The sequence below is a fragment of the Camellia sinensis genome, chromosome 10 (assembly GCF_055761805.1).
Source record: "Camellia sinensis isolate YWXY chromosome 10, ASM5576180v1, whole genome shotgun sequence".
Classification (NCBI taxonomy): Eukaryota; Viridiplantae; Streptophyta; class Magnoliopsida; order Ericales; family Theaceae; genus Camellia; species Camellia sinensis.
The window spans coordinates 181,958,516-182,030,604 of record NC_138970.1 but is presented as its reverse complement, the minus strand read 5'-3'; the positions used below and the strand labels follow the sequence as shown (position 1 = coordinate 182,030,604).

The following is a 72,089-nucleotide window of genomic DNA, read 5'->3' as shown; positions in this document are numbered from 1 at the left end:
TGTTTGTAAAAAAAATATTTTTAATTTGAAATAATGCAAAAATTAGTTAAATAGTTTAGTTGGTTAAGATATGACCTACAATTCACATTTAATTCCAAAAGTAAAGGTATAAATCAAAATTAAATATCATTATATTAAATAACTTGAAAATCATGCTATGCATATAAAAAAAGGGAAAAAAGAAAAGAAAAAAGGAAGTCCAATTAAACTAATTTTACCTCTATATTAGAAGAAAATATTATTTTGATTGAGGTAGTAGGTACATCTAGGGTACGGCAAGCATTAGGAGGAAAAAAAATTTAGATATGTGTTTTGTATACCCAATATGTATGCATGTCACGACCCAAACCCGCTCTCAAAGGTTTAGCGTCGTTACCGGCCAAAAATCCTTGGATTACCAAAGGCCTCTTAAAACTTGACTTGAGATTAGGGGCTGGGAGAGTAATTACATAAAGAAATATACAAAGTCCATCGAGCTGTGCAGACATACATGAAACTGAAAATCTTAAACTTTATAAACATACGAGTGACGTCATAGGTACAGTATTTACGCGTCACTATCAAGTACATACAAAAGGAGAACTTGTTCATAAAACAAAAGAAACAGTCTTATACATCTATATTGACACAACCACAAAACATGACTTGGTTATCTCGAAAAGGAACCTCCACGGGAGGCACAATAGCTGGCTGACACCAAAACTCCAAGCGGCAGCTTAGGCCTGATCGCGAGCCTGCTCACCTACATGCATAATAAATAACTAGTGAGCGAAGGCCCAGTGAATAATGACAAAGTAAATGTGTAAATGAATGATGTCCCATAACTGTAGTTGAAGCTGAAATTCACATTCGTATTCTCGTTCTGAGCATGTATATAAAAATCAGAGTTCATGCTTAATCTTGCGTATTACATCCGTTAGTGCTGATAGATCTCATACAGAGTGGCTTAAATCATTCTTGTCAGTTCTATAAAAGAACCTCCGGCCGGGTAAGGATAACTTGTCAGTCCCATAAAGGAACCTCCGGACTAGGAACTTGTAAACTTGTCAGTTCCACTTAGGAACCTCCAGCCAGATATAGATAACTTGTCAGTTCCATAAGGAACCTCCGGTACCGGGAACTTGTAGCATACTTGAATCATAGCATAATATCATCAATGTTTGCTATTGTTGGACGATCATTCATAGTATAAAGCATGGCCTTACTTTCAGCAGATCTTATTTCGTCTATAGAAAATACATAAAGTTGAACATAGTTTTACTAAGTTATTACTCACAGATAACAACTGCTACAAGTGGACAATTCAACTTCCTTGAGGTGCGTGACCTACACAGTTACAGAACGGACGTATATTGAATTACACACCCGAAAATGATAACTTAGTCCTTTCTTGTTTTGGTGTGTTTCTACCTCATTATCCTCATTGTAGTGTCTTAATCATGGCCTAGGAATGCCTAGGATGGAATGAGGATGCAAAAATGCACTTGAAATCATTTTTCAAAACTTACTGAAAACAGGGTCCACGCTCGAACGTGGCTTTCCTTGCTCAAGAGGACATGCAAAATACAGGGGTTCACTCGAGCGTAACTTCCCTCGCTCGAGCGGTCTAAAAAATTTGAAAAAATACTGGTTGCTTGTTTTTCACGCTCGACGGACGCTTGATCCCCGTTCTCGCGTGAGACTCAGATTCTCGCTCAAGCGTGAATTCTGTCGCTCGAGCGTGCTGCAAAACATATGAACTTCTGGGAACATGAAGTCTTGTTCAACACCACCAATTCCTTAAGTTTCCAAGCCAAAACCTTCTTGAATCCAACTCCCTCTCTTGGTCCCTTCCTCACTCACAGGTTTGTGTGTGTGTGTGATAGCTCAAATATGTTTGACAATGAAGAAAAAGAGTTGAGTAGGGCTTATATGGAGCCTTATATAGGCTTCTTTAATGTTGGTCTATTAAAACTGAAAATCAAAATTATGTGTACAATAGTTTTGTAAAACAAAATGTTTATTTGCTATCTGTCAATTTATAGAATGCCATCTATGTCGGATAAGTTATAAATTCCTTTCTTTTCCTTTCCTTTTCAAGTAAAAATAGATCTATGTGATGCAAATTAATGAGAAAGACGACAAAGCATTCGAATGTCGTTTTTCGTCATGTACACAACTTTTCACGACATTAAGATTAGCATCAATCATTGTGTTGTTTCCTTGTTGGTTGTTAAAGCAATTTCAATTACAACAAAAATTAGAAATCTTTTGTACTAACTGACATGAGGTTAAAGGAATGTTTCTCATCATGCATGTAGGTTTTTGCAACATTAAGATTCATATATACCAACTAAGGCGTTGTTGTTTAATCAACTGTTAAAAGTAATTTCAATTACGATAAAAAAAAAAAGAAAAGAAAAAAATGGAAACTCATGCAATGATTGAGACGAGGTTAAGGAATTTTTTTTTTTTTTTTAATCAACAAAAATAAGTTTTATTGATGTAGAAAGCAAAATATATGCAAAAACAAACATCAACAAAGAAGGGAAGAGAAAAGAGCAAAAAAATTGGAAACTCGTCAATGATTGACACAGAGTTAAGGGAATGTCTCGTATCAATGTAGCTTCTCGCGATATAAATTCACATTGATCATGACCAGTGGCGGAGTCACATGGTGACTAGGAGGGCCACGTGCTCCCCTAATTTTTTTTTTATATGTATATAAATAAAATTTTAAACAAAAATAATATTTAGAATAAAAAGTTAAGTGTATTTTTAAATTTATAAAAATAATAGTGATTGTTTTATTGAAAATGAAGTGACAACAACAAATTATATTTTTATGTATAAAAATTTTGTGAAAAAATCTCAATATAAAAGTAATATCCATCATTATTGATATGCAAATATAATTAATCTCACTATATATATATATGTAAAAATTACTAGAGTGTTAGTTATATTTGCATATGGAGTTCACCTTTCATATGTTGTTTTACTCTTGGTTTGTGATATCATATGTCAATAATGACGTGATATTACTATTATATGAAATTTTTACTCAAATTTTGTAAAAATTTGATTTATCTTATCATTATATAATTTATTTTATGACTTAAACATATGACTTTTTTACATTGTCCATAGTACACTAGTTACATGCAATACTTTTCTTTTCAATTTTACTTGAAATTAATTGTAAAATTTTATATGAAATACTTTTGTAATAAATTATTTAAGCTTTTGTACTTAATATTAATTCAAAATTTATTATTATCTTCTTATTGTAGGTTATGGGAAAAAAAAATTTAAGTTGTAATTAATAAGTGCCCCTTCTGATTTAGTTTCTTGATTCGTCACTGCTTATGACGATGTCTCCTTCAATTACAAAAAAAAAAAAAAAGAAGATAGAAACCCATGTACAATTGACACGAGGTTGAGAGAAAGTCTCTCATGCATTTTAAGAAATCACACACACCAAAATAAGTAAATAAATATCCAACAAATTAGAAAGTAACTAATTGCAGGTTCTTCTCATTTTCAAAATTTTAATCGATGGGTTTTTTTTTCCAAACCTCTTTCAATGTTGTATTCAAGTTGTATTGGCACCATAAATTTGCAATTTTATTATTTATATATTTATAGGATATGTGAAACCCTCTTACTCATTTAGAGGTTATAAAAAGTTATGAAATGTGGAAAGATGGTGAAGAACAAAGTAGAAAACATGGAGTATGAAGTAAAGGTTGAAGGAAGTTATAGAAGATCATGGAGTATAAAATGGAGGAGGTGGAAGAGTGGGTAGTTTTAGATAGTTTTTTCCTACAAATGTTTGCTTATAAATAGCTCTTCATGGCTACATTGTAAAGGATCCAAAACTCAAATCAAAGACAATTGATTTCTATTTTTCTTGTCATTTATATTTTCTGCACTTAATTTTCTGCATTTTATTTTATGCACTTTATTTTCGAAACATAGGAGTTCAGGTAAATTTTCTGCACTTTATTTTATGCATTTCCTTTTCGAAGCATGGGAGTAGAGGTAAATTAATGGTTAGTTTGATTATTCATTCAATCACCCCGATTGTTCGCTCAATCATCCCGATTGTTCACTCAATCATTTTTTTCCATCTCCCTCCTTCTTCTTTTAATTTTTCTTTTCTCTACACTTGACAATTTTGAAGTCATCTTCATTGAGGCAAAAGAACCGTCAATATAATTGCTTGATAGTTGGCTTAAATTTAATCTGTAAGAGTTTTTTAATCGTTACTGGCACGCTTTCATTTATAATATTCTCTTTTGTAGGAAAAATAACCCAATAGATTGTAAAGCAAAAATCAAGTGGTACACTTGTTTTTGTTTTTTCTTTTTAGAAGTTAAACCCATCTTATTCATTTAAATGAAAAATATTCCAGCTACTGGTTAAAATATTTTTATCTTTTAGTACTAATTAGTAAAATAATAATTATAAATGTAAAAAAAATTACAACTATAATTTAACACAGTTAGCAGCCCAGTAGTCGAAATAGATGCTTAATAGTTGAAAGATTGATTATCCAAACAAAATCTAGCAAATCATCTTTAAAATATTTATGAATTTGTGTGTTGACACCATCTCACATTCTTTCAAATCATTTTAAATACAATTCTAGATTTCTTTCTCTATGAGAAAAGGGGGGTGTAAAATATTGATTAAAACTTGCGAAATACACTAATTCAGAAAAAAGAAAAAAAAAAAGCTCTTAAATTCTTCAGTGCTACCACTGATTCTAACAAAGATATTGAAATTAATTTTTTCCCAAAGAAAAAAAAAACAAAAAAAAAAGGACAAAGCTTTGTCACAACAATGAATCAGTAAAAGGAGTAAAATCGACAAACCAAGAAAATGACATGATTTTATATATGTATAATAATTGCATGGTGATTAGATCTATTCGTATATATAAATCAACAATTCTACGTACCAAGAAAAATAGAATATGAAAACCGTCATAAAAAAAAAACATAACAAAACAAAAAAAATAGGAAAAAAGAAACAAGAAAGCTTATGGTGGTAAGAAGCGGAGGGCGGATGGGTTTGGGGATCGTTTGGTGGCACCAAGTTGAACCAGAAGGCATGTTAATTTGACTCCTACGACTCCTCTCTCTCTCTCTCTCTGAGTAGTTAGGACAGTAGTTCAGTTGAGAGTAGTCTTACGCTTGCGTGTAAATATATACAGAAAGGGATGACCATATGGGTTTTTGTTTGGTTCCTGGCCTAATTGAGTTGGCATTGTTCGAAATTAGGAGAAATAATTCTGAGTGATAATTCTGTGTGGTTTCATTTTGTTGTTTGGTTTAAGGGTAATGAATGGTGAAAACGAGGTCAGAATTGGGGTTTTTTTTTTTTTTTTTTTTTTGGAGTAGAGATTAGATTGTCATGGTTTCATCGGCAACACTAAGCGTGTAGGTGTAAAAAGGAAAGAAAAAATGAAGAAAATTAAATGCTGGGATGTGGAGTTTGTTGGGGAGATGAGGTTAGAGGTAGAGGAAGACACTTGCAGAAGAGGTTGAAAGTTTGTTTTCACAGGTGTCCGAAAGAGCTTCTCTTCTTCTTGGATTGAAATGGTGATTCAACAAGGTACTGCTTTTAACCCCAAGGGTTGACCTAATGGTTGCAGCTCGGAGCTTGGTTTTGCTTCTTCTAAGTTTCAGATTCAAGTCACGCCTACGGGCTCTACTGAGATTTGTCCGATTCATGTAAGGGCACCTTATGTGAGTTTCGAGATTAATTGAGGTGCGTAAACAAATCTGAAATAGGATTTTGCTTTTTCTATGGACTCTCTCTCTCTCTCTCTCGCTTCGCTCACTTGTTAGCGGTAATGGTCGCAGTGGTTTTGTGAAGCTGAAAGGTAGAGCAGAGGATAAATAGAAAATCTACTATTGAAAGAAGATGAAACTAGGTGTAATGGCTATTTGGGCGAACTTTCTTCTCTTTTAACAAAATCACTTTCTAAGAAAAAAATAATTTTGTTATAAAAAATGTGATTATTATATTTTTAGTGAAAAAATTAAATATTTAGTAATGAATTTCTATCATTTTGGTATCAAAATTTTTGTTTCAAAAAATAAATTTTTTTCGGGCCCAAATTATTTTGTCTTTACATTTTTTTTTTTTTTTGAACAACAATCGACCCTCTATTGAAGATGAAACCAAACATACATATGAAATAACAAAGAAAAGGACCAAACAATGCTAGCACACCTTAAAGTTGATGAGAAAACAACCTCAAGGCCAGGCCAACAAAGCCATCTCATTCGCAATGTAGAAGATCAGCCCATCAAGAGCAGGGCATCATAAAAACAACAAAGCAAAAAAACAAGTCAGGAGCAATGATCAACCCCACTACAACCATAGGCAACCCCACTACAAAGCTAGCCCTGAATACAATTCCTCACACCTGAGATGTCATAAAGGAAGTCAATAATTGAAAAATGAAACTCCGTGGAAGCTCCTTTTAGCCAGATAGCAAGTCTGATGATGATTAGCTCTTGTAACTCCTGCAGTTTTGGTTAGGAAGCTTGAAAAAAGTAATCATTTCTGTGTTTCCAGATCGACCAAAGAGTCACCGGCAGTATGGCACACCAAATTCGCCGTTCAGATTTCCTACAGTAGTACCCTGACCACTATTGTAGCAGACTAAGAATAGAGCCAGGAACTACACAAGTAATCCCCCCACCACTGTAGCAACCTAGTCCAGACTCTCCACACCAGAGGACAAAGGATTAGTACATGTTCGATTGTTTCCTGTTGAGATTTGCAAAAGATGCACAAGTAGAGGCAGATCTATCCAAAACCCCAATCCGCTGTAAGAATACAGAAGTTTTGATATTGTGCTTCCATGCAAGCCAACCAAAGAATTGCACTTTGGGAGGGAGATACTTGATCCACACCAGTCGACTAGATCTATCAGTACCTCCATAGACAATGTTGGTGTGGTTGTAAAGATCAGATACAAGAGTTTGTCCTGGCTTGGCTACTCTCCAGACTGCACTGTCTTGGGTCTCTAAATGCAAGGAAAGGGCTGAAGATAAGATGTCATTGAGTCTGAGAAGCTCATTCTTTTCCTAATCAAAAAGAGACCTCCTAAACGTGAACAACTAGTTCTTAGAGGGGCTAGATATATCCGCAAAGTCCTTAAGCAAACCTTCCTTATCGAAAGACAAACTGAATAACCAAGGGAACTCATCTTTTAGGCTAAGAGTTCCACACCAAGAATCATACCAGAACCTTATTCGACAACCATGTCCCACCCTTAACTGGAGGTTACTAACATAATGTAGTAAAAGAGACTGATTCGACTCTACTGCTGCCACTATGCCATTCCATATGTTAGAGGATATGATACCATTTCCCTCCAAGGAAACGATATTTACTACATATAACCCTTTTCCATAATGAGTCTGGTTCAGAAGTAAATCTCCACCACCACTTTAGGAGTAGGCACACATTCACATCTCTGATTCTTCTGATGCCCAACCCATCCTGCTTTGTGCTCTTAGTTACCTTTAACCATTTCACTAGATGGATTGTTCGCCTCAAATCTGAGCCTTCCCATAAGAATGAGGCTTGAATTTTATCTATCTCCTTAGCAATTCTTTCAGGCAGCCTGAACAAAGACAAGTAGTACAAAGGTAAACTTGACAACACTGCTTTCACCAAGGTTAAACTACTTATAAATGAGAGAAGCCTCATTTTCCAACCAGCAAGTCTCAATTTAAACTTATCAACAATTGGTTTCCAAGTTTTCTTTCTCATAGGATTAGCACCCAAAGGCAATCCTAGATACTTGATTGGGAGTTTTTGAGTCTTGCAGTTCAAGAGCGAAGCAAACTTAGCAAGGACAGAATTAGAGATGCCAATCCTGCATACCACACTTCTATGGTAGTTGATTTTAAGAACTGATGCCACTTCAAACCACCTAAGGATTCTTTTCAAGTTAAGAACTTCTGACAGCTCAGCTTCACAGAACATGAGAGAATCATCTGCAAATTGTAGATGAGATAGCTGCACATTATTGGTCCTAACAGATACCCCTTTAAGCAATCTCAACTCCATAGGTCTCTGGAAGAGTATATTTAATGCCTCAACAACCAAATTGAATAAGAATGTTAATAAGGGGTCACCTTGTCTAAGGCATTTCTGGGGGCTTAACTCCTTGGTTGGAGAGCCATTGACAAGTATTGAAATTCTAGCAGTAGAGACACATTCCTGAATCCATGAGATCCATTTTTCGCCAAACCCAAAATTTGTTAACATTGAAAAAAGGAAATTCCAATTGACGGAATCAAATTCCTTCTCAAAGTCTAATTTGAAAAGCAACCCTTGTTTCTTGGATTTGACCCAGCCATCCATAACTTCATTTGCAATCAAGACTCTATCAAGAATGTTTCTACCTCTAAAAAAAGTAGATTGTGAATCACCAATTATCAAAGGCATGACTTGTTTAAGTCTATTTGTTAGGACTTTAGAAAGTACTTTGTAGATAGAGCCAATCAGACTTATGGGTCTGTATTCATTGAGAGTTACAGCTTTCTCCTTCTTTGGGATGAGAGTAATGAATGAACTATTTAATCTTGGGGGCAATTTGCCACTAGCATGGAACTCTTTCATAAATTTGAGAACTTCATCTTTGAGCACCTTCCAATATTTCTGAAAAAACATTAGATTGAATCCATCTGGTCCTGGGGCTTTGTTCTCATTACAATCACTTATTGCTATCCAGATTTATTCTTTAGAAAAATCTGCTTCAAGCATATGAAAGGAGGCACTAAGCCTAACACTCTTGAAGTCCCTTACTAAGACTGGTCTCTGCTTGTAATCATCTTTGAAAAGGTTTGAAAAATGATTCCACACCTCATTCTTGACACAATATGGTTCCTTAAATATCGCATCCCCTATTGTGATGGAGTGTGTTTTTGGTTTGTCTGCTACTGGCCATGACATGAAAAAATCTGGTGTTCATATCCCCTTTCAGATTCCAGTCCAACCGAGATTTTTGAAGTCATTTCCATTCCAACTTCCTACTCAATGTCCACATTTCATTTCTTTTCTCTCTTTGCAGCATCAACTCACCCTCATCCAAAGACCTTGATTCAGCTTTCAGATCAAGGTTATGGAGAGCAGATTCAAAGTCTTTTAATTTGTTAGCAACATTACCATAAATCTCTTGGTTCCATTTTTTTAATGCCAACTTCAGAGACTGCAATTTCCTCTTTAGAATGAATCCAGCAGACCCACTCAGCTGTGATTCTCTTCAACTGCTCTCCACCATAGAAGCCAGATTTGGGTGCAAGAGTCATGCATTCAGAAATTTGAATGTTTAGGCCCCCAGTCCCTTCTATCCTCCATAAGTATAAGTGGGCAGTGGTCAGATACAGATCTGGGGAGAACCCAAAGTTTGAGTTTAAATCTCACCAACCACTCAGGGCTAAAAAGAAACCTATCTATTCTACTCCACTTATTCCCCTCAAGAGCATTGCACCAAGTGAATTTTCTGCCTAGCATTGGAACATATACCACCTCATAATTATCAATGAAATCATTAAACTCTTGCATGCCTCTATCCCTGCATGAAACTTCTATTCTTTCCCCTACATTCCTAATTTCATTGAAATCACCACCAAGGTACCATGGTTTTGTGAAGGAATTTTTCAGATTTAGCAGGGTCACCCATAATTGCTTTCTCCTTATTACATCATTTAGAGCATATGTGTTGACAATTACATAATCAAAAGAATTATAAATCTTACCTGATAATAGAATAAAGTTTCTGCTACTACAACAATCTGAGAGTTGGAAGACTTCGTGATCCCAGATTTAGATTAATCCACCAGCCAGACCTATAGCATCTACAGTCATGAACTCCATCTTATCTCTAGGCCAAATACTTTTCACCAACAAATTAGTAATGCTTGATTGTTTTGTTTCTTGAAACAAAGCCATATCTATTGACCTGTTAGAAAAAATCTTTTTGATTTTTCTCCTCTTTTCAAGCCTTCCTATACCTCTGATATTCCAGCTTAGAGTCTTCATTTGAAACAGATATACCCCAGGTTGCACCCATTGGGAATCTAATTATTCCACAATACCAGTCCCTCCACCCAATCTCTCCTTATCCTGATCTTCCATGTGTATGAATTTCTTGATAACCTCAGATTCCTTCCCCTTATAATCAAAATCTAATCTTTTCCCTACCTGTAATGTTGCAAGAGCCTCCTGAAGAATATCCTTTGCAGAAGAGGTCTGAATTGATTCTGGATTATGGTTGGATAAAGAAGGGACAGTTGATGATCTAGATCTTGTTCCTCTGATGATGCCTTTACTTGATTCTGCCCCTTTGTGCCCTACTTTTCTAGCAAATCTAGATAACCTACCTGTAAGCAGAGAGTGCTTAATCCCATCACTTTGGGTACCTTTTCTTTTACCTTTCTTAATACGGTAGCTGATGGAGCCTAAAATGGATGGGCAAATTGTGTCATTGGCCTTAGACTGTGAACTCACCCCTAATGCTCCACACATTGGCTTCACAACTGGAATATTTAATCCAACAATAGAGGGCCCAATGGGCTGCAGTCCCGAATGGGTTAACTCAATGGGCTGCAGCCCAGTTTAATCATGACCTAAAGTTACCTCTATACAAATGCTAGGTCTTTCCTTTAAAGACTCATTAAGACTCTTGATAAAGCCAGGGGTGAGAGTCTGACCATCTACTGAAGTGGCTACAAAAAATCCTTTTTGAAGACCATGATTGTACTCTCCACTCTACTACAAGTTGTCCATAACTAGCTGCTTTTCTACAACTTTTTGAGCAATATGATTACACCTCTGGTGTAGACACACCACTGGCAATAATGATTCAGCCACACATGTGCCCTCTTCATTTGAATTTCCATAGTCTCTTCCACTGCTGATGCATTGCTCCAGCTACCATCTGCAGCCAGCTCATCTCTAGCCTTCATCCTAGATGTCATAACCTCATTGGCCACATCAAACGCTCCTGCCATTTCATCTGCCTTGTTACCATCTTCTTCCTCTAAGCTGTTGCTTTAAGTAAGTTGGATTACGCCATTAACTTTGGAGCAAACAGCTTCAACTGGCTCCTTAGAAGGTGTTTCTTTACAGCTGGTGCTACCATCCTTTGGACTCTGCTCTTCAAATACTCTTATGGGATAAACTCTTCTTTTGCACTCCAGGTTGATGCTTGTACTTATCGGATCCATAACATTTGTAACTATTCTAAATCTGCCACATCAAAATGATTTAGGTGTACCGATATCACCATCTAAGAATACTATCTCCCCCTATAGTCTTCCTATCTTCCTGAAGGTATTTGAGTTCCATAGGTTAGGGGGTACCTCGTAACAGCTGATCTAAACATGTCTCTCTTGCTGAAGATGCATACGAGGACTCTACACTGTGATGTACTCACACCAGTCATGAAACCAGTCCACAAACATAGACTTTTTACTTATCAAGTCTTCTTTAGAAAGGAATGAGAGAAATACATCTCGTCCTCGTCATTCTCTTACCAGTACATTTTGCTCTCCTTTTTTGATGAGTTCATTTTTCACCTATAAAATAGTATGATCTAATATGAGTCTCATAATCAAGCTCTCATAAAGCCAACCATTGCCTATCTCTTCTATTCTACTCTGATAGTTGTCTTCAATGTAGATCTAGGTTGATCTCCTTTGATAACTTCTGCGAACGATCTTCCATCAATGCCATGGTTCCAAATATTGCTAGTTGCCATAGCAGATGTGTTCCTTGCCACTGTTTGTCTGGTTGTTGGGGGTTTCAACCACTGCCTTGCTTTCGTGTGTTTATTATACGCTACAATTTTGAATAACAGAGATTTGTCATCTATCCACAAGCCATTTACTTTTAGTTCTGCGACATTAGCTGCAATAGAGCAGTCATAACGTCTGAACCCAAATCGTGAGTTTGTTGCTTTCCTCATTTTTTGTGGCATGAAGACGTCCTTGACCACGCCAAACTTGGTGAACAAATCATACAGGTTCCTTGGTGCCATGGATTCAGGCAAGTTGTCCACAAAAAGTGTAAACAAGCTTGCTCTTCGACCTTTAGACCACGAGTTATGATTTACTTGCCTTCCTCTTTGCTTCACCACTGGGATCCATCCACCTAGACTTCCTTTGCTAACCATCGATGAAAGAGAGAGTTTGTTAATTTAATTAATATATTTGATCTTTGTCTCTACATTTATTAACAACATTTTTAAATTTTTGTCAACTGTAATTTGTTATAGTGTATGTTGACCAATGCTATACATAATCTAATTTCTTATCTTATTCTCTTACTCCTAGACACAAATCAATGAGGTCACATTCATAAATGTATATGAGATTCAATTACTTGCATTTTGGAGTGAGAAAATAAGATAAGAAATATGATTATCTGCACCATTTTTCTTTTATGTCCTTTTTCTATCCAAGAGATAAAGTTACTTCGGTCCAAGATGATGTAAAGTTACTCCGGTCCGGAGGCAACTTGGAGTTAGGCCGGTCTCAGAGTTAGTCCGGTCACTACGTAGTATGGTTAGAACGGTCAAAACCTTGCTACTCGGTAGTTCAGTTTAAACACACCATGGTTGAACGAGAGGGAACCGAGATAAGGAGTGGATGAAGAACCGAGCTAAGGATAGTTCGGCCTACTCTATGGCTCGGCATAGCCAGTATTATTTCGGTCATGTGGTAGTTCGGGCATAGTAAAAACCATCCCACTTGGTTTAAGCAGTGGGGGGTGTAAAAGGATAAGCATTATCCTTTAGGAATATGAATCCTAGGAGGACTCTGCATGGAGAAATAAAAGTCCTACTAGAATTGTGCCAATCGAAACCTATAAAAGCTCACAAGCATCACCTTGGAGGAGGTAACACATAACACAACATACAATTTTGCTTCCTGAATACATTGAGCTTTGTCTATTTGTCAAGTTTTCTGACTTAGGCATCGGAGAGGTTTCCGGCGTACACCCGCCGGCTAGCTCACGTTTGTGTTTTCAGGTGACAAAGCGACGTCGTACAGAGGAGCGTGGACTTAATCAACAGAATTATACGAGGAGAATTATTTCTTCCCCGTACAAAAACAATATAGAAGTGAAGTGATAATTTCCTAAATCCTAATTAGGTGTAATGTATTACGAACAGTCAGCCAATACACATGTCAATGTCATCAATCAATAACATTATGAGATTGGATTATGGCTAGAAAAGGGTAAAATTGCATTGTACTCCAGAATTAGTCCCATGCCTGAAAATTGTTATATCTCGGTTTCTTGCTAAAAGGGATCGTACCTGTTGGCAAGCCCCAGTTTGAAAGATTTATTCTATCAACAATGTTACATACCTTCAAAAAAAATATAATATTCATAACCCCCATTCATTTGTAATTGATCTAGGAAGGAAAGGCAAAAAAAAAAAAAAAACAAAAAACAAAAAACAAAAAAACAAAAAAACAAAACAAAACAAAAAATAAAAATACATAATTGATCCACATCATTTTGAGGGTCACGGGGTCCCGAACTTTGGGGGTTCCAACCATTTTTGTTATTGGTGTTTGAAATTTTTCATTTTGGTTAAAATAGTCAATAAAAATAAAAATATATATAAAATAATTAATAAGATAAAATGTCACATCTTATACATTAATTAATTACCTTTTTTTCTCATAACTATCTATTTAATTATTAAAAAAAAAAATCATACTTCATTGAAAAAACACTGCTTTTTTCATCATAAAATAGTCAAATAATATTACAATTGTACTCAATATTTATTTTTAGAAAAGAACTCAGTTTTTGGACATCTTTAACCAAATGAGTAAAGAAATATAAATAAAAATATGTCTAAGTTGTGGGTCCATCATAATTAAAATAAGATAAATTTAAATGCAAATTGAGTGACTGTTGTGCATTTATATGGGTTTATTTTAAAATTTATTTTGATGATCTAAATCATTTACATTTTATATTTTATAGTACATCGAGTAAAATAAACTTACAAAAAATAAGTTGATCGGATATTATTAATTCTTTCATCTACTTACGTTTATATTTAATTTTATATTTTAAATTATAATCCTCAGCTCAGGCCCTCCATCTAAAACTTTTTTTAAAAAATAAATAAATAAGTATGTTTAATTTATTTTAGGTTTTTAAAGCAAAAATCAAGTGAAACCAAATACTCCAATTTTTTAAAATACAATTTTTAAAGTATGTGTTTTCAAAATTTAAACAATACAAGTTAAAAATAAATGAAAACAAATAGGCTGTACATATTATATAGAACTAACGATTTGCACATGTAATATATGTAAAATTTAAATAAATAAAATAAAATAAAATATTTATTATATATTATGTGTTTTTTTTTTTTGGGGGATACATCAGAAAGTAAACAAAGCTAGGCTCTTTCTCTAGAGAGCCCTATCATATCAGCTACCAGGTAGCTTTGGATCTTGGCTGGTGGATCATTCTCCACCAGAATATCTTCAGGTTGCTCAGCTCAAAGTTTAGCCAAAACATCGACGCATAGGTATCCTTCCTTGAATACATGTTGTATGGTGCATTCACAACCCTTGAAGATGATCTTGGCATCTTTTAGCAACCCTTTAAATGGAAATTTATCTGCTACATCTTCTTCCATCAGTTGCACCACTTGATGTGCAATAGTTTCGATGACTACTCCATGCATCCCTTTCTGTAGTATCACTATTAGTCCCTTGTAAAAAGCCCACAGCTCTGTCTCCAAACTGGTGCCACTGTCCATCTTACCATAGTAACCACAAACCCAGTTGCCTGTTTCATCTTTGAAGAGTCCACAAAATCCTCATCCACCTGCCAGTCTTCTACTGCCATCCACATTAAGTTTGAGTTTGCCTACAGGAGGTAATACCCAATGAATCAGTTTAAATGCAGGTCTTGGATTAATAATAGAAGCTTTAAAAGCGCAGTCAATATCTCTTGAATAATCATGAATGAATTTTAGACTGTCATTACAGTTAAGAGAGATATTATCAAAAACAAAAGAGTTCCTATTTTTTCAGATTTTCCATAATGTCACAATGAACACAGAGGACCAAATGGCATGGTCATTAAAGTGACTTTTATTTTTGAAGTTTGAAAGAAGCCACACTTGCCAAGTTTGCTTGGTCATATCTATATACCGGTTTCTACCACACAAAGCCACCATACTTCTTTAGCTTTGCAACAGCCTTTAAATAGATGTTGCATATCTTCCATCCCACAGCAATGAGGACAGATGGGATTAAGGCATAATCCCTTTTTCATCCTCATTTGGTTAGTTAACAATTTTCCATGTAAGACTAGCCACATAAAACTTTTAAGTTTCTGTGGTAGCCTCAATTTCCAAATTCAACCCCAATTTGCCTAACCCTTTTGAGGACCAATGATTAGATCATAGGCAAAGGCCACAGAGAATTCACCACATTGAGTTCCTCTCTAATTAGGACTATCCAAGAGAGAGTTAACAGGAGGTTGAGTGTTCAGGACAACAGTGGCAATTCTAGGAGGTAGCATCACACTGATTTTTGCCTTATCCCATCCTCCTTGATCATTCAAATACTCAACCACTGAACCAAGGCTTGCAACAGATGTATGGATGTATCAGGGTGGATTGGGCATGTCATCCTCAAAGGATTTATCCCCACACTACCAATCTTTCCAAATATCTACCAAAGCACCATTGCCAGCATTCCACTTCATCCATTTTCTAAAGTGTTATTCAAATTATAAGAGTCTTCTGTAATATACTCAAAATACAAGGTTCGGGTACCAATCTTCCGATCTATCTAATTTTTTTATCTTAAATAAAAAAAATAAAAAATAAAAATGTGTGGCACGTGCAACGTTCCCTAAATAAAAGTAGACGGAACTGAGCTTATTTATGCTGTGTTTGGTTGGGAGATTTGGGGAAGGATTTGAAAAGAGAAAGGGAAAAAAGGTATGTGAAACTATCTGAAATATAAATATATTTTTTTCATATTACACTTATCTTTTTTATTTTTCTTTTTAAATATCTCTTCAAATCTCTCAACCAAACAAATCATTAAGAACCGAAAATCAGAATGAGCCCATTTAACCAGAATAGTAGAATTATATCTGAAGCGAAGCCTATAAAAGTGATCCAAAAAGCCCAGTTCCTAAAATCTCAAGCGAGCCGTCGAAAACTGCTATTCGATCGGACGGTGGAAAACTGAACAGACCACAATCTCTAGAAAAGGCAAAACTACTAGATTCTGTCCCAATCTGAGCCCATTTCGTTCTTATCTCTTACGCCGACTTCACGTCCTCATCATCACTCCACTTGACTCTTGTAATTGTAATGGCAGAATCGGACCCACCGGAAAGCCCAATCAACGCCGCCACAATTCCACCGCCTTCAACCGCCACCACCGCCGCCGCCGCCGCCGCAATAGTACCAGCTGCGGCCGCAATCACCATCACCACCACCACCAATAACAACCACAGCCTCGGGCCAAGTTTAGCCCCAAAGCGGCAGCGCCGACCAAGTGTCCGACTAGGCGAGATCGGCGATCAACCGGGTCGACCGAAGCACTGGAGGTTTCACAAAGAACCTAATTTAGCTGCCAAATCCTCAAAAACTCGACCTTTGACCAACCTCGTTAATGGCGGAGTCGAAACCCTAAAACAGACCGAGGACAATCTCGATTTCGGGTACCGAAAGCAGAAATCGAAGAGACCGCAAGCGAAGAGAGTGAGGACGAATTGGACTCTGTCAACGAAGATCGATAACGGTGCTGAAGGAGACAGTAGAGAAGAGGAGTTTAGGGATTTCGAAGCTGAAGAAGGTTCGGAGAGTCCGTTTAAAGAACAGAGTCCGATTCATTCGATTGACAATGTTGGGCTCGATTTCTGGAATCGGAGGACGGGTAGGGCTAGGGTTTCGGAGAGTAGGGATCGGGAACAGGATGAGGGAATTCCGGAATCCGATTCGAGGGATCGGAAATGCGGGACGAGTAGAGATGGGAATTTTGGGAGTGGAGGAAGTGAGAGGGGAAGGAATTGGTCTCTTGATGATGGGGTGAGGAATTGGCTCATTGGATTGGGATTGGGCCGGTATGCGCCGGTTTTCGAGATTCATGAGGTGGATGATGAAGTTTTGCCTATGTTGACATTGGAGGACCTCAAAGATATGGGAATAAATGCAGTCGGTTCGAGACGGAAAATGTATGCTGCAATTCAAAAGCTTCCCAAGGGATATTCCTGAGATTTGTATGTCTGGGATGGCTCAAGTACTCTTTTTTTGCTGCTTCTTCTAATTTGATTTTGTTTCCTTCAATATACTAATATAGTATACTGCCTTTGGTAATAGTTTTGGAATTGAATTGTTTCTTTATTTATCTATCTCTCTGTTTCTATCTCCTTTAGCATGCCTTTGATCTATATTTATCTATCTGTTTCTATTTCCTTTAGAATGTCCTTGATCCTACTTGTTTGTGACCTAAGCATAGGAACTAAGATGATGAAACAGGAAAATTGTTCACTTCAATGGGTGACTGCATTAATGTTTCTCATCAAGAGTGGCAAGGCATCTATTGAATGAGACAGATTTTGTAGAGTTCATACTTTAGAAACATGAATAAATTGAGCCTTGAGCTATTTTCTTGTTTGAAATTATTTACTGAATGTTTTTGTAGATTAATAACATCCTTTATTAGCTCAAGTTACGCAGATTCTTGGGTTCCTATATCTTCATCCCCTCTGCACTAGTAAAGTCTTCATGTGCTTTCTCAGCAAATTCATATAAAACTGCAAAAATTGTGTACTAGAGCCCAATCGTGAACTATTGATCCCATGTACACCAAGTCATTTTTTTCCTGCCTCACAAACAACTCAATATAGTGTGCTTCCTTTATCAATATATATTTATAGGCCCAGGTTCTTGGCTCTTTATAAGTTTGTAGATGATCTTGCATTCTAAAAACAATTCATTGGTTTATTGAAATCTTGCATCAGTAGATGAAACTTGCTTTTGGCAGTCAGAATAAAAGTAGACAAGTACTGTATGAGGTAAAATTTTGACACAATTGAAGTGTTTGGGAGTTCCTTTGATGTTGTTGTAGGATTACCTTGTTTGTGGCTCCTATAGCTGAATGCATGGTGCCTCAAGTGTATTGAGTGCATTTTAGGAACAGGTGATGTTAAGCCTTTGGTTTGATAGTCAGATCTTGGGAATTGTATCATAGAATGTTGGGAGAGTGGATATGTTAAGCCCCATAGGCTGCATTGTGAAAGTTACAATCTAAGAAGCACGGACACTGATTCGTGACACGACATGGACACAGACACGGACACGACCTGGATATGTTAAGCCTCAAAGGTTGCATTGTGAGAGTCACAATCTAAGAAGTACGGATACAGACACGTGACACAATACGAACACGACATGGACACGCAGACACGTAAATTTTCAAAAAATGCAGGGCACTGCGCGTTGGGGACACGTTCAAAACATGTATTTTTATATTTTTATTATATGTATATTTTTAAATATTTAATATGTATTTTATGCTAAATATTTAATTTTATCAAATTTATCAACTTTAGGTATGTTATTTTAGTAAAAAAAAAAATTAAAAATTTTAATTTTTTTTGAAAAAAAATAGTACTTAACGTGTCCCTAACGTGTCTCTAGCATGTTCTCAATGTGTCCCTTGCGTGTCCTAATGTGTCCGTAGCGTGTTCAAAGTGCCCCGACTAGTGTTATTAAAGGCGATAGGCGCACTAAGCTGCCACGGTCTCCTGGGATCTAGGCTTGAGGCGCAAGCTTCACTGAACTAAGGCACATCTTGTACGGAAAAAAGAAAATAATTTAATATAAGTAAATAATTTAGGATTCAACATAAACAAAACGAAATGTTAAACATTTAGTTTTCTTCGGAGATTATGAATTAGGACTAATTTTTTTTCTATCATTGATTTGGGATTGAATGCTCGATGTATTAGCATCTGTAATAAGAGTAGAGATCTTTTGTAGTTTTACCATATTAAATCAATGTCAAATTTTAAACAAAATCAATGAAAGTAACAATAAAAAAAGCCATCAAGACACAAGCCTTGGGCCTTAATGTGCTTTGGATCAGTCAGGCACCTTATTGAAGTTGCCTGATCTGGAACACTACAAAGCGCAAATCTTGGGCCTGGATGGGACTTGGGCCTAGGCGGACACCTAGGTGTGCTTAATCGAAGTCGCCTGGCTTAGAACACTACAAGCGCAAACTTTGGGTCTAGATAGGACTTGGGCCTAGGCGTGCCTTTAATAACACTGGTCCCAGCATGTTCAACACGTGTTCGGAGCATGTTCGTGTCTGACACGTGGCGGACACCTGTGCGTTACCTCCGGAGAGGTGTTGGTGCTTCATCGATCACAATGTTAGATAGAGTACAACTATCAAGTTGTAGCGCAATAATCAAAGGTCTTGTCTTCTTACCATTTTCCCTTTCTTTACCTCAAATGGGGTGGATTGAGCAACCTTGATGATACCTTGACTTCAAATCTCGAAGTCACAAGTCCTTTGGTATCCCCTAGCTAGAGTATCTAGGCCCATGCTCCTAGCCTATGTAGTTGTCATTAGAGCCTTCTTTTCTATGACTGGGATGCTGCTTGGTGGGGCCGTTTTGGTGAGCTAAGCAAATTGAGTGGACATAGAGATAAGGCACTCAACTAAGGGTGAGTGCACGATTTTCAAGGTGGGAAGCAAGGGTACCCTAATTGTGTCGACCATGAGGGAGGACTGTGCTTGAGCAAGGAAACCTCAACTAAGCCGATGGATGCTATGAGTTGTTCGAGTGGCGTCTGTCTCAAGCTTTGCCACTGTGTGTGCCAATTGGAATTGATGTGTCTCGATCCCTGTAGAGGAATATATATAGTTGCTTCATTGGTCTGCATGCCACCTCACAAGGCTGATACACAGCACCACGTTTGCAGGAAATACAGATGTGATGATGTCGTGGTGATGTTGGACTCATGTACCTACAAACTCTTTTAGTATGATGTCTTCCACTTGTGCACGACATCTTTGGAAGTTCATCATTGAGCATTCTGCTCTTCTGTACTTCTCTCTATTTGTGTAGGATTCTTTTGTATTGTTCTTTCTTTTTTGTTTCACTTTGAGATTTCTCCCTTTTTGTTTGCACATTCTGCTTCTTTCTTCATTTTTCCTTTATTTTATTTTATTTTTATTTTTATTTTTATTTTTATTTTTATTTTATGTGATAAATATCTTCCTTTGTTTTCCTTGTATATCCTTATTCCCTTTTCTCAACAAATTTGTTTTCTTGTCACATAAATATGATTAACTTTCTTTTAGATGAGAACAAAAAGTTTGAAGTTTGATCGTTCACATTAGCACCTTTGCCCTTCTCAGATTGCCTGGAGGCTTGAAACAATCATATAATCAACTTTCCTTGATTTTTTGATTTTATAATTTCAACTTGGCAAGCTTTGTTATCAAATATGTCCCTTTATTTGGGTTGGGTTGGGTTGGGTTGGGTTGTTGGGGGGGGGGGGTTGAAAGAAAGAAGAATACACGGGGAAACCCAATAAGAAGAAACGGATACCACTTATAGAAAAAAGATGAAAAGTAAGTTTACAAGGGGAGACAGTTGCATCTACATTCATATCCAGACAATCACCACAAGTGGAAGTCATGAAATTGTGTTTATGTGGTAGAACATGAAATGCCCATGTCCTGGATAACTGTTTTGGTTTTACCATCTTAAATTTTAGTTTGTTTAATTCTTTCCTTATTAGTTATGTAGCAGTGTTTTTTAAGGCGAAAAGCGAACCGAGGCGACAAGGTCACCTAATGCCTAAGCGCGAGGCGACGAGACGAGGCGAGGCGAGGGCTTCATCGAAGCGAGGCGACCAGAAATGATATTTTTTTAAAATAAATGGTATAGACAAAAATATAAATATTTTCAAGAACCATCATACAGTTATCATTCCAAATACTAAATATCCATAAACAAAAGAAAATATCCAACAAAGACAAATACAATCCACCAATCCAAAAGTTCTAAAAATCATCTTCAACATCAAGCAAATGAACTTCTTCTTCATTATCATTGGCTTCAGCATATCCCTCTGCATCTTCTTCCTCTCCCCCATCTGAAATTGACTCTTCCTCATCAATAAGTTGCAATCTAGGTCTAGCTGCTGATTTTGAAGTTGAACAACCCCTTTCTATTGCCCTTGTTGATCTAGTTCTTTGACTACTGTCCTCAACTCCAGCAGCTCTAGCAACATCATCCCATGTCAAAGTATCATCCTCAAAGACAAGTTTCTCCTCCATCCTCCCAACCAACCACTCGTTACTTTCATCAATATCCGTCAAAGTAATGGGATCAATAGTGTCACGGGAATTGTATCGACGTCTCAATGCTCTATTATACTTAACAAATACCAAATCATTCAGACGTTTTTGAGCTAACCTATTTCTCTTTTTGGTGTGAATCTGCAAAAATTCAAACCAAATAAAAATATTCAAATTTTTATCTAGGTATTAATAAATTTAATGGTATTCATATTCACTATAGTTAAAAATAGGTACTCACATGTTCAAACACACTCCAATTCCGTTCACATCCAGATGAGCTACAAGTTAGACTAAGAATTTTGATGGCGAATGTTTGCAAATTTGGCGTTTCAGAACCATATGCACTCCACCAATCAGCTGTTGATTATAACTAATTAATTAGAAAAAATATTTAAAATATAAAAAACTAACTAAAATTACTTAAGTATAAAATATAGATCACCTGGTGCCCTTGTAGTTCTTTGTCTAATGGCCAAAGCCATCCCAAAGAGACCATCAGCTTTCTCATAGGTAGTCAACTCTGCGCAAACTTTATCTTGTGTCTCATTGCTTGGGACCAACCTTTGTATGCATTTATACAGGCCTGACATGACTTCCTTATCTTTCTCAATATTCGGATTTGCGTAAAAATACTCTGGGTTTAAATAATACCCAGCTGCATGCAAAGGCCTATGCAATTGAACATTTCATCTATTGTCAATTATTTCAAAAAACTCCTTGTACTTCTCTTCATTTCCATTAAATGATTTTGCAATGGCTTCTTTAGCCCTATCCATTGCCTCATAAATATATCCCATGGGAGGCTTTCTCTCACCATCAACCAATCGCAGTACACGAACAAGAGGACTTGATATTTTGAGAGCATAAAGAACATTGTTCCAAAAAGAAGGCATTAATATGACTTGTGCGGTCTTTTTACCCTGTGGTTCCTTCGCCCATTTGCTTGTGGTCCATTCCTCTTAAGTGAACATCTTCTTCAAGTTGGTTTGTTGTTGATGAATCCTTGATAAAGTTAGAAAAGCAGTTGCAAATCGAGTTTTTGCTGGCTTGATCAAATCCTTGCACTGGGTAAATTGCCTCATCATATTCAACAAACTAGAGCGGTTCACAATATAACCATGCACCGCAATTGCCTTTTCAAATGTCTTGTTGAAGTTGGGAATTTTGAAAATGTCCTCCAACATTAAGTCCAAGCAATGAGCTGCACATGGTGTCTAATGCAAATGTGGCCGCTTTGCCTCCAAAAACTTCCCTATTACAAGTTTTTTTTTTTTTAAAAAAGAATAATATGAGAATTGCATATTCATATTGTAAGTATGTACTAAGTAAATGTATACTACTAAGTTACTAACCGGCAAACACATTTGCTGAGGCATTATCTGTAACAACTTGAACCACGTTGGCTTCACCAATACGCTCCACAAAGTTGTCAAGCAATTCAAACATCTTATTTGCATCCTTGGATAAGCTAGAAGCATCAACAGATTCAATAAACATTGATCCTCTTGGGCAATTAACCAAAAAATTAATTAATGCTCTGTTTCTTTTGTCCTTCCACCCATCGGCCATTAAAGAGCATCCATATGTTACCTAATTTTTTTTTATGATTCTCCATGGTCTTATTAGTGTGGTCTACCTCTTTCTGCAAATAAGGAACCCGCACCTCATGGTAGCTTGGTGGTTTCATGCCAGGACCATATTGCCCAAAAGCTTCAACCATTGCTCCAAAACTATTGTAGTTCACAACATTGAAAGGTATACCCGTATCATGCATCCACCTCAAAAACCAAACAAGAGCCCGATCTCTCAACACCTTTTTGCTAGGATCATTATCATCAATTCTTGTTTGCTTTCCCTTGGTTTTACGATTTTGCACTGCAACTTTCGGATCAGGGGTGAAGTACACATCCATGGGTCCCTTTTGCTTTGGTTGTTTGGAACCAACAGATTTGGAGGAGTTACTTCCTTGTTCTCGACGGGTAGAACCTTGAGTAGAAACAGGCCTTTTACCATGTTGATTTATCTCAAGAATTTCATCATCATCGTCATCATTATCCATCTCATCAAAATCAGGAACCATCCTCAATTGCACCTTTGATTGACTTTTTTGAGACATATAGTCTTTAATTTCATCTTTGACATGAGATGGACATTTTTTTACAAGCAACAACATTTTTATAACCACCAGCAAGATGTTGCTTGACTCGGTAAACACCGCTATTCATTTCTTTGTCGCAAAAGTTACAAATGAACTTTGAAAGGTTTTGGGGATTTACCATCCGTGCATATTGCCATGCCGGATCTTTTTTACTGTCACTAGACTTCGACATTAATTCTATCCAACAAGCAATTCAATGTTTCAGCATAAAGAAATTAAAGAACATATTTTAACAACATTAAAGAACATAAAGAAATTAAAATAGTTGAAATTAATTGAATTAAAATAATTAATTGAATAACCAGGAAATTAAAATAATCAGGAAATTAATTGAATTAAAATAATTAATTGAATAACCAAGAAATTAATTGAATTAAAATAATTAATTGAATAACCAGGAAATTAAAATAACATGAAATTAATTGAATTAAAATAAACAAATTCATTGAATTAATTGAATTAAACAAATTAATTGAATTAAAATAATTAATTGAATAACCAGGGAATTAAAATAATCAGGAAATTAATTGAATTAAAATAAACAAATTAATTGAATTAATTGAATTAAAATAATTAATTGAATAACCAGGAAATTAAAATAATCAGAAAATTAATTGAATTAATTGAACACAGAAGAAAAAAAATAATTGAATTAATTGAAAAAAAATTAATTTTAAAATAATTGAATTAATTTTAAAAATTAATTTTTGTGAATTAAAAATTAATTTTTGAGAATTAAAAATTAATTTTAAAAAAAAATTGATTTGAACAAAGAAGAAAATTAACCACGAAAAATTGAATTAATTAAAAAATTTAATTGGTTCGACAGTGTTCTTCAACTCGAAGTCGAACAAAGAAGAAGAACAGGTGGTGAAGTCGACCAAGACGAACAGGGTGAAGTCGAACAAAGAAAGGAAGAACCAGATGAAGAAGCAACTCACCTCGATTCGATTCGACTTCGGCAGACGCAGACGATCGACGAACCGGATGAAGAAGAAAGGAAGAAGATCAGAAGAAGAGATTCGACTTTGGCAGACGATATTTACTAATTAACTTTGTCGATCAAGGGCCCAGATCACTCGAACTTAAATCAGGCAAAATACAATGAAGCTTCGCTTCTTTCCGCCTCACGCTTCATCGCCTAAGCCTCGCTTCAGGCGCTTCTACATCGCCTCGCCATTTCGCCTCGCCTCAGTACACATGAGGCGCTGAAGCCTCGCCTCGACTCGCTTAGCGCTTAGGCGAGCGCCTAGGCTCGCCTCTGATAACACTGTTATGTAGGACAATACTTTTGGTGAAATTGTTTCTAACTTTTAATTGCCATAAATTCCTGTAGGTTTCAGTTTAGTTCTTTAGTTGACTGCTTCCCCATAAACATAACTTTTGGCATTAATTCATAAAATGGATGCTCGTCTAGCAGTCCATCTATGGCTATATTTGTATTATTTAATCTCAGAGAGTTTGGGTGTCTTTGTTTCTCTCTTTGTAATATGGTACCTGATAGTTGACAATCAATCACTTTGATTGCAGTAAATTTGTAACACACACACTTTATTACTCTCCTTGTCTTTTAATGTTTGAACACTTTCACAGGTGCCATATGTCCTCTAGAAGTGCCTCTATAGGCACCAAACTGATATTCTATTTCAACTTTTCTCAATTCAATCTACAGTTAGGGAAGCTTAACCTAAAAAAACAAAGAAAGAAAAAAAACTAGCTTGGATGAAACTCTTTTCAAAAGGAGAACCAGTTTGGAGTCTCTAGATTGAAGCATTTCATGGATTGTGATATGAAAAAGAAAAATGCCTTCTTTTTGTTGAATCTCATTGTGAGGCAGCGATGATTCCTCAAAACATGTTTCTGTATTCTAGATTGGCTGCAAAGAGCAACATACTACCTATATATGTAGAGAGAGATGGGAAACAGTTTTTGTTGTCAATTGAAATTTGCTGGTTCACATGAAAGTTCAATAGACCATCACAGCAACAACAGGATTTGGGAAATAATCAACACAAGTATTATGAAACTTGCGTTTGATTTGGGGGTTTGCTGTGGAGGAGAGGTAATGCTGATGTTGGTAGTAGAAAAACTTATGGACAAATGGCATTAACCTTTTATTGGATGAAAGGGCCTATTATGGGGCGGGGACAGTTTGGTGATGCCAAAGTTGGCTGGAAATGGATTAGAGTTGGCAGGGGGAGGTTCAACAGTGCGTTTCTTCTTATTTTTCTTCTTCTTCTTCTTCCTTTTTTATTTTTTATTTATTTTTAAATAGTATGCTAGTATTTTCTTGAGCTTTTGGCTCGAACCTTTGGATAATGATCATGGGTGATGTCATTATGGTGTTGGCTTGGAATTTGCATCTAGTTGTATTGCTGTTGCTTGGTTTGGAATTTGCATCTAGTTGTACTGCTGTCGCGTGTGTTAATAAGGTGTGGATTTTGAGGATTGATGATTCCAGTTCCACCTCTATGTTGTTATAATATTCTTCTCTGACAATGATATTGTTAACCTTACTAGATTGTCTAGTGGTTGCAGCCCTACATGCACGTACAATATATCTTCTATCTTGTAATATTGTGACTAGTTTTACTTCATTTTGTTTAAATTTTGTTCTCGCTTAAGTTTGTTGGGATAGTCGTAGGTTATTAGAATACTGGATTTATTAGTGTTACCAAAGCATTTCAGTCTTGTATGAATATTCTGTATTGAAGTTTTACTTATTCTTTGAGCAAATTGTACAAGTTTGGTACTGGGGCTTTTACACAGATTCCATGGAAGAAGAATGTGGATGATAATGATTAGCATTCAATTTCAGGTCGAGAACTAGTATAACAAGATAATTTGATATATGAAAGTCTGAAGTCCATTGCTTCTTTGTTCAATGAAGCTTGTAGTTGCTGTTACTGATGGGCCACTGACCACTTCTATGTTTCTCTAGCTGGTGGAAGATGGATAAATATTATGGTCAAAGTAGGAGAGTTGATGCTTTTTGGGCTTATTTAAAGCAGGTTTTGCTTACTTGAAGATGAGCACGGGTTGTATAATTTTGGAAATTGTTGGTGTGTGGGACACATAAGAACAAAAGGTCATCTTGCATGACTTGATTGTGTGATCTTTTGACTTCATGTCATGCTAGTCAACTTATATTTGTGATGGAATAGGTAGTGAGATTCTTGTTAGAACATTACAAGACAAAGTTCTTTGTGGAGTTTTGAGTCTTTTCAGTGAGGGGTTCAGATGAGTAGTCTGCTATGCATAGCTTTTAAAGAGGTGGATTAAGTCTGTTAATTGACATGTGCATTGGTATGACACTACTAGAAATTTTTTTGCAAGATAGGCACAACATTAGGTGCAGATTCCAATTTGGTAAATGTTGTTATTGAAATGAAATAGTAGAAGTGGACACATTTGCGCCTATAAGTGGTGAATAGGTCAAACTTTTGATTATGTTACCGATTTGAAATTACTGAATAGTGGATTAATTAGTTCAGTGTACAAATTCATCGTGCCGATTCAAATATCTCAATCTATCACACAAATCGTAATAAATAAAGTGGACACACGATTTAAGTGGAAAGCTCTTGGGAAGAAGAGAAAAACTATGGGCACACCTAGCTGGTCAAAATGTAAGAGACAAACGTGTGATATCTTAGCTTTTGTCTGTTGCCCCTCGTGCGCTCAAGCTGGATTCGAACATGCTTAAGGGGGAACTTTCTGGATCTTTGCTGAATATGATCTTGGTCTAACTCGAGTGGCCTTTGGGCAGGTCTACTAGACTTGGGTATTTTAGTCCTGTGTTTCACTTTTCAATGCTAAAATCAACTGCAATATTTAAGGGTCAATCAGGTCAATTTTTGTATTTAGAAACACGTCCTAACTCTAATGCAGTATGCTCATGCTAATGGAGTGATGATTGCGTCAATGATGCTGGTCTTCACACCGTAACACTTTCAGAGACACACTTGACGTGTCAACCCATTACAATCAAGACCAATCTCTTACAACTAATTTCAAGTTTTGAATTATAGGAATTTCAACGCCACACTAAATACTATTAATTTAAGAAAGTGATATTGTCAGTCAATGTGAATGAAGTTGCAAATCATTGGTTGTTAGGGAGAGTTTTCAGTTCTAAACTACTACTTGTTGCAAGTATGGGTTGTATTGTATTTGATGAGGCAAGCCGAGTATTGGTTGTAAAAGGTTGGTTTGACAAGTTTAAAGCATGATCAGGCTTGGCTGATTTATCTTTTGAGTTAATCTTGACATTCTTCTAAGTTCTAACCAAGCTAATTACATTTAAAGTTTTTTATAAGTGCTAGCCAACCAAGCTAATTATGTGTCAAGCTAAGAGTAGCTTTATTTTCTATATTATCCTAAAGAGCTTATTAACTTATCCCACTGAACTCAATAAATTGATGAACTTTACAATATGGTCAAACTTCACTTGTTTATCTAATGAATTGATTTCAAGTGAACTCTTCCTCAGCCAAGCTCAAGAATATCTCAAGAAGCTTGGTTCATTTTATAACCTTGGAGGCGGATTGGTAAAAACATTGAAAGAGTTTCATGAGAATGCTCAATGCAGTGTTTTTTCAAAAGCTCTAGGCGCATCGAGGCACTAAGGTTTTGGGGAGCCTAAGCATGAGGTACAAAGCGAGGCGTGCACCTCACCAAATCAAGGCACAAGTTGTAGAAAATAAGCAAATATTTCTAGAATTTCAAAAATTATAGATCAACATTCAATATTCTAAAAATCATAAAACTAGCATTCAACATTCCGAAAAATTCTCAAAACTAACATTCAACCTTACTTTACCCAATACTATAAGTCTTCCTTCATCAATTTATTGATGTGGTTCACCTTTTTTTTTTATTTTTTTTTTATTTAAAAAGAAAAAAAGAAATAACTTGCACCTTGTGGTAACTTAGTAGTTTTAATTTTAAACCAGGACCAAATTGCCCGATTGACTCAAAATTGTCATAATTTACTACATTGAAAGGAGTCTCAAATTCATATATGATATATCCATCTTGCAATCTTAGAGCTTATCCTAGAGATTTTGCTCAATGACTAGGGCCTTTTTTTGATATGAAAATTGGGGCTCAAAGCATGTGTTTGCATTTTATAAGGGTAGTAATTCCCTGCAGATACACATACAAAGAATAATGCAGGAGCAAAAATTTAAATGAAATGCATAGGTGTGTGCCTCGGTTGCAAAAATTTAAATGAAGTGAATGAGTGTGCCTCGCGCCTCAGATGCGCCTTTTCTACAGCGCCGCGCTTCAAGTTGTCGAGGCGCCTTAGGTGTGCCTTGCGCCTAAGCGCAAGCGTGCGCTTAGGCGCACCTTTTAAAACACTGGTTCAATGGATTGATTGCTCTTAAAAACTAGTCATAAAAATAATTGTCCGTGGTTGAATACATATCCCTGTTATTACCAAACATTGAACCAGTTAAGGTATTAAGTTAAAAGAACTTGAATTAAGGTCTGGAGGTATGAAATATTGTATAAACAATTTGATCACAGTTGTGAGCAATGTGAGCGACTAGCTAAATGCTGAGGAGTTATAAATGCTAAATTGAACTAGGCGTTGTCCACCCATGGGAAACTTGCATTGCCAGATCATTTAGGCGTACTCAGTTGTATGGTATATTAGGAATGTTTGATATGTTCGTCTTCTTGAGATTTAAAGCGTAGCTGATGAAATGGCTTGGTAGCAAAAGTTAGTAATTTATTGTCGAGGTACCTAACATTGTCTTTATCATCAAATTGGTAATTTTGTTATCGAAATAGTAGATATTGAAGTCAAAACTCAGTCCTTTCTTTTTTGTTTATTTTTATTTATTTTTTAATTATTAATGTTTGCTGGCCGTTTCCTTTCCTAAATGGTGGTTTGGAATGGCAATTTATGTGGATATGCCTTTCATTTACCGAGGTGTACAAAAATCAAGGGAGAAGCTACATTATCATATCTTGTTTGTGGATTTCACCAGGGTCTGACAGTCATACTTTTCTAGGGTTGACGTGAATCATATGAAGTTTCCCAGCATCGTAGTTTCTCTTGAATGTTAAATATCTCGATTCCTATATTGCTTTTGGATATGGATATGGATATGGCTGTGGTTGAACCATGTACATTCCTTATTGCGATTTTGTGGTCATTTATTTTTTTATTGGGTCAATTGGTAGGAGAGTCTTTACAAATATGAGATGCATTATATCAAAGACAATTAAAGTCCAACTCCTCTAGCCCAATCTTGGGCAGAAACAAACGACTACATAGAACTCCCATAATGGGAGGAGAAATAAACACCACAAAAATATCAAACTTCTCTCCATATGAGTTGAACGCGTAAAGTCTCTCTATAAAGTGTGCTACACAACCACTAGGATATCTTACATGATATTTTGCATTTTTGTGTGATTGATTATTAATGACATGAATTATTTGCAGTAGTTATAATCTTTTCTTTTTTGTTGATAAATATGCAGTAGTTATAATCTTTTAGATTCCTGAATGAACTTTGTAATTTTTTAAGATTAGAGTACATTAGATTTATCTGTTTTTACTGTCATTGTGTAGGATAATGATCTTTGAGCAAACCAGAATTCATTACACTATAAGTCAATTTGACAACTTTCTTAGCTTGTGTGGATTTAAAATATTTTCTTCCAATTTCAACTTTGCAGTGGTTTCCAGAATCACCATTATTGGCATTTATTCAGCCAGTTTCTTTCTAATTTTGGCAGTCTGCATTGAGTACCCAATTGGGGAGTAGTACTGGAATACAGTTTGTGCTTTGGCTTATGCTCCCATTTAGGTATTATTCTCCTGAACCAGGTGCTAGTGGCAGAAATGAGGTCAAGAGACATGTGCATATGTTTAGTTCTTATAAGAAGGTAAAGCACTTACAAACAAGTGAATAAACATGTATCGAGGTAGGCTGATGTACACCATAACTCATGACAATGCTAAATTCAGTAGGTTTATGATTTGTTTGACTAGAGTGTTTACATATATTTCAATGTACGGTATTTGATTTGAGTTTTTTTATTTTCTGAGATGTTTAGTTCATATAAGAAGGTAAAGTTCTTGTAAGTGAATAAACATGTATTAAGGTAGGCTGATGTACACCATAAATTGAGTATTTACATATATTTCAAGTGTGTCATATGTGACTTAAGCTTTTAATTTTCTGAAAGTTGAGCGTTCATGTTACTTTAGTTCTAGGTGCTTTAACTTTCTAATCATTTAATCTCATTATGCGAGTGTATAATCTAGGTGTCTATATTTATATGCATGTAGGTCAGTGTCATTGCCTTTTTAATTTTGGGCAGTGATATGACCCTTCATAGTTCATGGGGATGCTCTGAACTTATAGATTCTTTAGCTAAAGCTTATTTGTGGTTCTCATTTTTCTCTTCCTTTCTGATTTCAATAATTTGTGCTTGTCATGTGTTCTGGTTTTTGCAACTAACTTCTGCAGCTTGTTGGGTCGTGCGCTGCTATCTGTTACATGGCGATTTGGGTTGGATACACAGACATGCACTTAATCTTTGGTGTTTCTATGACTTTGGAGCGTGTGGCTCAGCAGGGAGAGCTGAATAATCAGTTGAAGCAGTAGCTCTGGAAGTTCTAGGTATGCTATTCCAGTCTATATCTCTCTACCAATGATAGGAATTGCCACTTCTTTTGTAACTGACTTTAGATACTCAGTATGATAGTTTTATCTGTTTCTCATCCTTAAGATGTTCTAGCCAATTCTTATTCAAGCTTTGAAACTTGATGTTGTTGATGAATATTTTTTTAGATTGTGAATGTTTTATTCATTTGCTTGCTTAGTGCTCATGTTATAGGGCTGTAAACAAGCGAAGTCATGCCAAGTAGTTGGTTATTCAAATTTAGCTTGAAAAATGAACCAGTTTCAAAATGAGTTCAAGTTTGACTTGTTTACCCTTTAACATGTGTTAAAGCGTGATTTGTTCACATACCAAGCTAATCCCAAAGCTGTCTCGTTTTATAGTATTAGATGTGTTCACTGAATGGTCACGGTGATCTCAGCCATTCAAGTCTTTTCTGGAAAAAAAGGAAATTTAAATAATTTTAAGAGTAGTTGGGCCATGTATCACAGGTAAAAGTGTTTCCATATAACGTTATGTGCTCACTGTGGTGGATGACAAAAGTGGAAGCTGAAAGTTAATAGTTGATTGCTATTTGCATTCTGTCATATGTTATATTTCAGTCTCTGCATATGCAATCAATTAGATGTATTATGCTTTTGTTACTGATGAAAAGTCACTTCTCTCCCACCCTCCAATAGTAATTAAATTAAATTAATGGATATTTGTACTTTTCAAAGTACCCTTTGTTATTGTCTGCTGGCTTTTCTTCTCCTTTATTTTATTTTATTTTATTTTTCGAATGATATTCAGTTATGTAACATGCTCAAAACCCAACTAAATTAATAATAAAAATTAGGAAGTAAATCTTTTTCAGTGAGGCTCAAATTGGTCTCGTTTGGCATGTAATAGCATTAGCTTAAAAGTTAAAAAGTATTAAAAAAAATTTAAAAGTCTATAATTTATACGAGAAAGCCATTTTTTTTTTTTTTTGACTTTTTGTATATTTTTTTGTAAAAAATTAATAAGTTATTCTAAACATATTAATTTTTTTATCTCGTATTTTAATTAAAAAGTTAAAAAATTATTAAAATAGTCTATTTTTAAAGGAGGCTTAAATTGATCATTGCAGTTAGAATTATAGAATGAATCTAGGGATGTTTGGGAAGAGAGTTGGGTTAAAATAGTCTATTAAAAGGTAAAATAAGTTAAAATGGTCAATAGTATAAAATATCATATTTAGTTTATAATCATTTTTTTTTTTTTTTACAATCATCAAATTAATTATAAAAAAAGCAAATTAACTTTTCCTACACAATTTTTTTAATCAAATTAAAATAGGTAGAAAGCAATTAAAATAGTTTACTTCTCAAACAAAGCCAAGCAAGAGATATTAATCAAAGAAATTCAACCCCAAGATATATGTGTGTATATATATATATATATATATTCCAGAAACTGAATTTCAAAGGAGTCTACAGAGAGAAAAGTACTAAGCCAGTACGGTTTATTAATGCACTTATGCTATCAAGAGTTATAGTTTGATATATATTGAAAAATAAATTTATTTAAAAACTTAGTTTGTGTTTAGTGTAGCTTTGAAAACTTAATTCCATCCCTTCATTTGCATGCATTGTTTGAATGGAGTTTTAGAATTGTGATTATATCACACATTTCAAAATATATTTCTCTTTTTGTTTGGCTGCTCTCTTTCTTTCTTGTTCTCTATTCTAAAAACAGAAGATTTTTAAATTTTGGGTCTATTCGGTCATCTACCCGAACATTTCCCGAATGTCCGGCCGGTTGTCTAGCTAGTTAATTAGATTAGTGTTTATGTTTTTTTTTTTTTTTTTTTGCATAGTTATTTTTATATTTTAAATAAAAATATATTGAAATTTTTTTTAAAATTTTTATGAGCTTTAAAATAGAATTTTAGATTGTGTGTTTGGTTGTGAGTTGTAAATTTTTAAATTAAATATCATGTCACATCACTCAATTTAAAATTTATAACCAAACAAAATTTTCTCATTCAAATTATAATTTTAAAACTCACAAACTCAAAATGTAATTATATTTTCAAATCATAATTTTAAAGTTTCAGTAAACGCAACCTTAAGCTTTCTCAACAATGGTGATCTAAATTATGAAACCGCATAATCAAATATATATCATTTTGGGGTCGGAAGTGCCTTCTCCATCAGTTAGAAAAGTAAATAAAAACAAAATAAAATGAACAAAGAAAAATAGATAACAAAACTCACTGGGAAATAGATAAAAGAGAGAAAGGGCGGAGAAAAAAAAAAGTTTATGAATACAAAAACAGATCACAAAAAATATATCAATGGACAAGATTTTGAAACTGTGTAAAATTTTGTCCATTCATTTATGCTATATATCTTATAATGTGATCAATTTTTAGTTTTGCACTGGAATTGAAAAACAAGAAGGGGGTTGCATAATTTAACAATGATACAACATGTGGGATTCGATTAAATAAATGGGGCAACTTTTGTTTTTTTGGGGATTTATGATAAAATGAAACAAATAAATAATTAAGCACTCCTAGAATAGTGTAGGACCATGACGTGATCAGTGGTTGAGGAGTCTGGAAGCAAAGTGAGTGCGTTTCTTGGACTCCATATGTTGTCTCTAACATGCTGCAAAGTCAAGAATGGTAGAAGCTGTTGCCCTCTACATGTTATCTCTATCTGCGCCTTCCCCACAACAAAACATTCATTAGTTGATTATAACACTTGTTTGTGTTAAATAGGTAATAATGGAGAAATATATTGGATTTTCCCTAGTTTGACATCCAATTCGAGAGATTCTGCTGGGCCTCGGTTGTTGGGCCTTATTGCTCCTATTTCAAATCAAAATGATCACATTATATTTGTCTTACAAAAATAGATTATTTATTCTTAAAATCATATTTATTGTCCATTTTATAAGACAAATTTTATTCGATCATATAATTATTAATATCTGATCAATTTAATTTTTGATTTTTGTTTGATATATATATACATATATATATATATATATATTTTAATGTTATAACATAAACTATTTGAATCACGAGAGTAGATCTACAGAGTCCAATAAATCCTCTTAGGTTGGATGTCTAACCAAAGATATATTTTCAATGAGAAAGTTGATAAATTATAGATTATCACGTCCATACAGATATTACTTAATTAAACTCTATTGCTACGGTCACGAATTTATCATATTTATTTGCAATCACAGATATAAATAAATATAGATGTATTTTAGTAATTGAGAATTTCATGGTGAATATACACTTATTGTCACACGTATATGTATATATATATATATATATATAATTAATGATTAAATGTGATGATACCCTATTTATCGTTTAAACATGTAAAGGACAAGCAACGATTTCTATAAATCACAATTACATGTTGATTCTATGGGCAAACATACAAAATGAAAGGGGTTAAAAATCACAATGATAGCAATCATCATCATGGTGTACATGTTTGATGAAACATGTCACGCAGCTATTGAACTCGAAATCTAGATGATCATGCAGATCACTTTAAAATGATCATTAATGATCATTAGAGTAATCACTAAGATATGCTTTGGATGAGCACTTGCACAATCTTTTTTCATTATAAAAGTGGCTACTTCCTCCTATGGACCCCTAGAGACGTAAAGATTCCTAAAACTCTACTTAATAGGCTCTAAGTACATGAATATCTCCTCTCACACCTTTACACTTGACACTCCGTTTGGATCGTTTAAAAAATAAAAAAATAAATAAAAAAATTGATTATTCACTTAAATGAGAAAAGACAAAAAAAAAATTATAATTTCTCACTATTATATTTGAATGAATAAAAGAAAAAAAAATATAATTTCTTACCTATCTTGTTTGGATACAGTATGAGAAGGGGAAAAAAATGTTAATTTTATTTTATCAAAATAACCTTCAATATTAATAAGTCCTAAGTCCTGTTTTTTTATGAGGGAGATTTTTGTTTTTATTACAAGTTTCATTAAACCTAATTCTTTTGCCACTAAAGCTCACCACTTTTGGTGAGAAACAAAACATAGATTTGATGAGAGTTGATTTTTCACTATCTCTCTCCTAATTTCTCACTATTTCTCATCCTATTTAACCATCTAAATAAGTAAAGGATTTTTAATTCTTACCATTTCATTTCATTTCATTTCTTTTCTTTTCTTTTATTACCAAACCCCTCTATCCAAACAGAGTGTAAGTTACTCACTCTCTTCACCATTACCATCCACTGCCACCACTTGCCACCATGCTGACCACCTTTGCCATCAACCACCACCGCCTCTTGCCTCCCTTATCTCTTTCCTTCTCACCTTCACACTTAGCCACTCGCTTCACCATCAACATCTACTGCTACCATGCTGACCACCCTCCCTTCTCCTCTCTCTTCTTCTCCCACTTAAAAATTGGCGCCACCTCTCCACCTTGCCACCCCCAATACCCCCATTCCCTCGCCTCCCCACCCTTGATGCCCCCACCATCTCAAATAAGGTGTTTCTCTTTCGGCATTAATTCATAAAAATTAAAATTGTTATACATATTCTACAATGCATACTTCTATAATAAAAAAATATAGAAAAATTTACTCCCTCATTAATTCATAAAAAAGCAAGTACAATTAATTTAATTTTTCTAACAAATAAATTTAATACATTCATTAACAAAATTTACATCCTCCGTTCCAAAATATTAATCCCTTATTCAATTTTTCATTATTTCAAATTTTGAAAAAATAATTTTTTTAAAGTACAATAATTGTACTATCAAAAAAAGTTAAATTATCTAAAAGTGACTATTATTTTAGGATGGGGAGTGTAATATTAAATACCATAGAAATATATATATATATATATATGTGTATATATGTATTTTTATTTTTTATTTTCTTTCCTCTCACTTGAAAAATAGTGCAGCATTGAAGTCATGCTTTGTTATAAGCTTACGTCTGTCCATTCTTCCACTGCATCATATTTCTCCTTAACGTCTACTTTACCTATCATATTTCTCTCTATTTTTATCTCCACAAATAGTATAAATCTATCCCAAAATTAGATATAAAATATATATAAATGAATATTTTTTTTAAATATAAATCTTAACAACAAATTTTATTTATATATATTTTATGTCCGATCAACGATCAAATTTCTGTATTTATAACAAAATAATTTTTAACTCTAGGGCTGCGGCTGCCTGCTCTATCCCACGATTGAAAGTTGCACAAGTTTAATCATTACCGGACCCACATCGCTTTGCTACTAAGCCAACCAAAATCATAATACCATAGACTTTAGTCTTTTATCATATATCTGTATATTATAGTGCAAGTAATATTCTATACATATCAATGTCATTTATCTATATGTATATATGTATATGTATAAGGTTAGGTTTTTTGGGGGGATATGTTTACTCCCTACCTTTATCCTTTCGTAGTTATCCATATTCTTTTTTAGACTCTAATTCGGATTTACATTGATATTGATATCATCTATCTAGTAAATTTCACAATAAAGATAATTTATAGAAAAAATTAATTTTATCAGACATCTATAAATATAAGAATAAATCATATTTATTTTATAAAATGAATGGTAAATATGATTATAAATTTAAACTCTCAATTTTATAAAATAAAATGTGATTTGTTTCATTATTTATAATTGTCTGATAAAATTGATTTTTTATTTTTTATTTTTTGCATGAAAAACCTTTATTAGGAGGTCTTCAAAGTAGCCTGTTTGGATTATCTGTGCTGCCTACCAGGGTGGGAGCCCACAAAATTGAGAATGGACAAGTATGAAAACATGAAGTATGGAGAAGAGTTTATAATTTTTTTTTTCCCAATCTAGACAGTGGCTGTTGTTTAGATGTATGGGTGCACCACGGATCCCGATATATATTTTTGATAAATCCAAATCATTAAAACAGGACCTCATGATAGATTCACGAGTTAAAACAGTATCCTCAAACTCAAATCTTAATTGGAGGGCAGCCAAAACCTATAATATATCGAGACATTTACTAATCAGTCTTATTAATTAAGTTTATTTACCTACAAGTCCTAATTAATAAATTTATTACTATAAATTTATTCATAAAAATAAGACAGACTGATAATAAATAATAAGTCTAAAAAATAAGACTTATGGATAATTTATCCTCGTATCTCATCATAGTTGAATGAAGAGGTAACGGATCCAAAAAGCCCGGCGAGAGATCAGCACGATTTAACTTACTTTTTGTTTTCAAACCTAACCTAACCTAACCTAACCTAAGTTATTATATATATGTATGTATGTATGTATGCACACAATATCGTCATATATTCTAAACTTATGCACGTCCTATTCACGTTGCTTTCTCTCTCTTTCAATAAACCCTAATATTAAGGTTAATATTCCCACTTCAACTACCACCCTTGATTTATTTATTGTTCTTTCATTGATTGTATTTGCAACTTATCGAATTCATCAACATAATCAAAATCATACACAACTCTTCCATTATGAAACCCATCTTAAATTATTCATTTTAAATATTTGAGGTTGTCTGATTATAGGTTTATGGTTCAAGTTTATAGAGGAGCGTCTAATGTTTTTATGTGTTAATTGAGTTACTAACATGTTAACATTTTATTTGAAGCCATTTTTTTTTTTTAAAGGTTGTGTTGTTTTAAGAATTGTTATGACCCTGAATATAATCTGACCAAAGTTTCTTTTTCTAATGGGGGTCGATGTTCCAATCATTGTCCTTGTTCTTTTATATATTGTGCATGCATTCCATTCACACATTAAATAATTTGTTTATAATTATAAATATTTATAACTATTTTATCTATCCAATAATCACAGTTATTTATTTTATTCTTTTTAAACAACTTGGAATGATTCTGTTGTAGTGTTGTAGATTTATCCCCTCATGCATTGCTTTCCTCCCACGTAAAATATGACTTTATTTTTTAATTTTAATTTTGTTTTTTTTGTTTTCATTTAGTTTTTTGGTTGGTGTTGTGATTGTGGATGAGATGAGATGATGGTGCCTTTTTAATTCCATCAAAGTGCACCACTACATAGGATGAACCCCTTTTTTTATAAAGCACAATAGGGTAAAGAATGTGAAGGGCCTACTAGCCTACTACATAGCTGTCGGAAAGATGAGCCGAAATAAGCGAAAGCATGACGAAATATACGGAGGGAATAATAATTTTACTATAAACACAAAAATTAATCATAGAAATATACATAGAATAAGTAAGATTTTACAAAAAAAAAAAAAAAAAAAAAAAAAAAAAAAAAAAAAAAAAAAAAGTGGAGTTCGCATATAAAAAAATCTTATCAATTTGTATAAGATACGTATTTTTTTTTGTAATTGATTTATGTATTTATAAGCTTTTCCAAGGAGATGGCGCATGCAAATAGATGTGAGAATGACAGGGTCCACGTGTGATTTTCATGGCCCTATGATATGATTTTGGATGTGCTAGTATCAAACTTTTTATATGCTAATGAGTGTCATCAACTAGGCCAAGATAATCCAACAAGTTGATGTGTCGTACATCATAAAAGTCAATGCATTCCATAATAATTATAAAAAGATAGGAAACTAGCACAGCCCACCTCTATCGATTGATGACATCTTTTTTATTTCCTTGATTGTTTTCCTCATGGTTTGTGGCTCATCTTCACTAGATATATAATTGAATATTTTGTCATTCGTATGTATGAACAAATCGAAAATAAAGAAGCCCAACAAGGAGCTTCATTAATTCATTCATATTAATTGTCTCCTCCCACGCGCGCATAAAAAGGTAGCAAGATTAACCCTAGAAATACATCATTTTGTTTGGGTAAGTACTAGGAATACACAAGACTATATGTAATATTTATCTCTAAATTTTAAGTTTCATTTAATCTTTCAAACTTATGTACAGACCTAATCATTGGGTACTTGGTTGCATGTCACATGCGAAAGTACATATTTTATGAAACAAATTACCCTATGTTGTTAGTCAGTATAGGTATTGATAGTACTAAACAGTGTCACCTTTCTAATTATAGTAGAATTGTGGTAATCATGAATGTAATTCTTGTTTTATGGTGAACTACGTAAATCTTTTCTTCTTTGTATGTACACTTTATTTTTATTTTTTTATACATTTGTTCTTTATTTTCGTCTTTTACCGATCCTAGTTAGATGTTTTGGATTTCTACTATATGTAACCAGATCTTTTTGTTTTAGATGGATTGATGAGGAATACAATGTTGTTACCAATGATCTTTGAACTGCGTGTTTGTGTGAGTGAGAGAGAAAGAGAGATTACATTCTTGGTTGTTTAGTTGTCGCATATAACTTCCTTCTTTGGGCAAGTTTCCCACACTACAATACTATCCTAATCTCATTCCCATGGAAGGCAAGGGAACAAGTATATGCTCATTCTCTTGTTCCATGAACAAGTATATGCATCCAAACCAAGGTATAAGGGTTGACCTAAATACTAAATTATGTGATAATTCTGATTAAAAGAAACAAAAATGGAATGTTGTGTCTCATACATGATACATTCCTAGTTTGCTAGGATTAAAACTTATAGCATATGATTGCAATAAAATCTCTATATATTTTTTTATGAAGAGTAGATATAGATATAATATTTCAAACATGACTAGGAAAAAGAGTAAAAATTCACTCAACACTGCACCATAGTTGTCAGGCTGGCAATTCCAATTATAATTTACTTAGCTTCTTTGTCATCTTCGGTTTTTTTTTTTTTTTTTTTTTTTTTTTTTGTAAATATTTTGTTTTATATTGTTACTTCAACAATGAAAATATGTGAGGGCACATGAATAGAACTTGGGAAGAATTTTGTGTTATTTTGAAAATCAATTAGAAACTAAAAAAGAATGTAAGTTGCCATTTTGTGTCAATGTATTATGAATATTCTTCAAATCCATATAAAATATATGCATTGTGCTGGTGCCATTAAGAGTTATGTTGCATAATCTAAAACAACTAAAATAGTAGCGGTAGCACAATCGTGCCATAGCAAATACTACATAAATAATAAGCACACTGACCTAATTTTTGGAAATTTATTGTTTTTGAAAAAAATTGACTACTCAATTTAGAGTTTCAATCAAATTTGTATTGAGTTAGGAATTTTTTTCGAGAAGTTTCTTTTTTTGTTTAGATTCCAAATTTGAGCTTAACTTGTAATTTTTTTTTTAATTATTTTTTTGTAACCATGGGGTGGATTTTGGTGTGGGATGGTTAACTAGCCACTTTCCTTATAAATAGCATTGTAAGCCATTGAAGCTACTCAGTCATTAATTAAGAGTACAAATTGAGAGAAAGTTTTCTCTATTTCATGTTGTTTTTATTTTTCTTTATATGTTTGTTCATTTCATTCACTTCCCTACATCACCTAGTTTAAAACCCTAGTTTGAAGATTAAGATGGGTTCTAGTACGCGTCTCCAACCTAGCTTTACCCTCAAGAAATGACTTTCTTCTGGTATTAAGATATGGCACGAACACCTTAGGAAAGAAGGGACTTCTTTAGTACCTAGAAATGGTCCACTATGGAAAGGAACTACAGATGGACACCTACTATACAATCAATCATACAATTCTAAAGAAATAGTAGTGATACCTTCTTTTTACGTGTGTTCAACATTTAAGACCATAAGCTCTCATCTATTTTACCTCGTGGAAACATCATTGCTAAAACAAAGCTGAAATGGCTTAGCTATTCACCAACCATGGAAATTCATCTTCTCCACAATAAAAAAAATAAAAAAATAAAAATAAAAAAGCCCCACATTTTCAATTATGTAGCATCAGAAATATGTATACTTGATTTATGATTGAAGTAATTTGAAAAAGTGTAGTTTAAATAAACAACTATCGAAAGCATTAATTACAGCTCTAAATAATAGGCTTCTAAATGAGAATCTCTGTAGAAGGTGAATCGAAACGATCTTGAAATCTAAATAATACAACTAGATAAGGACTGGACAGTGATAATTCTCATACTTCTTGGGCTTGGACTTGGGAGTAAAGGATAGATTATACTAGATAATTCAATTGAAAAATCAAGTTTAAATAGGATTAATTGATCAAAGAGAAGGAAAAAGGTTTAAAATTATGCCAAGTATATGTAAATATTTGTTCTTCAAATAACTACTGAAACTAGGGTTTATAGATACTTCTGCTAAAACATACATCACTTGTAAAGGAAAGAACTACATTCATAACAAAATGGAAGGAATAGGTGAGATTTTGTAGTGGCTTTCCTAGATGTTCAAAGATTGTACGTGTTCCTATTCTATTTTAATTAAAAACAAATAATAATAAATAAAAAAAACAAATTGAAGAAGATGAAGAAGAAGAAGAAGAAGAAAAGAAAGAAAGAAAGAACTATATGCCTTGTATTTTTTCAAGATTTCACTACACATATTCAGCATATGCTACTTGGGCCTTTAATTCATCAGAATGGAGGAAAGGGAACATTTTAATGGATGTTATGGGAAAATAAACCCCAACTTCATGGAGACAATGAAATGAATGTAAATCTGATTATCAAGTTTATTCCTTGTACTTGTTTATTCCATCAATAAAGTTTCTTTTATGCCGATCAAAAAAAAGTTTATTCCATTATGAGAATCTTGAAGGAGTTATGATAAAACAATATGTAACAGAAGCTACTTTTTTCTATATTTCCGTCCAAAATTCCCTAACAATGATCAGTAGTTCAAAGGAGTATAGATATGAAAAATACTCTAAATAATCCGCCACTCCCCACCTCGCCTAAAATTGTTAGATAGTCCTAGATTATTTGGTGACGTTGTCTATGTAGTGTTCTTGATAAATGAGAAATCATAAAATACAATAAGTTTTTTTTTTGATCGGCAAATGTTAATTGTTAGTTGTTAGATTAGCACTTATGGGAAAAAATCTCTCCATTCTTGGCAAAGCACCTAAGTACTTCCACTCCCTTAATTCAACCCCCCTAAGGAGAATTGAACATATGACCTCCTTGGGATTAAGCCCTAAGGAAGACATAGTGACCAACTAGGCTAGGCCTAGTTGATTTACAATAAGTCATCTTTGTCTCTCAACTACACAAAAGTACGTTAGTATTATCCCGTGATAAAAAAAATTATTACGTTATTGATTAAAAATACTACACAAACAATGCATTAAGCAACTACAAATTAGTTACCTCAACCCAATGCACACAGGCTGAAGAATATTTTCGTGATGAACAAAGACTCTTTTGATCACGGAAAAAGAGAATTTTCTTAGATGAGAAGAGTGGGCAGTGTCTAAATCCATATGTTTTTTTCTTCTTAATGTTGTTGTATGATGGAAAGAGACTATACTAAGATAAAGACTATTGGTTCCAGATGTTAAATATATAAATAATAGAGTTATTACTCTCTACGGTTTAAGTTTTTAAATGAGTTGATAATCAATAATTTTTTATAATGACTATTGGTTGGCTTGTTGTTTTTCTTGCTTTGTTTTGTTGGTTTCTCACCAATTGGAGCTTGGAGCTTGTGCTAGCTCCAAGCTCCTCTTTATTGATGTAAGCTTCTTCTTATCAATAGAGATTTCTTTTGTCGATCAAAAAAAAAAAAAAAATGACTGTCTGTCAAGTATACTCCACACTATTGTCCAATACTTGGAGTTTAAGCTAGCTCCGAGCTCCTATTTATTGATGTAGTTTATCATATTTTGTATATTTTCATCAATAAAAATTTATTTTGTCGATAAAAATAAATAAATAAATAAACTTTACCGTTGCTGAGAGTTCTCCAGTAATAGTAAACAGGTTCAAAACTCATTGCAACAAATGAATTTGATTTCAATTACAGGTCTTGTTTGCATACTTTTTTCTCAATCGTCGAGAAGGCGAAGTGGATCCATACTATGTTGTGAGATTATATATGAGATCCAACGTATACATAGTTTCATAGATCTGATACATAATTGGGATCGTCTAGCTTAGTTATGACACTTTTTGCTCTGTCCCAATTTATTGATGTATGTTATTAACTATGTACCTTTTTTATTATCAATAAAACTCTCTTATGCTGATCAAAAAAAAAAAAAAAAAAAAAATATTTTACTACAAGTTTTTCCCTAAGCACTTGTCAACATTTATTTTTATTTAATATCTCTATAATCTTTCAATGTATGGCTAATTACAATAATGGTCCTCAATCTATCCGCTCAGTGGCATTTTGAATCCCTCATATTTTTAGATGTGTCAATTTAGTCCCTAAAATATGAAATGTGTATTTTGTGGTTTTTATGTATGCCAGCGTTCTGGACCACTAACAAAAATAAAGGGTATTTTTGAAAAAATAACAATCAAACTAATTAAACTAAGGGTGCCCGATGTATTCCCTCCTTGTGACTTTGGTCTCCATGTTTCAATTGTGCATTCATTACAGACTATTACTATAGTTACTTTGACATTTCTTCCTAAAATACCTTCCTTTCGGTTAGTGATTTGGAACCGGATCAATCACAAGGATCACATAAGGACACATTTAATACTTTACGTATTAAATTGACACAATTAGAATGTAATGGATCAAAATGTGACAAAATACATACATTGAGAATTGTTTGGTTTATTTACTTATTTATTTGTTTTTTATTTTTTTGATAATCGAGTATCCAAACCATTGGTATACTTACTGCTTTAATGTATATGCAAAATGCTTATAAACAATAGATTTTTGTTGGTCCAAAATTTCTGTTTCTATGATTATGTACATTAAATTTGGGTGCATTTTCTCTTGTATTTAATGCAAGTACCCCCAAATCAATGAAATGTTCCTTAAATAGTATATGAAGCAAACAGTAATTAAACCCACATATCTACAACAATGAAAGCCCAATTCTCTTCCATTTATTTTGGAATCAAGGGAAAGAGGTGGGATGTAGTTTTCTCAATTATCTATCTCCATATTTCTTCACTTGACCCTCAGACCTTAATCTCATCACTAACACATTAATAACTAACTAAACATAAAAACTTTAGTGAAGATAATTTCCTTAATTAGTCAAAACACCTGGTTGCTCATAATCTATCTTGCTAGACAATGGATTATAAGATAAAAGGATAATAATACAAAAAGAGAAAAGAGCTACCTAGAAATATACTTCACACCTAAATATGATGCAATCAAGAATGATAAATATTACTACGAGAACCCCATTTAGTTCTGCTGTTTCTGTCATGTTTCTCTTACCAACCATGTCCATGTACCTGTAATTAATTTGCTGGTTGAAAACATAGCTATGTTTTTTTTTTTTTTTTTTTCATTTTTTGTACTTTTGTTTTGCCAATCTTTCATTTAATGATATGGTAGGTACTAATCAACTAGTTCTATAAGCATTTGAAATTTAATGAAGATTCAATAATGATATGATGATACTACATACCTCTGATTCGCTATCGAGTCTGAGCTTATTAACCAGATACTTCATTAACAATCGAACTGTCATCCTTCCATCCCTTAGGAAGTAGAAACAACAATCAAAACAAAAACAAAAAGCAAAAGCATTTTGGGTAATGAGAAAAATAAATGAAAACAAATAGACAATTAAGGACGTGATAATTACTTAATTCTCAGGTAGCTCTTGGGTATCTGAGGCAAAAAGGGTTCTTTCGATCTGCATTGAGAAACCACGTACAATTCATCGTACATGAGATTGCTTTATTTTCTTGAAGAACATAGAGAAACAAAAATATAAATTTCCTAATAATTTTTTCTATGAATAATATAATTGTAGACATTTGTTGTTACTTTCTATCCTTTTTGCACTTACTGATTTTGTGATGCTTGAAGCATAAACCATATCCCAGAATGGGGTCTCCGAGGAGGATCAACTATTCTGAAATCTAAACTTGGCCCTGCAGGTACATCTACTCCAGCGTGGAGTTGAAATGGCCGGGTGAAATATGATCCCGGTGGCATTAAAGAAGAAGAAGACGATGAAGAAGGAACTGCTACCGTTAAGTTTCGCGCCATAGGCCTAAACGCCCAGTTAATCTCTTGATGATGAGGGAAAGTCGAAATAGCTGCCCGTTGTGACAAGAAACTGGCACTTGTAATATTTGAAACCGGCCTTGGCGCACGAAACTCAGGCATATGAAAAACTGGCGGTGGTAGTGATCTCACATGTTGTGAGCTACCCCCGCTAGGTAGAAGATCAAGCTCGATCAAACTGGCTCTTCTAGTAGTTTGATCAAGCTGATCTTCGGGCTTGTTGTCATGACTTGTCATGTGACTACCGATACCCAATTGAAGCCACCCTTCCTCCCTCTCATCTTGAACATCCTTCGAACTCGAACCTGCTTCATTGACACTCTCAGTTCTTGACTCATCTTCTGCCATAGGACCAACAACAACTAGATCATATCCTAAGCAACTTTCACTACAACAATACTCATACCCTTGTAATCGACTCATAAGACTGAAACCGTCAGAGCAACCACCACCACCGCCACAACCGCCACCATGACCGCCAGCTACGGTGGTCATATTGAAAAACCCAGAAGCCCAAACCCCCAGACTCGGTGAATCTTCTTCTTCTCCTTGATGATCTCAAAGCAAGCCATGGATTGAGAGATGTCGAATCTTGGAGGGTTTAGATTGGGAAACCATGGTTTGAAGTTAGGGAATCAAGAAAGGAAGAGATACCCATTGACTTGATAAGATTGGGTTTGGTGTGTTTATCGTAAATTACATATCAGAGGACAACAACAAGAATAAAACTTGCAAATCTCACTTTCCATTAATTCTCTTTGTTTGGAAGCTTGTGGGGGATGAAATAGTTGCAGAGGAAGATAGAAAGATAGATGGTGGTCAGTCAGTTATATTATATATCTTATGCTTCTTGTGATATTTATTTGTAGTATATACCTAAGACAAAAATATATATAACTAAGAGAGGTCGAACAGTAATATATATTTTTACTTTATTAAAACGAAATATATGTTCCTCATTGATTTTTAAGAGGATAAATTATAAATACACTCCATAACATTTGCTTAAAGTACAGGTCATTTCCTGTAGTTTGAAAAAATTACAAATATCTTATTGTTAAAATTTTTTATTTAATAGAATTAACTAAAAAAAAATTTATAATTGCTCTCCTATATAATAATAAAATTACTTTTTTTTTTTGATCAGCAAAAAAGGAAGACTTTATTGATGAAATGAGCCAAAACAAGCAACAAAATACATCAATAAAGGAGGGAAGTGCAAAAAGCATCATAGCAAACACTCCACAATCCCAACTAGGTTGGCACCAAGGAGGAAGCACAATCATCTGCTAGCACTACACCCACAGATTGGCGAGAGACCAATTCAAAACAAAGAAAAAGAGACAAAAAAATAAAAACCTCCCAATCACACAGCATTCCAAATCTGCCAATTTGTATCCCAAGACTGCATCAATTTGTAGCAGACCACCCATTCACACCAGTAGCAAACCCAAATCAAGACTTTTGTAGGGGTCCCAAACCATTCAAATTCTTAAATGCCTGGGTGCTACATCCCAGCTTTCTTAAAGAAGTTGAAAAGGTTTGGGTTGGTACACAAGTGGAAGGGTGGGCTGGATTCAGAATTATGGTGAAATTGAGAACACTTAAACAAGCTCTAAAGATTTGGAATGTGGAGGTATTCGGACACGTGGAGTCCAAGCTCAAAGAAGCTGAGGCTGAGCTACACTCGTGGGATCTAATAGCTGAAGAGAGAGATCTTGTAGAAGTTGAAGTTAGACAAAAAACTGAGATCTTAAATTATTAATTGAAACATATTTATAACATCATTAAAAACTATTAATTGACTTGATGATTTATTAATAAAATGAGCGATTTATTATGAAATTAGAAACCTCAAGGAGTGGAATATAATTTCCAAAATCACAGAAGTGGTTTGTATTTTTATCAAATCTCAAAAGGTATATTTGTGATTTACCCTTTTTAAAATAGAAAATTATTTTAGGCTCCTCCAGCTAACAACTTTTGGGCATGCTCAAGGGACCGAAATTACCAAAAAGGTTCTTACTCTATGTAATATCAGGAAAAGGTCATTTTCAAAACCTTAATAGGGATTTGGAACAACAAACTTACAACCGGGATCTAGTTATACTACATACTCAGAAGTTATATATTTTTTTTAGAATTTTTTTTCTAACAATATTAATATATGATCCAAATTTGTTCAATGCATGAACTTTATAATGTACTAATTCAATCCCACTTTTACATGCTAAGAAGTTTATTCTAGGTAAATTTCTTACAAGAATTTTGAATATTACTTATCGGGATATGCAAGGGTTAGGAGGAAATGAGTTAGAAATATGTCATTTTTAAGAAAAAAAAATCTATATATATTTCATTTGGCTTGTGCTAAAGACTATAATTTGATTAAAATTATGCATTCATATATTGTTAGTGTGAATGGATATAATTTGCGTTCACCATGCTAAGTTCACATGATTAATTAAAAAAATTTGAAATTATTCTATGAGTTTCAAAATATTACATAATTACATGCTTGATTAATAGTGTCTTGTAATTTCCTTACCATTATTCCTATTTTTTGAGCATATAAACACACAATTTGCTAACAAAAAGCTTAGAGTTCCAAGCCACCCGTCCGAACTTCAAGAGTTTGAGCTCCAACATTACATTCATAGCGGTAAACCCCAGATCCATCACTCCCCAATTTTTAGGTGAGTAAGTTTTACTGCCATTTCTAGAAGTTATATTTGAGTTTCATGGGAGGTAATTAAAACTAGTATTGTTGAGGGATGGCTAACAAAGGAGATCGTGGTGGATGGATTCCAGTGGTGAAGCAAAGAGGAAGACAATCAAATCCGAGTTCGCAGTCTGAAAGAACCAGAGCAAACTTGATTACGCTTTTCGTGGATAACTTGCCTGAATCTATGGCACCAAGGAACCTGTATGATCTGTTCAGCAAATTTGGAGTGGTCAAAGGCGTCTTCATACCACATAAGAGAAGGAAAGCAACAAACTCTAGATTTGGGTTTGTTCGGTATGATTGCTCTATTGCAACTAACGTTGTAGAACAAAGAGCTCATGGGTAGATGATAAATCCCTTTCAGTCAAAAATCGCAACGTTTGATAAACATACAGAGGCAAGATAGCGAGGAAAAAACTCCTCAACCAGACAACCTATGGTAAGAAACACATCCGTAGTGGCCAAAAGATCCATCTGGAACCATGGCACTGATCGGAGATCGTTTGCAGAAGTCATTAAAGGGGATCACCCCAGATCTGCTCTGACGATAACAATAAGAGCCGAGGAGATAGGAAACGGTTGGCTTTATAACAATTTGATCATGAGACTCAAACCAGAGCACACCTCTGTACAGGTGAAAAATGAACTAATCAAAAGAGAAGAGCAAAATGTGCTGGTAAGAGAGGGAGGGGGGCGAGATGTTTTTCTTTCATTCCCCTCCAAAGAAGACTTGTTGGGCAAAAAGTCTATGGTTGTGGAATGGTTCTATGACTGGTGCGAGTACATCACAGTTTGGAGTCCTGGTCTGTACCTACAGTAACAGAGGCAAGTTTGGATCAGCTGTCTTGGGGTACCCCCAAACCTCTGGAGCTCAAACACATTTAGAAGGATTGGAAGCATATGGGGGCAAGGTGGTATTCTTAGATGATAATATTGGTGCACTAATATCATTTAGAAGTGGCAGATTCAAATTAGTTACTGATGTAATGGATCCGATTAATACAAGTATCAATCTGGAGTGTAAAGGACGAGTATATCCTATTCGAGTATTTGAAGAGCACTGTGCTATGGATGATAGCCTCAGTTGTAAAAAAACACTCTCTAAGGAGCCAGTTGAAGTTGTCTGCTCCAAAATCCATGGCGTAGTCCAACTCAGTCAAAAACACAAACCAAAGGAGGAAGATGGTGACATAGCAGATGTCATGGCAAGAGTGTCTGCTAGAACCAATAAAGGTATGATATCTGGGATGAAGGCTATGGATGAGCTGGCTGCAGGAGCCAGCTGGAGTAACACATCAGTTGTAGCAGAGACTGTAGCTTGTATTGGGAATTCAAACGAAGAAGGCACATGTGTGGCTGAATCACTACTGACAGTAAAAAGCCTACACTAGAGGAGTAATCATTTTGCCCAAAAAGGTGTAGAAAAACAACTAGCTATAGATACTCTGCAGAAGAGGGTTGAGTGCAATCAAGATCCTCAGTTTAGTCCCTTAGTTGGCCCCGCAGTTGAGGGTCATACCCTTACCTCAGGCTTTATTAAAAGCCTTAGTGAGACTTCAAAAGATAGGCCTGACATTTGTATAGAGATTACTTTAGGCCATGCTCAAAGTGGGCTGCAGCCCAATGAGCCAGATCCCCAACTAAATCTGTTGCCCACTGGGCCCTTTAATAATGAACCTAATACTCTAGTTATGAAGCAGTTTTGTGAAGCATCTGGTGGGTGTCCACAACCTAAGGCCAAGAGCACTTTCAGGCCATCCTCTTCAGGATCCACTAGCAACCGTTTAAAGAAAGGCATAAGGAAAGGTGCTAGAAGATAAGGGATCAAGCAATCTTTATTTGCATGAAGATTTTCTAGATTTGCAAGAAGGGTAGGGCACAAAGGGGCCGGTTCAAGCACTGGGTTCAAAAGAGGAATTAGAGCTAGATCTTCAACTATTCACTACTCATCCAGTCACACATCAGAATCAATTCATACCTCCTCTTCAAAGGAAATTCTTTAAGAGGCTCTTGAAACACTTCAGGTAGGGGAAGCCTTGGGGATTGACCACAAGGGCCAGGAATCTGAGGTTGTCAAGAAATTCATACTTATGGAGGAGCAAGATAAAGTGAGAATGGCTTGAGGTACTGCTAGTGTGGAATAACAAGCTTCCTGATGGGTGCAATTCGGACTATAACTGTTATTCATGAAGATTCTAAGCTGGAATGTCAGAGGTCTAGGAAGGCCTGAAAAGAGGAGGAAAATCAGAAAGATTTTGCATGATAAGGCAGTAGATATGGCTTTGCTTCAAGAGACAAAGCAATCATGTGTTGCACACTTAAGGGTTAAAAGTCTTTGGCCTAGAGACAAGATAGAATTCATGACTATAGATGCTGCAGGACTGACTAGGGGATTAATCTGCATCTGGGATCCTGATGTCTTTCATCTCTCAGATTGCTGTAACAGTAGGAAGTTTATTCTCTTATCAGGTAAGGCTCACAATCCTTTTGACTGTGTTTTGGTTAATATCTATGCCCTAAATGATGTATCAAAGATGAAGGCCTTATGGGTGACCCTGTTAAATTTGAAAACAATTTTTGTAAACCTATGGTGCCTTGGTGGAAACTTTAATGAAATTAGGAATGTAGGGGAAAGAATAGGAGTTTCTTGCAGGGATAGAGGCATGCAGGAGTTTAATGACTTCATTTATAATTGTGAGGTGGTAGATGTCCAAATGCTAGGAAGAAAATTCACTTGGTGTAATACTCTTGAAGGGAAAAAGTGAAGTAGAATAGATAGATTTCTTCTTAGTCCTGAATGGCTAGTGAGATATAAACTCAAACTATGGGGTCTTCCAAGAACTATTTCTGACCACTGCCCACTTCTTCTCATGGAGGATGGTAGGGACTGGGGGCCCAAACCTTTCAAATTTCTGAATGCAAGGACCTTACATCCAACACTGGCTTCCTTAGTAGAGAGCAATTAGGAAGATCTTCAACTGTATGAATCTACAGGATCCATCCTGAAGAGGAAATTGCAGTCCCTGAAGTTGGCCCTAAAAAATTGGAATCAAGAGACTTATGGTAATATTGCAAAAAAATTAGAAGCCTCTGAAACTGCTCTGCATGATCTTGATCTAAAAGCTGAAACTAGACCTCTGGATGTAGATGAATTGATGTTGCAAAGAGAGAAAAGGAATGAAATGTTGTCACTAAGCAGGAAGATGGAATGTGAATGGCTCCAAAAATCTAGATTGGACTGGAATCTGAAAAGGGATAGGAACACCAGGTTTTTCCATGTCATGGCCACTAGTAGACAAACCAGGAACACTATTAACTCCATCACAGTTGAGGGTGTGAATCTTGAGGACCCAGCTTCTGTCAAGAATGAGGTTTGGCTTCACTTTGCAAACCTGTTCAAAGATGATTGGAAAATGAGGCCAACTCTGAAAGGTGAATTCAAAAGTATCAGGCTTAGTACCCACTTTCATGTTCTTGAAGCAGACTTTGCTGAAGAAGAAATTTGGGCAACAGTAAATGATTGTAATGGGAACAAAGCCCCAAGACCAGATGGCTTTAATTTGTTGTTTTTCCAGAAATTTTGGAAGGTGCTTAAAGGTGAAGTCCTTAAATTTATGCAAGAGTTTCATGTCAGTGGGAGCTTAATCCCAGGTTTGAATAGCTCATTCATTACTCTTGTCCCTAAGAAGGAGAAAGCTCTATCACTAAAGGAATTCAGACCTATTAGTCTGATTGGGTCCGTCTACAAAATTCTATCTAAAGTCCTAACAAATAGATTGAAGTTAGTTATGCTTTCAATAATTGGTGATTCACAATCTACCTTTCTGGGAGATAGAAACATCTTGGATGGGGTCCTGATTGCAAATGAAGTTGTGGATAGCTGGGTCAAATCCAAGAAAGCTGGATTGCTCTTTAAAATAGATTTCGAGAAGGCTTTTGACTCCATCAACTGGAATTTCCTCTTTTCAATGTTAGCAAATTTTGGTTTTGGCGAAAAGTGGATCTCTTGGATACAGGAGTGTGTCTCTATTGCTAGAATTTCTATCATTGTCAATGGATCTCCAACAAAAGAATTTAATTCCCAAAAAAGGCTCAGGCAAGGTGACCCCTTATCACCATTCTTATTTAATTTGGTTATTGAGGCATTAAATATTCTCCTTCAGAGAGCTATGAACTTAAGATTGATTAAAGGTGTATATATTGGAGCCAATGATGAGGTGCATTTGTCTCACCTTCAATTTGCAAATGATTCCCTCTTTTTCTGTGATGCTGAGTTATCAGAGGTGCTAAATCTGAAAAGAATTCTTAGATACTTTGAAGTGGCTTCTGGGCTTAAAATCAACTACCACAAAAGTGTGCTTTATGGGATTGTGTAGACGTCCCCGAACGCCCCGGGAGGGATGAGTCCCATTCTGTTCGTTATTGGGCTCACTACAAGTTCAGGACTCTCAAATTGTCACGGTTCTAAATCTGAACCAAAGAGTCCAAATCCGGTAAATTGTTTTGAGAAAACAAATTTTGAAAGAAGTGCCAAACATGGACTGCTTTGCCAGATACAGAGTCGCCACCTAAATGTTTTATTTTTGGAAAATTTAGGAAACCTTGACTCGTTTGCCTAAGGCCACGTGTCCGTCATCACCAAAGTTGCCTCGGCTCGGGAACTTGGGTACGATTGGGGAAGGTCACTTCGTGAGCACCCCCGCCCGCCCGATCAAAGATCGGCTTCTACTAACCATGATATCTATTTTTGAAAACATTATGCGTTCTTATTCCAGTTATTAGCCTAGATTTACTATGTGATGCGCACAACATACAAGTATAGACTGGATCGTCTGAATTGGAACAAAACATTTCATGTTTATTTTTGAAAGTGGTTTGATGGTGCTACCCGCAAGTAGGCTAAGACGTGGATTTGCCACCCTCAGGTGGGCTTAGAAAAAACATGATTTCGCCACTATCCAGTGGGCGCAAAACACACATTTGATGAATTTGTTCCAATTCAAATAACCCAACTTTCACCCACAGGCATTCAGGCAGTTATATCACATAAGCATATAGCCTCATGGTAAGCATGCTATTCATGGCAGTTACTCACACGCATGCAAGGATGCTAAAGCATAAAACTTATCGAGTACTCCAAGCCAAAACATAAGCTAATTAGAAATCCATGCATGATCCTAACTATACAGAAATGCTTAATGTAACACATGCAAAAATGCAACTATAGCAGGCTCGGCTATTCTAGACATGACTTATGAAATGCTACAGCTAACATGTATTCAACTTGGAATTAAAAATACAATGCAGTTAGTATGATGCGCCGAGCCCGGTGTATGCAAGACAGATGAATGAATGCAAACATGCTATCATACTGTATGCTAATTGAAACATGCCCTAATCTAACCATCATAAGCGGGTAAATAAAATGAAGAAAGACGTGGGGTTGGGAGACATACATCACACACACGCACACTTAATACAGTTGTGCCCTCACTCGGAGGGTCCGAATAAATAATATACAGTCCCAAATAAATAATTACAGTCCAAATATGTACAAAACCCTAATTAATTAACAAATTAAAATAGGAAAGCAATAAATTGGCATGCAAGCCAGGGATTGCCTCAAATCTGCTCCGGATGATGAATGATGCATGCTCGGGTTGCCTTGTACGAAGAATCCCTCGCGATGCCCCGGTTTGCCTCTGTTTGCAATTGTTCTTGGAATGCGTGTCAAGCTCTGGAAAGCTGTCGATTTCTGATTTGCTACAACAGAGAGCAACAAAGGGGCATGGCAAAGTATTTTCACATATGTATGCATGACTACTCTTCAGGGAGTGTAGTCCTCGATCCTCGTGCAACCAATCACGCATCTAGATGCATGATGGCCGAGGAGTCGAATTGCATGACTCAATATGGAATGAATGCACATGAAAACATAACAGGGCCTAGACTCCATCATGGATAATTCGGAGTGTCGGCGACTGGGAATTGAGACACATTCCGTCACTCGGAGTACGAAACGTCCCTCGTTTCCCGTGCTCGGGCTAACTCTTATCCCAAACACAATGCAATATGCATGACATGCATGAATGCAATTCTAACATGCAACCTAGCATACACAATGCTATGAAATGGCATACACGATGCACGAGGTAACATGGCATACACAATGCGCTAACATACAACTTAGCATACACAATGCTATGAAATGAAATGGCATACACAATGCACAATGGACTTACACCAACGTGAATGGACCTCAGCCACACTCACATCAGTAGCCATGAGATGAAAAATGAGACACTCGAAATGCGTGCACACATGCACGCAAACCGATGACCGATCCTAAGGCACAAATGCCACTCTAACAAGGCATGGCAAGGCACGAAATATGGCATACAAACATGCAAGTTTCAGCACTGAAATGTGATACAAAATGACCCCGAAACATGGAAACATGGCACCCGATGCATGGAATGGCCCCGAAACACAAAGCTAGGCATACGCATTGGCCTATAGCTATACAAAACATGCATTATTTGATCATGAAGAATGAAGACAGATGCAAGACAGTCCCAAAAAATGCATATTTTCAGTTTATAACAAGTCCCAAAAATGAATGCAAATAGGGCTAATCTATCATACAAAAATGGCCCCAAAAGAGAGATTAAACACAAAGGGACAGAAGCTGGCCCCAAAAGGTAAATATCCCTTCAACAAAGTTGAAGAGGGGCTCAAAACAAGGCACTTTTCAGTTTACATCAAACCACGAAAATAATCACAAATAAGGCCAAACTATCATGCAAGAAAAGGCCTAAAAGAGAGATAAAAGAGTAAGTAATAGCAGGATGCCTCAAACAGAGGAGAGTCATCAACAATGTTGGAGAGGGGCTCAAAACAAGCTATTTTACAGTTTATGGAAAAGTCCTAAACAACTCACAAATAGGCCTAAAATACCATGCAAGAATTGGCCTAAAAGAGAGATAAAGAAGTAAGTGATAGCAGGAGGACTCAAACAGAGGAGAGCCCTTCAACAATGTTGAAGAGGGGCTCAAAAAAAGCTATTTTACAGTTTATGGAAAAGTCCAAAACAGCTCACAAACAGGACAAAAATACTATGCAAAAATAAGGCCTAAAAGAGAGTTAAAGAAGCAAGTGATAGCAGGAGGTCTCAAACAGAGAAAGACCCTTAATCAAACATGAAAAGGGGGTCAAAAAATGACAATTTACAGTTAGGGTCGGAGCCCAAAAATGCAAGCAACTAAGGCTTATATACAAAGCAAAAGAAGACTAGAAAATGAAAGAAAGTGACTCACCCTTGTAGACCAATGCTCCAACAACTTTTGAGCCAAGTTTGGGAGTTCTTCACCTCTAGAAAGTAGCCTCAAGTTGCTGGAATAGAGGATGGAGGTGTGGTGCTATGAGGTGGTGTAGAAATGGTATAGGAGCAAGGTGGTTTTGAGGATTGGAATAGAGGGAGAGAGAGATTGAGTGCAAGGGCTTATGACCAAATTTTTGTAACCCCTCAAAATGCAGCTGAGGGGCTGGTTATATAGGCAAAGGAGGGGAGGAAAAATGGGGGGAAATGAATTCAAATTTCTCCTTAAAAGGGTACCCCCCCGGATACAGGATCTGGGGGGAAAAGGAGGTCACAGTTGGAAGGAACAGGGAGTGGGGGTCATGGCCGGCCAGGTTTTGGGGGTTCAGGTGGTCGGACGACCACCTCCCATGGCCGGCCGACCAAGGGTCAAAGGGGTCAAGCAAAATTACTGGTCGGCCACCTCAAAAAGGTGGCCTCCCATGTGTGCACAACACAACTATGTGATTGAAACCCATAAAAAGTGAACCAGGAGAGAAAAAAGACCATTTTTTAGAGGGGGTCAAAAGGATCAGGCACAATTACTGGTCGGCCACCAAATATTGGTGGCCTCTCAGGTGTGTACAACACAAATATGGGGTTTAGGGTTCAAGAAAGTGGCCCCGGGGTGGTCAACATTGGCTTTCAAGTGAGGAAAACGGGCGTTGGAGAGCGATGAAGAAATAAAGCTGGCTTTCCAGAACAATGGCTGGCCTCCCACCCTCCTACAAGCTTCCTAACTATGAAAATAAGGTCTCCACCAAAAATGAACCAAAACGGATGCAAAACGGAGGTTCGGGGACCGAAACGCGCGGCCTAGGGTCCCGAAAATGGGCCGTTAAGCACCGGAGGTGGCGTTCAACCACGAAGTTGGTCTCTCGGACCCTAGTGTCCCTTAAAAGGGAGGAAATAAGGTATGTGCCAAAAACCGGAGCAAACGGAGGTGGTTAGGCGGTCCCGAACCGAGGCACACGGCCGTTGGCCCCGAAAAAAATGGAAACCGGGCTCCAAAATGGGAAAAATGGCCTACGACCACGAAACGTAACCTACGGCCACTAAGAGATGATCTACGAGACCTCTCTCTCCCTTCGGGAAGAGAAAACAGAGCCTGGTTCGCAAACCGAGGCAAGGCACGAAAGAGTCCGGAAGTCCGGAGGCAAGGCTTACAGCCGGGACTCTAAAACTTCTGAACGAGCACAATATGCAATATCACCGAGCGCTCAACTGGTGACGTCTGAGTCTTAAGGTCGGTCAAAAATGGGGTGTCTACAGATTGACATCTCTGAATCTGCCGTTGCTGATTTTGCTGCCCTCTTGAACTGCAAGACCCAAAATTTACCAATCAAGTATTTAGGTCTGCCTTTGGGTGCAAACCCTAAAAGAAAGAAAACTTGGAAACCTGTAGTTGATAAGGTAAAACTAAGGCTAGCCGGGTAGAAAAGGAAGCTACTATCTTTTGCAGGTAGATTAACCTTGGTAAAAGCAGTGTTATCAAGTATACCTGTACACTACTTATCATTATTTAAGCTTCCTAAGGGGTTTGCCAAGGAGCTAGACAAAATACAAGCCTCATTCTTTTGGGGTGGGCCAGATCTGAAACGTAAAATTCATTTAGTGAAATGGTCAGAGGCTACTAAGAGCATAAAGCAAGGTGGTTTGGGTGTTAGAAGAATCAGAGACGTGAATCTGTGTCTACTCCTAAAATGGTGGTAGAGATTTGCTACTGAACCAGAGTCCCTTTGGTATAGGGTATTATGCAGCAAATATTGGTTCCTTGGTGGAAAATGGATTCCAAACCCAAGTTTAAACACCTCATCCTCTTATATTTGAAATGGCATAGTGGCAGTAGGTGAGCAAAATATCACTATACTTTGCTAGCAACCTCCAATTAAAGGTGGGCAATGACTGTCGTATAAGGTCCTGGTTTGACTCCTGGTGTGGAAATGTTTGCCCAAAAGAGGAGTTCCCTAGGCTCTTCAGTTTATCTTCACAAAAGGAAGGTCTGCTAAAAGAATTTGTGGAAGTATCTGGCACAACTAAGAACTAGTTATTCACATTTAGGAGGCCTCTATTTGTTTGCGAAAAAAATGAACTGCTCAGACTTTATGGCATTGTAGGTTCAGTGCCCTCCTTTTAGCTAGAGTCCCAGGACAGTGCAATATGGAGAGTAGCCAAGCCTAGGCAATCTTTTGTGTCCAACCTTTACAATCACACCTGCAGTGTCTATGGAGGTACTGGTTGTTTCTGTCGTCTGGTGTGGATTAAGTATCTTCCTCCTCAGGTGCAATTCTTCGGTTGGCTCGCTTGGAAGCACAAGATCAAAACCTCTGTATTCCTATAGCGGATTGGAGTCTTGGATTGTTCTGCTTCTACACTCTGCGTTTTTTGTAAATCTCATCAGGAATCTATCGAGTATGTTCTTATCCTCTGCCCATCTGTTTGGAAAGTTTGGTCTGGTCTGCTGCAGTGGTGGGGTGTTTCTTGGGCTGTTCCTGATTCTGTCTATGGTCTGCTGCTTTGGTGGTCAGGGTACTTCTGCAGGAAAGCTGAACAGCGGATTTGGCGTGCAATATCCCTGGTAACACGCTGGTCGATCTGGAAACACAAAAATGATTGCTGCTTCAATGCATCTCCTCCTAATTTGCAGGACCTGCAAGAACTAATTCTCATTCAGCTGGCTTTCTGGCTTAAGGCTGCTTCTAAGGAGCTCCATTTTTCGATTTCAGATTTTCTCTACAACATTTCAGGAGTGAGGCATGGTTTGTTACAGTCTTAACTGTCAATTCTGTGCTACTCACATCTCAAGGGTGAGGGTTGGTTCGTGAAGACTGCAGTTTGATCCAGTTGGTGCTTTGTTCCTGTGTGGTGCTCTGTTCCAGTTGGTGCTACTGTTGTTTCATCTTCCTACTTCTCTTTGTTTGCTCTTTTGTTAGCTGTGTGATTGGCTTCTCGCCAATCTTGGTCTTTCTTTTTGCTCTATTGGTGTATTTCTGCAATGCCTCTGCTAAATTCATCAATATAGCTTCTCTTTGCTGTTCAAAAATATATATATATATATATAAACACACAATTTAATGTTTTGTAAAGACAAAATAGTTAGTTGTTTAAGAGAGATAGCATTCAAGCAAAACAAAACAATTGTGATTATGTATCAAAATTTTACAATTGAAAAAACTATTTTATTTTTCCATCATCTGATAAAAAGGGAATTTTTGTCTCTTCAAGTGTCCTAAATTTATAGTCAAATGAGCAGTTGTAGGGCATTAACTTTTTCGGACGCCATTGATTTAAAAAGCTAATGCTCAAATCAGTGGCATGGCATAATGACAATACCTATAATAATGACCAGAACATTGACATAATATAATAATAGTAGTATTATTATATGATAAATAACAAGCACATAATACTATGTGATGTTACTATATTGTACATATTAATTAATTAATTAACAGCTATTATAAAGAAATAAATAGACTTGGTTATGCATCATGATGATGGTGTTTCCCCTAAACCCGAGACCTGAAACAGAAGGACGTGGCCTTGCAAGTCTTTTAGACATTCGTTTGCTAAAGCATGTGCCTCCCACCCTCCCTGCAAAATTCCACTAGCTTTTGAATTGTCAAACACCAAACCTGTATTATAATTAAATTTGAGTATAGTTTTGTTATCAACACAAAACTTGATATGAAATAGGTATAAATCAACAAATTTTTATAAAATTTGTTAAGGGATTATTTTTATAAAAAAAAAAAAATCTTATAGGTTCATGTATATTATATTATATTATTATTATATATCTTTTATACATCTATCTATCTATCTATTGGTACTATTATATATATGAGTATTGAACTTAATGTCTAAATATTTGGTATTTTTTCCTTCTGCTACGTGTTTCTTATTTTCTACTTGAAACAATTATATGTATAGATAAACAAGACTCGAACTTTGGACTTTAAAATTGTCAAATGAAACTCTTATCACTTGATTAATACATAATATTTAATAAATATTTTATTTTATATTTACTTATTTGAGTTATACACGGATTGTGTGTAACACTCCTCCCAAACAACAACTAATGTATTATAATTAAATTTGAGTATAGTTTTGTTATCAACACAAAACTTGATATGAAATAGGTATAAATCAACAAATTTTTATAAAATTTGTTAAGGGATTATTTTTTAAAAAAAAAAAAATCTTATAGGTTCATGTATATTATATTATATTATTATCATATATCTTTTATACATCTGTCTATCTATCTATCTATCTATCTATCTATCTATCTATTGGTACTATTATATATATGAATATTGAACTTAATGTCTAAATATTTGGTGTTTTTTCCTCCTGCTACGTGTTTCTTATTTTCTAATTGAAACAATTATATATATAGATAAACAAGACTCGAACTTTGGACCTTAAAATTGTCAAATGAGACTCTTACCACATGATTAATACATAATATTTAATAAATATTTTATTTTATATTTACTTATTTGAATTATACACGCATTGTGTGTAACACCCGCTAGTATATATATCTTATTATATAAAGTGAACAACTTGCTTGATATCCAAGTCTTGATTACTCCTTCTTATGATACAAGTCCCTTATTTTTCTATTTTAAAAAAAATTAAATAAATTTGAGTAAGACTTGAACTTTTAACCTTGAGTCTACTATCACTCAAGTAGCACACAATATTCAAAAAAATTATGAATATGCCAAATTAATCAATTTGTTTTAGCATCAACATTTTTGTTGGTTATTCACCCCCCCCAAAAAAAAAAACATTTTTGTTGGTTTTTTTTTTTTTTCAGCCAACCAGTTAGGTTTTTTAGCAAACACTCAAAAAAAAAAAAAAAAACATTATTGATAGAGTATTGATTAATCTTCTAAAATTTTATTATAAAAAATGTTAGACATCTCAAAAGCTTTACTAAAATTTTTACCAAATATTTCACATGGTGTCAGACTCACATAAGACCCATATGATGTGGGTCTCATATCCATATGAGACATTTGGTAAAAAAATTGATAGAACATTTGGAGTCTCTAACATTACTCTTTTATTATTGTATTACCTGTTAATAAGAAAAATTCATATAATGAGTAATGTTAAAAATTCTAAAAATTTAATCAAATATGTAGATCCTACACCCATATGAAACATTTAATAAAATTTTTAACATTTTTGTGCATATAATTTGTTAGTAATTTATATATCATTTTTCTTAAATTTTTAATGAGTATCAAGTGCTGTAACTGCAAAGACCAGACATTTAAAATGAGGATCAATGGCTCTTGGATGACTCACATCCTCTGAAAAAGCAGATGGCCTTCTTTCCGGCCCACCAAACATGCTCTCCCTCTCTCTCTCACATATATAAATAGTCCCTTGTCTAGAAAGAAACAAGAGGGATCTTTGTAACTGAAAACTTTGGAAGGCATGTCATTGGCTGGCGACTTGAAACGCCACATGCTTTGGTAAAATAAATTGGAGCTACCAATGTCCATATATATATATATATATACTTTATGGTTAGAATATAAATTTTAATCCTAGTATATGTGCTAATGCCTCTTTTATTATTATTATTGATAATTATGAAATTAAAATATTAAAAACTTTAAAAATGTTATCAAAAATCTTGTTAAAACTCATGTGAGACATTTAGTAAAATTTTTAATAAATTTTTTAAAATTTCTGACATTGCTCATTATGAAATGAATAAATATCCATTGAATTCATCAATTAATTCATGTAATGAAGAAAGATATATGAAATTCCTTTACTTTTTTTTGTTTTTTTTTTTTCCCAAACCATAAAAAACTAGTTGGGAAATAATAAAGAAAGAAAGAAGAGAGATGATGATAAGCTTCTTAAAAAAGGGGAAGCATGAAAAGAGAGGCGTGGCCTTTGGTGACAGTGCATGGGCATGGAATGACTTAAGCTTGCAATAAAAGAATGAAAGCTCTCTATGGAGGCTTTGAGATGTACATATCTTTCTACACAAAATATTCTTCCATACCTACTAGTGGAAACCCCCCTCATCTCTCTCTCTCTCTCTCTCTTAGACAGAGTTAGGACAAACTTTACAATAAAATAAAAAAGATTAATTTATCATAAGATTTGTTTACACTTGATTGTAAATTGAGGAGAGTGGGATTCCATGAAGCATTCAAGTTTTTTTTTTTTATCGGCAAAAAATAAATTTTATTGAATTAGAACTAAGGATAAATCCTTAACTTCTTACATCAATAAAAGCAACAAAGGAAAAGCTATAAACATCATAGTGAGACCTACCATCCCAATTAGGTTGGCACAAGAAGGGCCACCTAATCATGTGTTGCAATTTCCTGAAACTAGTTGAGGAGGACTTAACCAAGAAGACCCAGAAACAGGAAACTAAACCACAACAGAGAAACAGCAGGGAAAAGGCGCAAAAACCAAGCCACAACAAACTAAAACAAGGGCAAACACTCCTCAAAGCCCCCTGATTGGCTCCAAATTATACAGCAAATCATTCACTGAAAAATCCACCCCCTTTATATGGTACTTAACCAGTAAAGCAATATGCAGCCTAATGGAATCCCAGACTTCACACCAGTTGGCCACTAATCCAGCAAATTTAATTTCATTCCTAGCCTTCCATGCAAATTTAATTGTTACTTGATTATTTCATTGATTGTTACTCGATTTTTTCACCCCAATGTTAATTGACCTCACTTCAAGAAATAAAACAATTGACGAGGAAATTAATCACCACAAAAAGTCTCTTTATACTAGTCACTAAAAGTGTCAACGATGAGCAAGGAACACAAATTTTTTTTTTTTAGTGAAATTGTTTTTGCCATACAGAAGTCATTGTCGTTTCTTTCAAACAGCAACGAAATGTACATTGCGGGAAGTTAGTGACTTTTGTTGATGAAATATGTTGGCACGGAAAGGTTTTGGCAATGAATTAATTTTTATCGCTGGAAATAGTGTCCATTGTAAAAAATAATGAACCTTTTGCTACGAATTTTATGGAATTAGAAAAACAAAGAGTTGTCCCCAAAATGTGGCAACCAAATGAAATATGTTGGCACGGAAAGGTTTTGGCAATGAATTAATTTTTATCGCTGGAAATAGTGTCCATTGTAAAAAATAATGAACCTTTTGCTACGAATTTTATGGAATTAGAAAAACAAAGAGTTGTCCCCAAAATGTGGCAACCAAATCTAGTTTCGGCACCAAAGTCTTTTAAATTTAATTTTTGATGTACTTTAAAAAAAATTCCTAAACATGCATTGTACTTGTTCATTCATACAACACTAATAATCCCGGCTAATTAACATCATCCACAACAATTCAAAATATGCAAACATCCATAAATTACTGCTAAGTAATATCCATAATCTAATATTTATTCGAATTGGTCATCCATCATAACAACTCAAACAAACATCCATAAAAAGTTATACACGTCCATTAAAAGTACTATATATAAATAACAAAAAACAACCCATCATGAAATTTGAGCGTGTGTAGTCCATCTATCCATTTCCATTCTATGAAACATATATATATGTAAGATTAGTTTGAGAGAGTGAGAGAAGCTAGAGAGCGAGAAAGAGACTCTGAAATGTTTCTGTATTCTGTATTCATTACAAAGAGATGAACTCTCTCTATATAGAGAGAAATGGTGCATTGGATACCAAACCCACCACCACCGAAAGTGAAAGCTAAAAGAATAAAGCTTAAAGCTAAAGTGTGTAAAGCTATAATTAACAACTATATACAAGTAATAAGTATATACTAACAGCCCCCCGCAAACTCAAGGAGGGAAAGCACCAACCAAGTTGAGTTTGGAAACAAGATCATTGAAGCGGCCAGGAGGATGAGCCTTAGTGAAGATATCAGCGGGTTGATCAGCGGAAGCAATAGGAAGAAGATGAACAGTACCACAGGTAACATGCTGGCGAATAAAATGACAATCAATCTCAATATGTTTGGTGCGATCATGAAAAACATCATTGTGAGCAATTTGAATGGCACTCTGATTGTCACAGTAGAGAGGGGTAGGAGCAGATGAAGAAACACCCATATCAGCAAGGAGCCAGCGAAGTCAGAGAAGTTCCTGAGTAGTATCAGCAAGAGCTCGGTATTCAGCTTCGGTGCTAGAGCGGGCAGTGAGGGATTGTTTTTTGCTACGCCAAGCAAGAAGAGAATCCCCTAAGAAGAAGCAGAAGCCCGTGGTGGAGCGTCGATCCGTAGGATCCCCGGCCCAATCAGCATCGGAAAAGGCACGGAGGTCAAGAGAGGAGGCAGCAGAGAAGTGAAGACCATGGAACAGAGTGCCTTTGAGGTAGCGAAGGATGCGGAGTAGAGCAGTATAGTGGGGAGTGCGAGGAGCCGACATGTACTGACTGACAATGTGAACAGCATAGGCAATGTCAGGACGAGTAACTGTGAGATAGACAAGACTGCCGACGAGCTGGCGATAAAGAGTAGCATCAGAGAGAAGAGTCCCATCGAGAGGAGTGAGACGAATCTGAGGATCAACCGGAGTAGAGGCAGTTTTGCAATCAGTAAGACCAGCACGAGCCAGAAGATCGGATGCATATTTGGCCTGGGACAAATAGGAACCAGTAGAATCATGAGAGACTTCAAGGCCTAAGAAGTAGTTAAGAGTACCAAGGTCCTTCATCTCAAACTGTTGGTGGAGAAATTGTTTGAGGTGGAGAATACCAGCTTTATCATCACCAGTGATAATCATATCATCCACATACAGAAGAAGAAGTGTAGTACCATGAGAAGTAGTCCGTATAAAAAGAGCAGAGTCATAGGAGCTAGAGGTGAAGCCAAAGTCATGAATGGTAGAACTGAACGTAGCAAACCAAGCACGAGGCGCTTGCTTGAGACCATAGAGAGCACGCTGTAGTTTGCAAACCTGATGAGGTGGAAAAGTGGATCCAGGTGGAGGGTGCATGTAGACCTCCTCAAGAAGATGACCATTAAGGAAAGCATTTTTAACATCCATCTGAAAGAGTCCCCAGTGGCGAGCAGCAGCAACAGCAAGTAAACTGCGAACAGAGGTAAGCCGAGCAACAGGAGAGAATGTCTCCTCATAATCAATGCCATATTCTTGGTTGAAACCCTTGGCAACAAGACGAGCTTTGTATCGTTCAATAGAGCCATCAGAATGTGTTTTGATTTTGTAAACCCATTTGCAGCCAATCGCAGTCTTGCCAGGAGGAAGATCAACAAGATCCCAAGTATGAGCTTTGTCCAAGGCATGGAGTTCATCAGTCATAGCTTGCTGCCAAAGAGGATTAGTACAAGCCTCACGATAGGAGGTAGGTTCATAAGTAGAGAAGGCAGCAGATCCAACAATATAATCACGAAGATGGATAGGAGGTTGAGTTACCCGGCGTGGTCGACTCGGAGGAGGATCGGTGGGAGGAAGAACCGGTGGAGAAGGAGGTGTGGCACCAAGAGGTAGACCTTCAGGGAGAGCAGGCTGGATAGGATCAGGGGTGAGCAAGGGCGTCTCAATGGAGGAGGAACCTGTATCAAAATCAGCAGAGAAAAGATCTATGGAAGGATTAGTAAACAGTGCAGTAGTGGAAAGTTCGGGTAAGTGAAAGGAGGATAGCGAGGAAAACATTTGGTGTTCCCAGAAAACGACATGGCGGGAGATACGAAGACGTTTAGAGAGAGGATCCCAACAGCGAAAGCCTTTATGTTCAATTCCATACCCAAGAAAGCAACAAAGACGAGAACGAGGTTCAAGCTTGGTGTGTTCATGGGATTGAAGTAGAACAAAGCAGGCAGAACCAAAAACCCGGAGATTGGCATAAGGAGGGGGAGTGCCATGCAGACGTTCAAAGGGAGTTTGATTATGGATGACAGGGGTAGGAGCACAGTTGATAGTGTAAACAGCAGTGAGGGCAGCTTCTCCCCAAAAGTGTTCAGGGCAGGAAGAAGAGAGAAGGAGAGCGCGAGTAGTGTCAAGAATATGCCTATGTTTCCGTTCAGCGCGGCCATTTTGTTGGGACGTGCTAGCACAAGAACGATGAGGCAGTGTACCATGATGCTGAAGAAAGGAAAGGAAATCTGAATCCCGATATTCCATAGCATTGTCAGAGCGAAAAATTTTGATGGTTTTGGAAAATTGGGTGTGGACCATTTGTGCAAAGTGATAATAAATGTGTTTAAGTTCAGACCTATTTTTCATGAGAAAAAGCCAAGTAAACCGGGAAAAATCATCAATAAAAACAACAAAATAGCGGGATCCCCCCATAGTAGTAGTAGGAGAGGGCCCCCAAATATCCGAATGTATAAGATCAAAAGGTGCAAGGGAAACAGAAGTACTTTTATTAAATGATAAAGCAGGTTGTTTGGCAAGTTGACAGGGAATACAATCGAAAGTATCCGGAATTACATGACCCAACTGTCCACTAGAAACCAAAGACTTTAAGCGATTAACAGAAATATGCCCTAAGCGACAATGCCAAAGATGAAAGGGAGATAATGAGGAAGTAGATGTAGGAGCAGCGATCTGAGGAGAGGCAGGAACATGAAGGTGAATGAGTTCATAGAGACGTCCATGCTTACGGCCGATCGCAACAGTCTGCCCCGTCTGAGGGTCCTGTACCAAACAATTAGTAGCAGAAAATGTGACAGTTAGACCAAGTTCACATAATTGACCAATGGAAATAAGGTTTAAGGTAAGAGCAGGGATATGATAAACTTGAGGTATAGATAAAGAAGATGTGGAAACAGTACCAACATGACGAACAGACATGAGGGAACCATCAGCAGTATGTATTGAGGGAATATGAGGAGATGAAGATAAGGAAGAAAAGATAGTAGAACTGGAGGTCATATGATTACAACAGGCAGAGTCAAAGTACCAAGAAGAGTTACCTGGGATTACAGACAAAGCAGTAGGAGGAGGTGTACCAGTTGAGGAGAGAAGTTGTTTGAGCATGGCCTCTACATCCGTTGGAGAAAAGCGAGGGGTAGATGGAGCAGGTGACTCAGAGAACCCGGCAGAGGTGACAGTGTCAGTGTGATGAGGCTGATTCCCGGAAGCAGCAGCAGCAGTGTGATGAGACTGATTCCCGGAACGATAAAAGCTTCCCCGGGAAGAGCCACCGCGAGAGGAGTGGCTATTGGAGGATGAGCGGGATGGATTGCGAAAACAATCCTGTTGCAGATGACCAGGACCAAGTTTGTTGCAGTAGCGGCAGGATCTGACGGGGCAGTTGACCAGGAGATGGGTTGAAGGAAGGCCCCGATTCTGACAATAGAGGCAAGCATTGGTCCGCTGGGTAAATGAAGACCGAGACGGAGGAGTGGCAAGAACAGATTCCACATGATGAGTTTGAAGGGTACCGAGACGAGTCTCTTCTGATAACAACTCAGAAATTGCTTGTTCAAGAGTGGGCAATGGATGGCGATGAAGCAGAGAGGCACGTACGGGCTCAAAAGAGGAGGTAAGAGCCATGAGAAATTGCACCAACCTTTGCTGGTTGCGATGGATGGTAAATAACACGGCATCTTCGGGGTCATGCCAGACTGGTTCTGAAAGAGCAAGCTGATCCCAAACAGAGTATATTTGAGAAAGGAAGTCATTGATGGACTGAGTGGATTCTTGGCGCATGCGGTGAAGTTGGTTCTGAAGTTGATATTGATGGGCAAGACCAGTAGTCTGGTATCGTTCTTTTAAAAAATCCCAGATGTCTTTCGCAGGAGTAGTTACAGAGTCAAGCTGAAATCGGCCAAATTGAAGACTGATAGAGGTAATAGAGGTATTACGAAACCAGGTAATGATTTGGTAATTCTTACTGTCCCATTCCTCAAGTCGGTCTTCATATGTAGCAGTATGAGCAGGAGTTTCAGTAGTGGCACTGTCTTTTACTGGTTTAGCAACATCCCCGGTGACAATTCGCCAGAGCTTCTTGCCTTTGAGGAAGGAGGACATGGCTTGGGCCCACAGAACATAGTTTGAACCATTTAAAATGACGGAAATGGGATGGGAGGCATCATGACGATCCATAATACTAATTGAGTAGGGTTAAAGTAATAGGAATAGACCTGTAGGAGCAAAATTAGGTTAAACAGAGTGTACCAGTGAGTCCGGAAGGTCGAAAATAGCCAGGAAAGGTATGCTGGACAGATATGATGTCAGCAATGATGTCAGCGGCGCACGTTAGCAGAGTGCAGGGAGGAGCACGTTAGCAGGAAGGCGACGGCGCACGGTAGCAGATAGGCGCAGGCGCGGCTCACGGTAGCTGGTTTGGCGCACGCGGGTGCACGCTAGCGAAGCGGCGCACGACAGGCGTACGGTAGCAGGCGCGACGTATGGGAGCCGCGGACGTGTGGGCGCGTGTGGGCGCGTGGCGGAGGTGAGCAACAGCAGAGGGCGCGTGTGGGCGCGTGTGAGAGTGGTGGCGAAAGTGTTGACGCGCCGATGACAAGGGCGGCGCGTGTGGGCGCGTGCTAGGTTTTCTGAGAACGAATTTTGTGCCGTTGGAACCAGGGGAAAATTTCGAGTAGTTTGATGTAGTGCCACTGTATACGGGACTAAACAAAAATTGCCAGAAATGTAATACTGGGCTCTGATACCATGTAAGATTAGTTTGAGAGAGTGAGAGAAGCTAGAGAGCGAGAAAGAGACTCTGAAATGTTTCTGTATTCTGTATTCATTACAAAGAGATGAACTCTCTCTATATAGAGAGAAATGGTGCATTGGATACCAAACCCACCACCACCGAAAGTGAAAGCTAAAAGAATAAAGCTTAAAGCTAAAGTGTGTAAAGCTATAATTAACAACTATATACAAGTAATAAGTATATACTAACAATATATATATATATTGAAAATATAACATTTCAAGCACAAAATGCAAACAAAATCTTTATTTGACATGTTTTCTTCCAAATCACTATGCGGGAGTCCTATTGAGGTGTTTTCTATTTCTAAATGTATCTTTAGGTTAAAAGGGAAATGCTTGTGCCAGCTTCTAGGTCCTTCGGTGACTATTTATAATTTTTCCCCCCAAAAAGCCCATTTTTAGTTCAAAGTCTTTAGTTACAAAGTTTTGATTCTCTAATTGAGAATCCTATAGAGGTGTCATCTATTTCTACAAGTTCCTTTAGGTTGGAGCAAGGTCTCGTTTTTATTCTCGAGTTGGTTTTTGGGTCTTTCGTTGACTATTTTATAGTTTTGCCACCCTAACGTCTTGTTTTTAGTTCGAAGTCTTTATTTTCACAGTTTTGCTTCAAATTCTCTAACCAAGTGTCCTATAAAGATGTCGTTTGTTATCAAAAGTTTCTTTAGGCTCGAGCGAGGTGCTCTTACCAGTTACACTAAGTCTTTAATTTCATAATTTTTCTTCTAATTCCCTAACGGGAGTCCAATAAAGGTGTCATACTTATTGTTCAAATTGTAAATTAAATAAAATAGACAAACGGATTCATATGAAATGAAATTGATTTACAGAAAATGTAATCATGGAATTATAACATACAACTTAATGAATAGAAATACATATAAGAAAAATAAGGACAGAAGTGCAAACTGAAACATATGTGATACCACAGCCTCTTTAAAACAGATTAGCCGCCTCACCGTGGATGCTAGAGGTACGTCAATTTCTGTCTCCCAAGATATGACATTTTAGACCGGCTAACGCAGAAGTACCATCTGATAGTTTTGGCAAACCGACAATGGTATCACCCTCTCACACAGAAAGAATATATTATAAGAGGTGACTAACTTGACTATAATATGAGAGCAAAAAATTTTATATTGAACACAAGGGAAATGGGCTTCCTTTTATACACAATGGGGGAGAGAGGAGTAACCTTCCATCCATGAAGGCTAACAACCAATGCCTATTACTCTTATAAAACTGCTAGAGTAATGCACACAATTGAAAGGGATTCAATGTGTGAGTTATACACAATATATACCTGTGTGTATATACATATCTACCGCATCTCTGGCCTCACCGCTGGCCAGCCGGCCGCCGCCTTTAGCCATGGCGGTTGGCTGGCCTAGCTTTTCTTCTTGTGCTGGTGTTTTTTTCTCCTAATAATCTTGAGCCCCCATTTGTTTTCCGTTTTTCTCCTTTTTAGATCTAATCTCTAGATTTGCTTAGGATGCTCTTTGTTTTGGGTGATTGTTTTCACAGCTTTGTTAGGTGGGTTTGGTGGATTCTTTCTTGGATTGAAGAGGTTCAGTTTCGGCCTTGGATTTCGGTTTACGGGAGTTGCGTTGACCATGGGTGGGTTGGTTCAGGAACTTCATTCGGGCATTTCTCTGCGAACGGGAGTTTGAGGGGTGGAGGATCCAGAGTTGTTTAGGATCTTCATTCGAGCGCTCCATGTAAGTGGGAGTTTGAGGGGTGATTTCTGTTCAACTCTATAGTGGTCGGAGCTTGTGTTCGGTTAAGAGGAGAATGGAGCCGGGTCTACAAAGAGGGGTCTATTCAGCGTGTTGGTGAGGATCAATCGAGGGAGGTGTTTGGGAGAGGAAAACCGTGGGAGAAATTTAAGATGGAAACTGGATTTTCAGGGTAGAAGCGTGGTGAAGAACTGAACCAGTGGCTGCTGAAGAAAAACCAAAGAAGAAGGCAGCAGCAGCAAAAAAGGAGGCACCAGTAGCAGTTCCGGCAGAGGTCGAAGTTGAGAGCAAGGAATTTGTTGACTCAAGGAGGAGAAACCAGCAGGTATTGAAGTCACAGGTGGTTCTCGGCAGCAACCTGAGTGTCCGGCAGCAGTGATACAGACTCAAGCGTGGAGAGCAAGGCGTAGTGACAGTAACCCAATTGAGAGCAAGGCGTGGGTGTCCGGCAATGGTGGTTCGAGACGGGTAGTTCACGATGGCAATGGAGCCTGTGTGTCCGACAATTATGGAGGTTGAGTGCCCAAGAGAGTCAGGCGTGGGGCAGTCCGACAATGGTGCAGGGTGTAAGAACGTGTGGCTCAAGAGTGTATCAAGTGTCTTAGTCAGACGTGGGGTGTATAGCTGTGTGTTAGGTGTTAGGTGGGGGCTCAAGAGTGTGTTTTATTTTACTCTTTTCTTTTTTCCTTTTTTCTCTAGTTGTTTTTTAAAATTTAAATCCGTGAGGCTAAGAGAGTGGTTGTAAGAACGGGAGTAGCAGTAGTAGGAGAGTGAATTTTTACTCTTCGAATCTCTCTCAATGCGTTTTATCTCCTTGTACCTTCAAATTTCATATTTAATGGAATTTTTTTTTGCCGATCAAAAAAAAAAAAAAATATCTACCGCAAACTTGGCCTAAAAAGATTAGGTTGGTGGATCACCAATCCAACCCAAACGTAAAGCTTCAAGCCTCAAGCCCAAGCCCAAGCCTAAGATCCACGACCCACGATCCACGGACCCGGGCCTGGCCCGATTCGGGCAGAGGGGCGGCCCACGCGCACGCGTGTGGTAATTTTTCCATAGCCAACTTGGACCATAGTCTTGCCTCAAGCCCATCCTTAAAGTATCCATAACTCCATTTTTTCAAAAAATTTGGATGCCTCAAAGAACTCATGCCCTTATCAAAATCTTGAAATTTAAATACCCATCAAAGTTTTCTTCTAAAATCAATATGGGATTAGTAATTATACACAATTCCCAATACCTCATTCATGATGTCATCTTTATGAGACAATTTCTCATTCAATTCTTAATGATTTTTTGTTATTCTTTTTGTGATGTAAAGACCTTATTACAAAGAATCTAAACTCATTTAATCAATGGTTGGGACCTACTTTAATTTCACATTAAAGTCACCAAAAAACTATTTTTTCCAACAATCTCCCACATGAATAAAAATTGATCGAATAAAGAAAACGAAAAACGTTTACAACAAAGATTCAGAGTAAGAGCACACTAACTAACCCTGCATCAGAAAAAGTAGTTGTTGGCCTTGAACCTTTCGTAGTGAAAGCCTATCAGATTTGCTGGCTGACCAGTGAGCGTGATGTTTTGAACTGTTTTGTCGTTTGTGTAAACCGAGATAATAGACCTTACACAAAAGTTAGTCCAACCATTGTTCTTATTCTCATTGGTGTATCCGATATGGACCCTGGAACACTAGCCTGGTTCAATGAGTGTTTTTAAAGAATTCGGCTTTACCAATTCTTAAAGAAGCAGCCCCACTTTGCACTCACATACGTGACCTATATAAAGTATCTCATTATACTACGGTTGATTATTCATATCACTTAGATCATTAAAAACATTAGCTTAGCCTTCCACTCCCTTAGGGTATCACTGTACAAAGGAATAAGTAAAAAGATTTACCTCTTTAATGACTCATCCGTTATATGAAATTAGGTTATCCCTTTGAACCTAGATCTTGGGATCAACTTTTCTATTCTGGTAACATTACTAAAGGCCTTAATCTCATTTCTCTTGACGACGTTTCTACTAACTCTTGAGTTAACCATTTGGTTAGCAGATTCGCAATGTTGTCCCTAGAATTTACATAGTCTAGAGAGACAGCTTCATTAGAGAGTAGTTGTCGTATGGAATTGTATCTACGACAGATATGTCTAGACTGTCACACCCCAAATCCGGGCATGACCGGCCGTGGCCCACAAGGACTTAGCCCAAGGCACACGTAAGCCTAAACATGAATCCAAAACCATAAAGAATAAATGTGATGATAGCCCAAAAATAAA

The 72,089-nt window shown here is 36.2% G+C and overlaps 2 protein-coding genes and 1 pseudogene across 17 annotated transcripts; 1 reads left to right on the top strand and 2 right to left on the bottom strand.

The window, feature by feature from the left end:
* Window positions 1-16,171: 16,171 nt before the first annotated feature.
* Window positions 16,172-31,499, top strand: LOC114283470 (uncharacterized). 14 transcript variants are annotated; one of them, XR_014343024.1, is made up of 3 exons: window positions 16,221-17,298; window positions 30,319-30,468; window positions 31,056-31,499. XR_014343024.1 is itself a non-coding variant. In XM_028226317.2 (2 exons), exon 1 carries the CDS (start codon window positions 16,388-16,390, stop codon window positions 17,291-17,293), a length of 906 nt encoding a protein of 301 aa, XP_028082118.2. In that variant the 5' UTR covers window positions 16,172-16,387; the 3' UTR covers window positions 17,294-17,318; window positions 30,319-30,770. The 14 variants fall into 14 exon arrangements, 6 of the variants coding, with proteins under 6 accessions (XP_028082118.2, XP_028082101.2, XP_028082129.2 ...); XR_003636588.2 differs by having other exon boundaries at window positions 16,247-17,298; window positions 30,259-30,468; window positions 31,111-31,499; XR_003636582.2 differs by having other exon boundaries at window positions 16,247-17,298; window positions 30,259-30,468.
* LOC114283460 (uncharacterized) lies at window positions 21,105-24,315 on the bottom strand (annotated as a pseudogene). Its single transcript, XR_014341524.1, has 3 exons — window positions 21,847-24,315; window positions 21,643-21,761; window positions 21,105-21,542 (listed from the first exon to the last, which is right to left on the bottom strand). The product of XR_014341524.1 is annotated as an uncharacterized LOC114283460 (transcript).
* Window positions 31,500-33,539: 2,040 nt separating the features above from the next.
* Window positions 33,540-46,280, bottom strand: LOC114283513 (uncharacterized). 2 transcript variants are annotated; one of them, XM_028226353.2, is made up of 4 exons: window positions 45,087-46,280; window positions 44,880-44,930; window positions 44,700-44,772; window positions 33,540-33,902 (listed from the first exon to the last, which is right to left on the bottom strand). In XM_028226353.2, the coding sequence occupies exons 1-4, from the start codon at window positions 45,800-45,802 to the stop codon at window positions 33,741-33,743; spliced, it is 1,002 nt and encodes a 333-aa protein (XP_028082154.1). In that variant the 5' UTR covers window positions 45,803-46,280; the 3' UTR covers window positions 33,540-33,740. The 2 variants fall into 2 exon arrangements, with proteins under 2 accessions (XP_028082154.1, XP_028082165.1); XM_028226364.2 differs by having other exon boundaries at window positions 33,540-33,896.
* Between the last annotated feature and the right edge of the window lie 25,809 nt (window positions 46,281-72,089).

Bases quoted from the DNA above. Each gene is read 5' to 3' on its own strand.
- LOC114283470 (XM_028226300.2), top strand. From the start codon at position 16,388: ATGGCAGAATCGGACCCACCGGAAAGCCCAATCAACGCCGCCACAATT.
- LOC114283513 (XM_028226353.2), bottom strand. From the start codon at position 45,802: ATGACCACCGTAGCTGGCGGTCATGGTGGCGGTTGTGGCGGTGGTGGT. The intron at 44,773-44,879 runs GTAATTATCACG...CTACTTCCTAAG, and splicing joins AAGAGCTACCTGAGAATTAA to GGATGGAAGGATGACAGTTC. The intron at 33,903-44,699 runs GTATGTAGTATC...GTTGTGGGGAAG, and splicing joins GACTCGATAGCGAATCAGAG to GCGCAGATAGAGATAACATG.